We start from the raw sequence: 65,299 nt of genomic DNA on the forward strand, positions 1-65,299 counted from the left end.
CAGACATTGCCTTAATAATTCTGGTTCTTCATTAGACATGCAGGATATATTTCTCCCTGCATTGTTTGAGGTCAGTCGTTTTTCTTTCGACGCAAAGCGGCGTGTGTAATCAATTTCGACAGTTGCAAAGACGCACCCTCAACTGTCCATTACGTTGTGCAGCAGATTACCTGAGCCCTGATTAGGCAGAGGGTGTCCTCGGTAAGGGGATCAAATAATTTTATGCTACTTCCCCCCCCTCTCAAAAAAAGGAATTAACACCGTTGTTGTCGGCGCTTATGTGCGAACAAGAGAGTGTGTGGAAAAAAACTATCTCATCAAACAGGAGGCCGTTTGCTTAGCAAGAGCTGACAGTCTTTGTGTATGTAAATGAAGAATTTAGACTAATGGAGTTGAACCATTTCTAATTTTGTGATGGCAAGAGGATTTTGATTGAAAGTAATTAAGCAAGCTAGCTGTAAAATTAATTAAAGCAAAAGGAGGAGGGGGGGGGGACTTTTATTGGATTGGTTAGCGATATAGCTGCTGTCAGGCAGGGGGACAAATGGGGGTGACCTGGATTCTCTGCCCTCCCTCCTCCCACTCGGGACTTTTATGTCACTTTAATCTCCTTAGAGCGGCTGGTGTGCATTTGTTTGAAATAATCAAGGAAATATGGTCAGAAATTGTCAGCTTTCAGATCTAATTTACCTGACAGCCTCGCAAGTGTGTGTGCACGCACAAATATGTGACAGTGGCAGGTCCTTCTTTTTTTTTCTTGTCCTCTCCTCAGCTTTGCGGAAAATGCTTTTGACAGTCTTGAAAGCATCTCGCTTGTCGGAGGGCAGGGCGCGGGGTTGGGGGCGGGGGGGGTACGACTAACTTGGGTGGAGTTAAGATGGACATTTCAATGAGGCGTCTTTGGCCCCTGCTTAACACCTCTAACCCTGCTGCGGGTGAATATGTGTGCGTGCTCTCGCACGTGTGTCTATATATACCCGCTTAATTCCCTGTAACATATTCAAATATCTTGGGACCACTGTACCTGTATTTCTAAGCCACTGTTGTCTGCAAGTTGGCCCCAAACGAGCAGAAGCAGATTAGCGCCATGACAAAGCCTGTTACAGCTACTTAACCAGTGACAAATAAGATTGGACAATCTTGCACCGATAGAATTCTTGTCCCCTTACCTATAGCCATGTATAATATTTTAGGGCTATTGTGGATTTCCACACTGTAAAACCATAACTCAGTGGCGGGTCAAAACATCAGCCCCCTGGTGCAATATTTGCTAAGCTAATAAGCAGCTATAAAATAGCCCTGCTAATGTCCTGCGACATCTATATGGCTCGGAGCTGTATGGGGTCCGTATTAAAGGTCCACGGGGTTCCCCATGATTCAACAGTGGTTGAGATGCCACTTCCTCTTAAGGCTTCTGTTTGTGGCCCAGGGTCTCAGTGTGACCCTCAGTACCCCCTGAAGAGACAGTTAATTAAGGTCTATGCCCAGACAACACTGCTGGGACCCTCAGCCGGCGCGCTGTTGTCCTGTCTTCCCCGCTCGCCTCCTACACTCCGCCGCTTGCGGGAAAGCAAAGCGCCACCATCAGGGCCTTTAACAGGATTAGAAAAAGCACACAGCTGCCCAATAGACCCCCCCCCCCCCTCCCTTCTGTACACCCCAAGTGCCATCCCTTCCTCCAACCCGAGCCCTGTTTTATCAATTAATATCATAAAAGGTGGAACAAAGAGCTTTCTTTCCCCGGCTTTGTAATTAGAGTAGGCGATCTCCCGAGGACTGGCGTTCCTTGGTCCTGAAAAACACGATTCTCATTCAGGCGGAACACGGCTGCTGGATATATAAGTGTGATAATGTAAATGTAATGCACTCGTGACAAGAAAAAAGGCGACATTGCTTTATCTGTGCGTGAACAAATGGATGCAAGATTTGAGAAAATGATACATGATTAACTCTGATTTGCTCCTGTATAAAACTCTACAGAGCTGTCACCTTCACGTAGGCCCGCACCAGTGCCTGCACTCCAAATCACTTTTGTCGTTGTCCCTATTCTAACACGTTACGTGTCAGCACACACTGTGAACAAAAGTGAGAAATATTCACCTGATTTGAGAATATCAAGTTTGGCGTCTATAAAGGTGAGATGCCATTGACTTTATAAGACTCTCTTTGTCTCTCTCTTCTACTTAACTGTCTGCACGGGTGTGAAAGTAAGAGCGAGAGCGAGAAAGAGAGGGAGAGCTGGAGCGAGTGCCCACTTTCACAAGCAGTGGAGCTTTCAATAGAAATTAGTTTTACAACATATGCAAATGTTCCCCCTTGCGAACGGGGTCTTTAAGTGACAGGTTGATATGTGATTAAAAGACAATTAGAGTGCTGAAAATACGTGTCGGAAGTGGGTCGAGCACTGGGCGGCTCAGATGGGAAGCTATCAAGCTATTGGGGAGAACATGTTCCAAGGTGAAACTGTGCAACAAATTAGAGGTGAGAGCAAGACATGGTTGCGTTGCCAGAAAGGCGCAATGCCTTTATTTTTAGGAATAAGTAGCGGGACAGCGACTCGGGGAAAAAACTACATTTGGCATTGATGCATGGTCCGAAAAAAAGTGAAGGCACTAAACTTAGATTAAACTTGTTTGCTGTAAAGTGCTCAACCATGACATATTTTATATTAGATGCACAAAGCTTACAGACACATAAAAGGGCTGCTGCTTATTCTGGCAACAGATGGTCTCGTCCTTTTAATCCCTCTGATGCTGCGGTGGACAGTGGCTTCTAAACATCTCGGAAGCCAAAGCCTTAACCAAATAAGAGCTACTTTTCCTTTAAGAAGCCCAATTTTCTAAGAATTTGTTAGCTGTCAGCGCTTGTTAAGACAACAAATTTGCGTTTTGTCACACACGCCTTTTCCAGCAACGGAGGCAGCAGTGGCTGTGCGGACCGCACTTAACGTCTCTGCTGTTCTCCTTCCAGGGCTGCGCTGTAATGTGGCGGCTGCAGATGGCGGGAGGTGGGCTAATAGGCTTACAGCTAACCAATGAGCTCACCTCAACCAATGTGATTTATAAGGAAAATTTCAGTTCTTGTCCCATCAACATCTGAAAGGTGTTTGTAATATTTAAGTTGACTAAAATACAAGAAAAGAAAGAATATTGTTGGAGACTGCTGAGCACTTTTACTCCCTTTCCCTATTTCCGTCCAGTTGCTGTTTAATTTAAGTCCACTGTCAACATTCGTCTTAACACTCGGTCATGTTGTTCTCCGCTGCTTGCTCCTTCAATTTGGTGACAGTAAACACACTGTTGCATGTGGAAAGCACCAAATTTGTAAAGCGGCGTGAAACCAAATTAGGGCAGACTCTCGATAATGTATCATCACACGAGAGCTCGGGACGGGTTCGAGGGGGGGTTGGGGGTTAATCATCAGTGAGATTTGCTCACGTTTCTCGCAGGTCTGCTGAGATGCATGTACGTAGCTAATGGGATTGGGCTTTTTTTTTCTCTCTATCCCTCTCCCGTGGCGTTATGGAGCTGCCAGCTAAAGTTGAACGGATGCACACGCTGCTGAGTCGTGCACAGGACTATTTCAAGACCGAAATGCGATTGTTTTAATACTTTAATCCACCTGTCCTTGGCATTCAGGATGTTGCAGAAGTCGCCTAATTATTTCAGGGCCTTCTATCTCTCCACACTGAAACACAATAGACGGACGCAATCCCCGATTGAGTAACTCTTCAAATTGCTCATAGTAGGAAATTTGCGCATGCGCAATCGGGGGTTTTCCAGCCTCCTGTACATTGTAGTTATACAGCTTTGCTCCCAAAACTTGCACCTTAATTGAGATATAAAATATGCATCTATGCAACGAGGATGTGAAATAGTCCAAATCAAGCTATTAAACCAACGACAAGTTTTCTCAGAATTGTCCCAGGATCCAACCCCGATAGTATGCAAACACAAATATTTTCTTTTAATTAAAAAGGTCTCATCTCGCTATATCCTCCCCCAAGTCTGCTGGTGCTCTCACCGACCCCCCCAGTACACACACAGCACACACACACACACACACGCACACACACATGCTCACAAGGTTGGTACTTTATCTACACTCCACGCACACATACAGGCAAATTTGAGAAAAGTGATTATTTTAATTGTGGACTGGGCCTCGGATTCCTCTTGACTGGCTGTTAATCTGTCAGAGCCAGGTTGTCAATTAAGAACCGGGGACACCAGTAGACGGCTGTCCAGTTCACTGATAGCCCCCTGAGGGACAGTTAACCCTCGCACAGCCCCACCAAAAAAAAAAAAAAAAAAAAGCCCACCCTCCTCTACAGGCTAGTACAGTCGCCCAAAATCCAAGGTGGTTCCAAAATGAAGAGAGAGACTACAATTACAGAACGGGTAGTATTGTGCATGTGTTGATAAGAGAGAGTCATGTTGGCGTTGTGTGTGTGCGTTCATGTTTGCGAACATGCAAAACGCATGGTTTTGTGGGGGGGTGGCAGCCTGATAGTAATGCATGTTGATGGTTTTAGTGATTCTTCATTTCAGAAACAGGGGCCTCATTAACTTCAGTCTTCATCAGGCCAGCGAGCAGCGGGCACATTAGGGGTCCACAGGAAGTCGGAGTACAGCAGGAGAGTGCATTAGGGAGGCCTGGGGAGACACACTTCCCCTCAGTTCCACTTCCACCTCCAGTGCTTTTCTATATCTTAATGTAGCTTTCAGAAGAATTCACATAGAGGTCAATAATTATACTCTTTAAATTATTCAGTCGAGGTCCTCTGTAATTGTGGTTTTTAGACGCTTGGACATGGACATGTTTTACCGTGCCTGACCGGGCGAGGAGAAAAGGGGTCCGCCTCGTTTATGACATGACAACACGTCATCCGCCAAACGGAAGAATAAATCGCTTTGCTGAGCAAACCTGTCATCGCATCAGCTTTCTTAAATTCAGTGCCAGGACAAAGTTGCCAGGGAAACACATCCACAACTGCGTGGGAATGTTTTGTTTGGGACAAGGGCGTGTTATCTTTGCAGGTCGAGGAGTGGAAAGGGTAGGGGAAAAAAAAAAACTTGACTCGCCCAAACCAAACTTTCACCCCAAAGCCTGCCCCCTGCTACGTTGACACAACACTGTCAAGAATTAGTCAATTCTAAACACATGCTTGTTGAAATGCTCTTTTCTGCTCTTGTCACTAAGGTCTAATACACTACGTATATTTCATACACTAACAAGAGTGTGGCTGGCACACCTGCGGTGCCAAACACAGTCTGAAGACTTTTGTCACGGCCGCGGCAAGTCTGTAATTACTGTCTGACGGGTCTTAGCTGCTGCATTAAAATGGTGTTTATCCTGTCTGACCCAGACAGCCGAATCACAGCTCCCAAAACATTCTCTCTCCCTCTTTTTGTGTCCCGAGCTCGTTGGGTTCAGTTGAGAATCGTCGCCTTATAAAAGAAGATATGCCTTTCGCTCCCCTCTGACACACCCACGCACAAATAAACATAAAAAGCTCATTTGTTAGCGCATTCATTTCAAAGGCCTGCGCTGGAGAATATTGTCGGGGGGGTGGTGGAGTAATGCTTTGTCAAATGTTGACATGTGTTGCAAACATGGGGCCTTCAGCAGCAGTGTTTGCCGGGGCTGCTGCGGCACATTGTTGGCACATGAAGAGAGGATGCTTTGAAACAAGATTAGCCTCCGAATGGCCCCGCCTGACCCAACCAACCCCCTCCTCACTTTGCCCCATCAGTCCTCCTGTGCATTTGAGCGCATCCACGCGCGCCTGCACGCGCGCCTGCACCGAAACGCTAAATGATCGGATCAGGTGAAATATTGCGCCGGTCTGTTGTCTCTCTGCGCTGGACGCTCTTGTTCTGCTGCGAGGCCCAAAAGTTTGGCGCGTGATCAGAGTGCGCTTTGCTCGCCAGGAAGAGTACATCGCTGTCACCAAGGCCGCCCCCCCCCCCCCCCCCCCCCCCCTTGGCTTTGGGTCAGGGTGACACCGGGCAGGGGGAGGGAAAAAAAATCTATCACCCGACACCCTGCCCCACAAAAATGAATAAAAATTGGAAAACAACATGCAAGGTCCGCTTAATACAAGAACACTTGCAATATGCTGATGTTTTGTTTTGCACACTGTGTTTGCTAAATTGCCTTTGACTGCGTGCATCAGTAATGAAACTTTATGTCCTTGTGGAGAGGGCAGCAAGTCCGTTCCAGTTAGGACCGGGACGATCACTTCTGTCTTGCCATTGTAAGACTTTTACTTTTCCTTTCTAATCCACGTGCTTATGAATAAATGAAGCACATGAAGTCATTTTTTCCATATTTGCGTAAATTGCTTTAAAAGCATTTTATCATGTCATAAAAAGCGCAATTGATCTGCTGGGCTTAGCCCATTGGACAGCTGTGTGTTTTGTTAATGGCCACTTTGCTCCAAGCAGCTTATTAAAAAATTTATATATAAATGCTAAAATTGCATAAATTATTTAGATACAGTAAGCATTTTTTTTTCGTTTTACTCTGGCAGGGAGGGGCTGCTATCAGTATGGAAATTTACCACAGTGTGATATCGTAATATATCCGGCCCGGCACATATGTGTCCTCTTCGCTACACCCCCGCACGCACATGCAGAGACGCTAGGAGAGAAAAAAAAGTATATATTTTTTGATGACTTCGTTTCAGCAACCACGGAATGTCACCCATATCCCAGTTGATTGTACTTTCGAGTTTTATGATGTTTTTCCATTGATTTGTTTCCCCGGCGCAGCTGCCGACCTCTATTGAGGGACGAACATAATCAGCGCTGACGCAAATTAGATGGTTATTCGTTTCGAAAATTGACAGAAAAACAATAAAAAAGATGAAATGCTCCCAAATCAATAGATATAATGAAATTCAAATAATCCGAGAGATGGGGTCTCCATGGCAACTGATAATGTGGAAAAGAAAACAATTTAATAAAGGACAGACACGCTTTGAAAACAGATTGGGGAGGGAGGGGGTCGGCTGTAAAGCGGGGAGAGGAAGGTGGGGGAGACGGAGGGATAGACGGAGGGCGGGAGGGAGAGAGAGGGAGGGAGGGTGGCCGAGGGGGTGTTTGAGGCTCTAGTGCTTGCTCTATAGCTTGTTTCCCCCGGCGTGTGAAGGATCTGTGTCTGTCCCAAGGACACTGCAATAATTAGAAAAGCTTTCAGGCCAGAAAGTGCAGATTCAGGTTTTAATACACAAAATTATTTCAGGGGCAGTGAATCGGAAAACCATTTGTTGGTGACCTTCCCGAAAGGCCTGCCCCCCCACCCCCACCTCTCCAACACCCTCCATTCGGTGTGGGGCAAGATGGGGAGGCTATGTGGCAGCGCTGGCTGAGTTATAGCATATTTGTGTTTTTATAGAGGCATGGGGAATGGAGTTGGGGGCGAAGGGGGGGTGTATGAGCTAAATGTGCGCCTATGATTGTTTGTGTGTGCATTCACAGGGGGATGGGTCACAGGGAGACCTTGATGTCTCCGGCGTGGAGTTTTTTTGGAAAGAGGCAAGGATCAGAGCGGGGAGAAAGTGCGCCAGCGACAGACGGCGGGAAGTTGAAAATCCGGCTTTATTTACAGATCACTTGTCAAAAGGAGCAATTTAAGGGGAATATGCCTGTTCCTGCGCCGTGACAGGCAAGGTGGCTGTTTAGAAGAGGGATGAAAAAAAAGCAAGAGCAAAAGACAAGCATAAACCTGAGTGCGAGGTAGTCAAACAGACTTTTTTTGTTGAAGACACAGAGCAGAGAGTGGCGAGGGAGGCGAGTGGGTGTTAAGTGACTTCATTTGTAGTCTATTTAAGGCAGGTTTTACTTGTTCTTGTGCTACTCCTCCATCACCTAATACTGCCTCTGCCTTCTCCTTCCCCAGTGTGCAGTATTTGGAGATAAAAAGCAATTATTTTCTGTCGTTTGGCTAAAAAGCTGTTTGTTTTTCAGCCTTGCCTGCAAAACAAGATTTGCAAGTACGTACTTAATTCAAACATCCGCGTCCTGCTGTTTTCACAAGGGGTTGAGCCTCAATTTTTGTGTCATTAGAGGGCTTCGTTTGATTCAAATAAAGTTGATCCACCCTTTGTTCAAATGAGCACACGTCCAGGATATCACATCTTGACTGCAGATACCTTATCCTGTTCTTGGTAGCAATAAATAGAAAAACAAGTCCTCACACAAACTTTGACCTGATAATAACACTTGTGATATTTTAATGGTGAGACAACTTGATGCGATCAGCACTTTCTGCATTATAAACCATCTTTAGTAGTTGAGCAATATTTGATAAAATAAATCAATGTATGAGAATATGGGCAGGATAAAGTTCCAGCCTATGTTAATCTCAGTGCTTTCTTATCTCCAAAGAAGAATCTGACAAATGCGCTGTGCCATTCTGCTGCTAATGAGACATCACACTCCTTTGTCGAGTTTTAAACAATCATTTTGTTCCTTCCCCTGCATGATGTTTTTAAAACAAACACGTTAAATTTAGCGTTAACAAGATGCAGCGCACCGACACGGCCTTGTTTAAACTCTTGACAGTCACATTCCAACTTCTTATCCGCTGGGGATTGTGCCGTTATTTGAAGACAAACACAAGAGATGGCACTCTTCAGTGGGACAGCTCATATGCTCCAGTATTGATATTACAATGTGAAAAGTGACCCTCAAGTAGGAGAGAAACTAGAAATTCCCCACCGCAAACTAGCTGAGAGCCTTCAAATCTAACATGCCAGTGTCAATGAGCACTGCTTTCTATATTTTTTTTGAAAATAAATAAATAAATAAACTCCCGTTAAAGTTGAAAGATGAGAGTCGGCGTGTGTTTGTGTGTTTGTGCACATGTGCGCACACCCACCACACACATACATACGCACACACAGAGCACAAAGCAAGTGTTATCACTGTTAACAGCAGCAGAAAACAGTTGATAGCCTGTGTTGTGTTTGAGTGGAAATTTGTGAGTCCAGAAACCCCCACAACACCCCCCCCCCCCCCTCCCCTTTCAGCAGCCGGTGTTGCACTGTAGCTCAGCTTTAGTGTGTGTGTGGGGGGGGGATCGGGGGGGGGGGGGGGGGGGGAGAGAGAGAGAGACCACCACACTTGAGGGGCCAAGAGCCAAGGCAGGACAGAACCAGAAACGGCTGATGGCCAACTTGCTGTTCAAATCACACACTTTGAGGGCCAACTCGCTGTTCAAATCACCCACTTTACACCTCTCTCTCTCTCTCTCTCTCTCTCTCTCTCTCTCTCTCTCTCTCTCTCTCTCTCTCTCTCTCTCTCTCTCTCTCCCTCTCACTCGCTCGCTCGCCCTCTCCCTCACACAAACACACACACCTACACACACACACGCACATACACACGTGCACACACGCGCATGCACACGCACACAGACACACACACACAAGCCGACACACTAACGCAGGTCATGCTGTTCAGCACAGGGTTCTTTGTGGCAGTGACAGGGGGTGTCCGTTAAGTGGCTTTCTCTTCCTGTGTGTGTGTGTGCTTGTGTGTGTTTGGTGTGTGTGGGGGGGACTGTGTGTGTAAGTGTGTGTGCCTCATATGTCTGTTGGTTGGAGAATCTCTATGAAGGACCCCTACTGGTAAAGTGGGTAAACTTGCACAGCAGCGACATCTGTGCTCAGAGGAGGAGGGGGGGGGGGGGGGGGGGGGGGGAGTACAGAGTAGGAAAGAGGAGAAGAGTGTGAAGGAGAGAGGGAGGGAGAGAGAGAGCTGAGCCTCGGTGCTGAGCAGTTGAGGAGAAAATGCCTTGTTTTGTGGAGAGAATCCTTCCAGGGCAGGAGGGAGAGGTGAGGCAGAGCGTGGAGGGCGGTCTGCTGCCAGGTAAGACTCTCACACACCTACCCACCACCCAACCCCCCCACCCCCCCCCCACCCCCCCCCCCCCCCCCCCACCCCCCCCAAAACACACACGCACAGGCAAAACACACACACATAGTTACCTCGAAGTGAACCGCCGGGCTACTACTTGCAGCTGTCAATGATGGCGTGGAAGTGTGTAGAGAACAGGTGTCAATGTTAGTTTGGAATCGCTCTCTTCATAATGATGACGATGCATTTTTGCATTTAGAGCGTGATTTATATTGACAGACATGCAACTTTGTTCAAAAGTTCTCCCCTTCTGCAAAGGAACAAACTTTCATTACTGTTCAAAAGTAGGTTTTCTGGTTTCTTCAGAAGTCACATGTTAAATAACTTGTGCAAACCCTCCGTAGGTGAAACATTTTACAACGGGAGAACTTTTTTTGCAGTGTTGTTATGTTATTAAAAAAAAAACTTTAATCACTTTAATTTATGTTTTCATTTATGATTGAGTTTTTTTATATTTAGAATTGAGTTATTGAGATTGAAATTTAGTGTCCAAGACTGACCTGGACAATACAGCAGCACAGATACCAGAGAGGGGACAAAACTTTTTAAGTGTTACAAATTAATAAGGAACCGGTAAAATAAATTGTAAATTCAAGCAGCCAGTTAAATGTCGTTTTGAATACACAGCACTTTACATTTATTCTGCCTTTTTAGGAGTTTGACCTCAAATAAAAGATTTTAACGTGCTGGGTTTCTGCTCAAGTAAAGGATTACTACTCTGCCCACCACTAATGATATATTATTTCACTTTATTGCAAATGCATTTGATATTTTATGAAGCCCCTATTCAAGCAGTGGCAATGATTAAAGGCTACATCAATACATGGCCTAAGTACACCGTTGCACAGGCTAAAAAGGGAAATGATTCAAAAGCACCTTATATCCCCGTTGCTCTAATGTCAAGTGCAGATGTGTTTTTTTTTGTTTTGTTTTTTTCGGACACGACATTGAAATAATTTGCAGTGTGGAAATTGATTTGGCGGTTGAGAAGCAGATGTTGTGATGGAGAGGTTTGTCATCTGAGGGATTTTCCACTCTGCACATGTAAACACTGTCTGAGGCTCAAGAGTACTGTCCGCGCCGTCGTGAAGGGGAGCGAATCCTCCTCGCGGACAATTCTATTTTCTTTTGCTTAAATAAACACGGCATCATTGAGCGCAAACACAGATTTACATGCGGCCCCTTGGGCGTCCACCTTGGCACACCGTGGTCCTCGTAAGTCAAGATGAGGAGCAGGCACAAGTCGGTGAACTTTTAGGATCGCGTTTATTTGTCTTAAGTAAATAAGTGGATAAATAAATAGATAGATGGATAAGACAGCAGCTTCCCGAGTGAGAGGTGAAGTCAGAATTGAATTTGGATTGTGTTACCATGACGATTTTGAAACCCCACCCGTGTCCCACAGGGCCGCTCTGGTTGCCGTGCGCCGGCGCGTGTTTGTTATTTAACTTTATGTGTGTGTGTGTTTGAGCAGTGGGTGGTGGTAGCTGCATTCACCAGAGAGACATTGTACTAAGCAGACATTTCCCCCTCTGTTTTCACTCTGACCTGGTAGGAGATTGATGACTGAATTGTGGAGTACATGTTAACAGTAACCGGTGATTTATGAAGATACTTAGGGTAAGTGAGGCCGCACAGGCTAGAGGGGAAGAAAAAAAGGGAAAAACAGATATAGCCTTTTAAGTTAATGTAAAAATATAGCCTTTTTTAGTCATAATTGTTATTACTGCTGCCGGGGCTGTGCAGGAGGGGTGACTTGGATTTGAGATGTGCACAAAGTGCAAAGTGAGGCTCTTTCTTTTCCGTTGGCCACGTGCCTTGTCTGGCTTTTGAACTCAACTTCAAAAGCAACTTTACTATGTGGAAATACAATTCAGGAAAAAACACTGCTACATTGGTGTCACGTATATTATATAATGTACAGGGTAACCTCAAATAATAAGAGGTAAAAAAAATAAAATTCAAAAAAAGACGCTTCCTCTTGAAACCACAGTGGAAAACCTCTCTTGGACGACCTTTTGCACTGCAACAAGTGCACTGTGTGCTTTGGCTGCCCCACTTAGCCCAATTTCTCAGTCAGCCTCGAGATGCAGTTTTTGATTCATTATCTTTTTCTTGGCTCACGACTTCCAGAAATATTATTCACAAGGGGGACATTACCTCTCTATTCAAATTTTGGAATTCAATTCACTTGGATGTGATCTATGGCAGTTTTAAGCAAAAAACAAATTTGGGAAATAAGGCTTCCTGTAGAAAGAAGCATAGTACACTTTTTTTTTTTCTTTCAAGCCTCTACTGAGTGACTGAGTGAAATGTTTCCCCTTTTCGCTCAGGGACAACTTTATTTCGTACTGGGGATTTAACACTCACTCAGTCCCCACATAAATACAGCGTCCCTCAGCCGTTTGCTCGTCATAACTCACGCGCTAACTCTCCAGCTAACTAAACTCATATAGCAGAGCCAATGCTTGCTTGTCCTTTTACCTCAGTCTCTCCCTCTCTTTTTCTTCCCTTAAGCTGATTTATACGAGACGCGATCTCCTCCAACTGCTGCCTCACCGGGCGGCTCTGATCATCTCCTCGGCCCACTCGTGTGGTGCGTTTTACAAGAAATGGCCATTTGAATATGAGCCAGCCTAATCTCCTTCAAAGTCAGTCGAACGCACAGAGAATGAACGTCCCGGAGCGTCCCGGAGCGTCCCGGAGCGTCCCGGTACCTGTTGTAAGAAATACAATGTCACTATTCCTGCAGTTTGATAAATAATAGGTACCCAGCAGCAGATAGGATTTGTTGATTATTTGTTTTCAGCTAACAAGAGCGCTCAGGTGGGTTATTTACTGCGCATCTGAAGTCACAGTTCACCAGAGCCAGAGATAAGTTCAGTTTTCCGCTGTATGGTTTTCAACGCTGAATCCTGATCTGACTTGTGTTTCCACTGAGGGGTGTGTAGTCCATATGACGATAGTGGCATCATTTACATAAAGTCATTGACATCAAGTCAAATGTTTTAGGGCTGTTTGCAAATTAGAAACACAAACAACTTTTGCAGTCCGTTGAGGTCCTTTCCATGCTGGCTGGAATCCTAACAGAAGGACGGCAGAAAAAAACGTGGTGGCATTTGTTATGTCAAGACCCTTAATAACTTTTGACTAGAGAAAACAATACTGTACCAAACTGTAGCGCAAACTGGGCTGGTAGCAGTTGGCAGGTTGGGAGGAGACTTTCTTTCCTTCTGGTAGGGTTCCTGTATTGGTTAAATGCCTCCTGGCGCCTTCTGTTCTCACTGTTCTGTCCCAAAGGCCCGACTCTGACATCTCCTGAAGCATCTAAAGACCCTCTGAAGTCAAAATCGCCCATTTTGATGTCTCGTGGCAGTTTGTTGTATTTGCGTTTGAAAACACGGTCCTTGCTTAGAGATATTACCCTCAGCACTTGTTGGTGGATGGGGGAGGAGGCTTGCGTTTGTCTTTTTCTCCCCCCATCTCCCATCTCTCTTTGCTGTCCTTCCTCCCTTTTTGATCTCGCTATCAAATCTTCCCTTCTGTTTTATGAGTGACGTTTACCCCAGAGCGGCAAGGGAAATGGCTGGCGTAAGAAGACGTTTGAGAAAATGCGTCTTAGCAAGCGATCACCTTTGATAACGCCAAAGTTCCGCCGGGAGAGGAGAAGAAAGGCAACGAGTTGAAGAATTGTTGGAAATGAAAAAAAGGACTTGCAGGATGGAGCCTCGCTGTGATCCCAGCCTGTAAACCAACATTGTACAGTAGAGCAAATTGTGCGGTGACGCATCATGGTTCACTCTGCTCTTGTCCACCCAGAGGACTGATCTGGATCAGGGATAGCACGCGGTGTATTTTATTGCACACCAGCTGGCCAGCAAGTAATCTCATAATGATACAATGACATTGCGCACACACACGCACACTCATTTGCGCTAACAGGTGCTGCCATCAAACACTTTAGTTGTGTCAAAAAAAAAAAAAAAGACGAAATAATGGTGGAAGTGAGTCTTTGTCGGAGGACCGGTGAAACGAGAAATGTTAACTTTAGTAATTACTACCTCCATGGAGAAGCAGTGGAGAGGACAGCGAGTCAGGCATGCTACGAAGGAGGGCCCCGTGTGCACATAATGATGGGGTATCACTGCAGCTCTGACTGTGTTAATCTTGGAGCGCTACATGTATGCATACGTGCGTGTGTTTGTGTGTGTGCATGTTTCTGTAGCCTTCTGATCCAGTGCTTAGGTGTATTGCGCAGTGTCTTTTAATCTGTAACATTCAATAGTGTAACCTCTAACTAAAGTATGCCTGTGGTTTAAAAGCAGGCTAGGCTTATTTCTTTGCATTTAAGTAATTATACATGATAAATACTTGAGTGCTGTGATTGGCCATCAACCTGTTTAAACCTATAATGTCAAACATATTTTTCACTCGAGGACAATACTTGATGACAACATATAAAAGATGCCATTCATTTTTTAGCCCGGCTATACTTGAGCAACGTGTTAATAATGTAGGCCCCCGCAGTGACAGTCACCGTTTCTTGAAGACCTTTGGGGAAAAGCACGCAACCGACAAGGCTCCGAGTGTGTGCGCTCTTTGCAGAAGAGAGGCGCAAAGAATGGAGCAAAGTGTTCAGGGATGGAACAAGTGAAACTTTCGACGTGCTGCACCTTTTCCTCTTTTTTTTCCACCTCCTCTTCCATTTGAAGTTCTGAGGCACTCCTCATTTAAGCCTCATCGCACAGCAACACAGGAGAAAGTGTAATGAATATGTATCAAGACAGCATATGGCAGCAGTAGCAGTGGGACTAGGTGTGTCCAGAAGGTAGAGTGCTGCCAATGCATTATTCTCCATTCAAATCAGAGAAGAGGAGCTGAAAGGTGTTGAGCATCTTCTCAGATGGGCCAGTCGCAGAAGAATTGCAGGGGCACCGTGTGAAATGAGCAAACAGCGAGAGGCTGTCATCAGTACAGAAAGCAGTTAGGTTTTCTTGATTTAATTTTTTTTTTCACCCAACCCGCCGCTCGCTGACACAAACGTGATTAAAAGTGATCTTTCTGACACATTAGGATGCACACGGGAAGTAACCTCCTCTAAAGCGTTCATTATTAGATGCATGACAGACCTGAATATTTATAAAATACCTTTTAATAATTAATAGCAGCAATCTGCTCCTGTAATTCATCAGATTTGCACTTCAACGGAGTATCCGTTTTCACTTTAAAATAATAATAAGAGGAATATGAATGTTGCAGAAATGTAAAACGGGCAGCTGGATGCTGCAAGCCAGTGTTCGTCGCTACGGCTTTTGCCGTCGCGAGTTCAAGTCAAACTATATTTTAAGCCTTCAGTATTGCGCGGTCTGAAAAGCGTCAGTTGTTGTTGCGTGTGACAGCTTATAGTGAGCGGCTTCTCTCAAGTGTCATGAAGATGCAGGAAACAAAGTTGGTTTGGTGTAGAATGCTAAAGTAGTTTCAGTGGTTTTTATAAAAAGCTAATTTATTTGTTTGAGTCAACTTAACAGCACTTCGTTCAGTTTACCAAAATAGGTAACCATCACACAGCCCTGTTTGTTTCATTTTTTATTTTTATTTTTTTCCCAAACCCCTTTTGAAAGGATTGTTTTATCACACCTTCAAACACAGTCACTGCGCATCCCTCATTCGATTGAACTCCCAGAAACAACATTGTTCCTGTTTCAGGTGAAAACTGCCATGTTTGATTCCACTTCCTACTGAAGGTCTTTCAAAAAGTGATCTTTTTTTTCCACCCAAATGATGATGCGGTTTGTTTGAGAGTGTGCAAAATATGACCTGTAGCTTTAAACCATTGCAAACTGAACCCACAATAATAACTCTCTGACACTATTCTATTTGTAAAAGACAAATATTTGTCACGTCTGTAAATACTGTGGCCGGTGAGTATGCACAGCAGCAGCACATCATACACTCGTCCCCAGCCACACATGTATGCATGCGCAACAGTCATATCCTACTGACATCTCAGACTTACTACTGTCGCTTGCATCCTGCTTGCAAGAAAACAAATGAAGTATCAATGAGTAGGTCTATGAAATCCCACAAGCAGGAAGACTCTTTCTCTTCACTTCCTCCCGCAGTCCTACAAAGAAGCGAGTTGCATCAAATTTTAATCAAGCATCGGCAAAGTTTGTTCTGTATCATTTTATGGATGTGAGATAGAGAAGTGAGATTGAACAGGGTGACATGTTAACAGACAACTGTTAAATCTGAAGTTCAGAAGAAAAGAGCAAGAATTGTAAAGGCAGGTAATGATACTAAATGTCTGGAAAGACATTTTTCTTTTGTCTATTGGGAAAGTAAAGTCTGCTATGTCAGGGGATGATGATGGAGGTCAACAAGAAGTAGAAAAACAAAATTGAAAGGTAACCTTGGACATCAATAAAGTCAGTCCTCAGGCACATGTGAGGGGATAAAGAAAAGTTACAGTAGCTATGAAACCCTCTCCTCTCTTTTTAGAGCCCGGCATCAGGGATTTTATTTATTTATTTATTTTATGTCAGAGTGCCTTATATGCTGTCAAAATGTCTTAAGCCTCTTATTAGAGGAATGCCACAGCTCATTTCCTTGTAATGCCATTCATATGCTGGTGAAAGAGGGCATGTCTAAAGATCTAAACAGCCGGCTTTTTAGGCCCCACATTAGGGCTTGTGTGTCATTGATTGACATTATTTGGCCTGACAGGGCCTTACATCAAGGTTAACCTCATGGACAAAAGTGCTGCCCCCACCAACACACATTGACACACACCGATGCGCTATCCTCATTCGCTCGCTCACATGCCGTCATACAAAAGATTCTCAACCTCCTGTTGAGAGCTGTGGTGATGGTGTGTGTGTGTGTGTTTGTGTGTGTCATCTTCATTGTTGTGAGCGTGATGCCAGGTGGAGATTTCAAGATTTAATTGATAACTAATGGAGCGGCATGTGCTGAGTTTACCCTGGAGGATTGACACTGTGTGTGTTTGCGTGTGTGTTTGTGTGTAGTTTGACTTACTCAGCAGTGTATCTCCGGATTGTGCTGAATTAAATATGACCCCAAAAGATTACGACGTGCAGTGACACGTCAGTCTACAGCATCTGACCTCTTTGACCAGCGGGTAATTGTCTTTTGCATACAAACAAAAAGTGTGTAACAATTCTGAACTCTCTCACTCACACACACACACACACACACACACACACACACACACACACATGCACACGCACGCGCACGCACACACACACACACACACACACACACACACACACACACACACACACACACACACACACACACATAAACAGGCATCATCTCACTCTCAACAAGCCACAAAGACAAAGCGAGATCCCCGTGACCAAACTACAAGTGAAGCAGTTAATCTGTACAGATATTAGCTGAAGGACCCTTGAGAGGTGCATCGCTGAGCCCCCTTCTCCACTGTACTACCCACGATGCCTTGCTGCCGTGCCACACGCTGCAGCCATGGGACAAACACACACACACACACAAGTTTTCTGATCATTTACCGCGGCGCTCGGTTTATCGAATTGCACCCCTGTGAACGTCTTGAACGTGAACGTGGAAGCTGAGGCCTAAAACAAAGCTGCAAGAATAAATTACTCTCGCTATTCTCAGCAAAAGCTTCTGAACCGTGTGTGCCAATTGTGTATTTATTTAAAGGCTAGACTCGTGAAATTGAAACACCTAAAAGCCAAGTCATCCCGCGCTTCCAGCTGCGGGTCCAGACTTGGCATACAATATTAACAAGTTAGCCATGTGCCCGGTGAATTACTCAAAGCAGCAAACTGAATACAATTTGGGGTTTTTTTTGGTGCGTGGCTGCCACAATGGGTCTTGTCACTCATGTCAGATCCTTTCATTGCCCTCAAACCACTTTCGGCTGCTTGTCCTCTGCTCTGGAAAAGACCATAATTACACTGTTTGTGATCAAGCCCCAGGGCGTATTTGTCCTCAAGTTCAACATCTTTTCCTTTTCCCTCCGCACTTCAATTGTTTTCTTCGGCCGTCGTCCAGTGCGCCTTTCTTACTTTAGCGTCCGCTTTTGCCTCGTAACGTCGTGTTTGTGTTTTGTGGCGACATGACGGGAGCATGCCACTTAGCTCGAAGGCTTGTGTGTGACAATAGCTCGTAGACGGTGCCAATATGAAAGCGTCCAAATGGGCCATTCAAGGGTAGCCCTTTTGGAAAGATGGCACATAGAGAACAAGGTCACATTCTGGATTGAAAGCAGTAAGTGCTTTCTTGATAGCTCATAGAACAAAAAAAGAAAAATAAGCAGGCAGATGTGCGAGCACCTGATTAATAATAAAATAGATTTGTGTGAGGGGAGGGGTGTGCCAAGAAGATTTTCTGACCCATGTTCGTGTCGCTGCACACCTGCACGCATGCATCGATCCTGCAGTGGAACCTCAAAAATCCATTCGATACCTGAAAGGGAACAAATTGTTACAAATTGATAGTGATGGAAGTTTTCCACAGCCGCGTGCAGGCTCCCACCTCTTCTGTTCTTCTGACTCTTTCTGCTCAGTCATATTTGGGATCAATGTGTCTACTCTGCTATTATCTTCTTTCATAAAAGGAAACAGAAACACCCCGTCAACCAGGGAGCGCCAATGTGAGCAGATTTACATTCGAGTTGGGGAGCGCTGTCCCAGCACCAACTAAAGCGGTTCCTTCAGGAAGACGCTGAGGCTCAGGTGGGCTGGCACGGCTCAATATGCTCTGCCAGCCCTTCTACCTCCAGTTGTAATCTGCCTGGAAGTACACACCCTTCTTTACAGCCTCTTCTCTCAATCCCCACTTCACATAAACTTTCCCCGTGATGTGCCCACCCCCAAATCTTCATCTATCATCTAGTTGGCAATGGCATTGTTTTTAATCATCAGAACCTCAAAATTATTATCGCTTCTGATGCGGCAATTAAAACTTCAGGTCAGAGGCACAACGAGCGGTGATCAGCAGCCGAGCTGAGAAGTTTTAATTAGACGATCAGAACCATTAATGCACAAAAAAAAAAGGTGTGCGCTGGGAAATTAACAGGAACGTCTTAATCAGGGTTAGCGACTCCGAAGAGGAGTCAAGTGAACAGAGAGCAAAAAACAAATCATTTCCGCACCACTGGGACAAAACTCAATTAAATATGGATGCGGAAAAATGGAAATTTCTCGGCATCAGCTTCACAGACTCTTAGAAAAGTGTAGCAAAATCTCACACAGGGGTTGACGACCTTGCTTATTGTTATTCTTGTGTAATAAAAATGAGAAAAGGGGCCAGATGCTGGGGTTCAGGCGCTGTGGCGCACGTCCCCCAGTGGCTTTCCGCTTGACTTCCTTGCGCAGGAGAACAATTTTAAACACTCTGCCTGTGATGGGCGCTGAAATTTGGATAACACACACACACACACACACACACACACACACACACACACACACACATATCTCAAAGACACAGCCCAGGTTCAAGGAGGTACACACTGATTGATTCATCCACCAAGGGTTCATAAAGTTATAAGCTAAAGCAAATCTCAGTTGCATCATGTAAAATAATCTCCATCTCACAGACCCTGTTTGTATTAATTAAGTCTAGATATTGCTTACTTATTTGCCTCTGCATCATTCATATTGGAACTCAGCAGGAATCTTCAACAAATACATTTAAATAGTTTTTATGGGCCAAATGCATTTAGTGTGCTCATGACACTAAAGTAGGTCTACATCAACATCTACCACTCTTATTCGGACTATAAAACTCATCAGCTCCACAAACAAACTATACTATAGATTTATGGTCCGCACATTGGTTTTTATAGCGGCACCGCACGAGAAAATCTACATGTAATTATTTACAACATAAGGCATAAAGTACTAGCAAAATGGATGAAGAAAGCCAACTTAGATGTGACACATTCTGTGTGCTGTCCTGTAATTTCTTTGAATTTGTTTTTCACCATTATACCATCAGTGGAAAAGATTTGGACCCGGATGTAAAGCCAGACAGCGGTAAAGCCGTGACCCCCGCTTGTCACAGCCATCATGAAAATTCCGGCACGCTTTACTCGAAAGCCGCCTTGATTACAGTCTGTTCGCGTTCACACAGATAATGCACTTCCAACAGCGTTATTAGGATTTGAAACGCCACTTGATTGGGTGTGATATCATTCTGGCACGCAAACAGAGCGCCTACAAAAAAAAAAAAATGATTAAAAAAATAAGACCTTTGGGGAGTCGTCTGTCAGCGCCACAGAGTGTCAAGCGGCTATGAAAAGAAGCAGGGCCCTAAAAAGAACTTTCTGACTCAACTTGAATCAGAACCAAGCCCATTTAAAAAAAATTGAATTATTTCCCATCATTTTCTTCAGTTTTTGGCCTTATACAGACATGAAATGGTGCTTGTTCTTTGCTCTGCACTGTTTCCAGCAAAAATAGTGTCACACTTAACATAAGCAGTAGGAGAAATTAGGTTCAGATGTTATGTTTGACTTCAAACCACCTCTTTTTTTTAACTCACAATCCTGACTGAGCTGTCAGCTCATTGACAATTAGCACATAAGAGTAAAACAAAGTGTAAATCGGTCCAATCCGCACGGCAGCTTTGTTTTTCTTCCTGATATTCATTAATAAGGCAGAACGCTTAGCGGACTCGCTGGGAGGTGGAGGAGTCTCTCCCAGAGGGAAAAGTTGTTCTTTCATGTAGGTCCCCTTAGATTTGATATCATTGTACGCTATCATGCACACAAACGACTTGAGGTAAACAGCTTTAGTGTTACCATAGCAATCTGTAATGTAAGCAAAGGGCAAAGAAAAAAAAAAGCCGCTGCGGACAGAAACCTCAGCATAAATAATGGTGAAGACAGCTTCTATAAACCATCCAACCTTAACACCATCCTCCTCGGAGGCTTTTAAGTAAGTTCTGCTCACGTTCTTTGTTGTTAAAAGAGAATCTTACATAAATAGTCTCTCACGGCGAGAAACAACTGTGCAGGGGTCATTTTCTATGAGGATCCAGAGATGGCAATGCAAAGGAATAGGTAGTTAAAGCATGAAATACGGAACACGGTAAAAAGAAAAAAAGACCTCCACTGCAACACCCAAATGACCTCAATCTTCCTTGGAGTGTACTTGTAAAAAAAGTTGGAAATTTATGTCTTCCACTTCCTAATAGTTTTTCCAGCTGATTTTGTTTCTCTAGCAGCCCCCGCCCCATGCCCCCCCTCCTTTTCCCCCAAAAAATTGCTGTCCTCTAAAAGGTTACCCTTTCAGCCTTGCTTGCAATTGTCTAACACTAATTTGTTGGTGTAATGTGCCGTTGCTACTTGCCCCCACCCCCAGCTCTCAAAACGACATCATTCCCGGAGTCATTGTTTCACTGAGGAAGTGTGCAATGTAAATACAGTAACTGAGAAAGCATGTGTGGCGAGCGCCGCTTGCATTGTCCGCTGACGGGGTGATTTGTACACTCCCTCCAATGGTATATCCTCTAATGATTCTTTGCAAAAGAAAATGAAAACAGGATTTTATGTTGCGCCGGCGTGATTTACATAATGCCAGCAATGGCTCACGCGTGATTGTGTTGCGTTTTATGGCCGAGGGAAAATGAAGTGGCTTGCACTTGTTATAGAAAGTCAATTGAGTCTTAAAGATAGAACTTTGCAACCTATGATATCATGCATTCCTCTCCAGTGAAATTGCGCGCATATTATGTTAGGCGAGATGCAGAGTCAACACAACGAGAATAAATATCTGCTCCAGCCGACTGCTGGAGCTTTACGTGAAATGAAAAAAACAGATCACAACTTTTAAAAATATCACGAACGTCGCGTCGCTCCGTCGTTATTTACAACCTCGATAAAAATCTGGCCTTGAGTCAGAGTCTGCAAAATGCCGTTGCAAGGTGAACTTTGGTGGCTCTGGAAATAAAGTGAAAGGTAACAGAGTGCACTTTCTGCCCTAAAAAGGTAGCTCGGGATGTGGAATGCCACAGGCAGCTGTTCCTGCCTCATCAGAGGACATGTTATAAAGATAGACCCACTTGGGTTGAAATAATGCCACCCGTTCCCGCCCCAAAGCGCACTCTATCACACTCTATTGTTCAGAGAGGCCGTCCGAGGGGGAGTCGGCCCGTACGGCACATCCATGTCGCATGTCAACCGCGCTAACTTGCTGCATGTTTTTTGCACGACGCACTACCGTCACCTTAGACTTCAAACATCAAATCAGTCTCACAGTCAGGACCGAGGCTCATGTTTTTAATCATAAGCCGCTACGCAATTTCATTTTAATCATCGCTTGTGCTCGTAAGTATTTGTTCATATGTATTACATTTGAGGCCCCAATGCTTCATACCTTTGTCTGATTTTGAGTCAAAGTGACTTTCTCCAGAACAATTGAAGAAATTTAAATGCAAGGAAAAACACATTCGCACAAGAATTAAATAGAGTATTGCTAGCCCAAATCTAACTTTATTTTGACACATTAGTGAATCATTTCTAGTTGAAAGATACAATAAATAAAAATTAACTTTAATTTTGGCCATGTCAAAGAGCTTGAAGGATTTTTCCAAGTCAGAATAAATTTCTTTGATTGACTCCACTTCCAACGTGTTTTAAAGCTATGCCCTGTTCCCCTCTTTCAGACCGGACCAAAGCCTCTTGAGGTGCGAGTGAAGATAACATTTCAGTGTGTCTATAGCTCTGTCATGTGAAGGATTATGTTGCCCGCTTGTACTGTAGTAGCATAGTGGGATGTGGGGAGGGGGTGATACATATCTGTCTGTGGTTTCAGCTGCCACTGCTCTTTTCTCCTTGTTTTTTTCCACCACCCTGAGCTGCCAGTGGAGGTGCCACTTGGAAAGATATGTACAGAATCTCTGTGTCCTCAACTCCCGTGCTCTTTTTAAGTGCTTTAGGGGTTATTAATAGCGGCGGTTACCATTCAATGCCCGTTGTTTTTCCATTGTGATATTTGAAATTCAATGTTGTTTATGACTGTGAGGTTTGCAACGAACCCCAAGGTTCACCCGTCAAATTGTGACACTCTTCTGATCGACTCTTTTCCTTCTCCTCCCTCAGCTGAAAGGAGTTTATGCACTGAAACGACCTCAGGAAAACCCAAGATGGCCGCCAAAAGGAAAGGTGGCCTAAAACTCAATGCTATCTGTGCCAAGCTGAGCCGCCAGGTGGTGTGCGACAGTAGCTCACAAAATGCCGAAGGAGACCAGAGCATAGCTGAAAACAGCGAGCGCGGCAGTTCCCACTACGATGACAATGAGACCAACTTCCATGAGAGCCTGAGCTTGAGTCAGAGCCTGGAGGAGGACCAAAAGAGACGCGAGGCCATCGAAAAGTGGGTGAATGGCGAGTATGGCGAGGAGCCGCCGGCGCTCGAGGGCGGCGACGAGCAGGAGCACGAGCTCCAAGACGGCGACGACGAAGACGCCCCACCCGTAGGTGTCTACATGGTCCAGCCCAAAGGCTGCAGCGACGAGGAGGAGAACAACGGCGAGGAGGCGGAGCCCTTGCTTGGCTCTCAGGATGGCAGTTACCGCGACGACAAAGATGCTGACGACAGGCTTTCCAAGCCTGACGCCTACATGCCGCCAAGCGAGGCCCCGAGCCGCCAAGCACCCTTCTCCTCTCCAGGTACATTTGGGCTGAGCATCCTCCAGTCACATGGCTCAGCACCCTCACTATCACACATTCCTTTTTGTGGTATTAAGAGGCAAAGGCTCAAAATGCATGTGCGTGCGTGCGTGCGTGCGTGCGTGCGTGCGTGCGTGCGTGCGTGCGTGCGTGCGTGCGTGCGTGCGTGCGTGCGTGCATGCGTGCGTGCGTGCGTGCGTGCGTGAGAGCGAGCGAGAGAGAGAGAGAGCGAGAGAGAGAGAGAGAGAGAGAGAGAGAGATTGCCACATGCACACAAGCTTAAGTGTGCCCATCATTGGAGAGTGACACTCTAGAGTTGCATTATGAATAGTCAATGACATTATTACACTAAAGACGGATTCAACTGGCCTGCTGGAGGGGGAACATCGGAACTTGTCAGTGTGTGCTAAACTGTATGAAGAAGTTCATAAATGGAGTAGGCTTACAACACCAGGCAGTTGTAGCAGCTGTGCGTGGTCAAGAGCACATGGTGGGGCCGGGCTAAGCTTCATATTACACTCAGGATTACATATTGAGTCTTTGATTGTCCTAAGCTCACTAAAGTTAGCCACTGCTGCACCATCAGCTTCGCTATGCTCTGCAAGCATTATTATCTACCAAGTGATCGTGAATCATCATCAAAACATAGCATCCATGGCCCTCTCTTTAAATCACTCGAAAAGAAGATACACAGGAGAAATGATGTCATTGATCTCGTCCATGGGTATTTTTTTTGTATAGGAACTACTACTTTAACAACCTATTTCATATACCAACAGTAAGTTTAATAGTAATCAGTAAATGTTTTTGGAATGTGGGAGGAAAATGAAGCACCCAGAGGGAAACCACGCAGGCATAGAGAGAACATGCAAATTCCCCCAGGCCGAAGATGAACTCAAACCCCATACGTCAAAATTGTGAGGCAGACGTGCTAACCAGCGATCCACTGTGCCAGCCGCCCTTTTTGCGTTGAATTAAAATAAGACATTTTCAAACATCTCCTTTTTTTCCAAACATCTCCACGACCAAACCAGTAAGTAAAACATTTTCTGAAAGGTTGGTGAGTACATCGATCTTGCTCATTGTTTTTTTAATCACTACACAACACCAAATAAATAAAAATGTTTTCAACAGGAAAACATTATTTTGTAAATCACTTTAATGCAAAAAAAAACGAATTTTAGCCGATTATTTAATTGCATAATGGCATAATTGCTAGAATAATTTATTCTAAAATATTATAAACCAACAGTCCTAATTCAAACACAAATTAAAACACTTTAATGCAAAAAAGGAATTTTAGCCTATTATTTAATTGCATAATGGCATAATTGCTAGAATAATTTATTCTAAAATATTATAAACCAACTGTCCTAATTAAAATACAAATTTTCATTTAAGAATGCGCAGTAAAATGTAATATTGCAAACTAAAAACTAAACCAAAGATAAAATGCTAGTTTGGTAGACATATCTAAAAGGAAAAAGCTTTGTGGTGTTCATTTTTGTTCTTATGGTCTGTCAATAGGTACCTAGAACACTTTAATGAAAAAAAAAAAATTTTAGCCAATTATTTAATTGCATAATGGCATAATTACTAGAAAAAATGATTCCCAAAAAAATTAAACTAACAGTCCTAATTAAAACACAAATTATCATGTAAGAATGCTCAGTAAAAAGTAATATTGCAGAGTTGAAAACTAAATTAAAAATAAATGCCAATTTGGTAGACATAGCTAAAAGAAAAAAGCTTCTGTGGTGTTCATTTTTGTTCTTAGTGTCTGTCAATATATAACTAAATGTGTCTAAAAGAGTATTACTACAACACTTCATTTTGTTTCCTTCAAACAGAGTTCTTTGTTGATTGTAAGTAGGGCATCTATACTTCTGTGTTTCTGCTCAGCTCACAATTAAAAGGTTTTTTTTCTCCCTCTCTCTTTCTCTCCCTCTCCACTGTCGTTCAAAGGCTGATGCGCAGTGCACATAATTATGCATATAAACATAGTGGCTTAATTATCTCTCACAACATCAGTGACAATGTAATTAACAAACATTGCAAGATCAATGAGAGAAACTGCGACCTTCAAAACATTTAACTCCTCTCGCTGAAGCATCGTGCGGGATTTCCTATCAGTGCAAAACTCTTGAATAATTTTCAAGATGATTTCAATGTCGAATGAGCGCCCCTGTCTTTATATGCCAGTCAACAGGAAATAAGAAATGCTCATATGAACCAACAAAATCAAAATAAGAATAATAAGGCAATTATTCATATTGTTACTTTAAGTTAGTATGAAATGTAACGTAATGTAATGTAGACAAAAAAATCCATATCTTTTTTAAGCAAGTGCCGGTATGATTCCAAAGTGACAAGCCTGGAAATGTTCCGTCTCGAGATTAGTCCATATATAGCCTCTGGCGTGGACCTTTATCATCAGCGACACCTCTGCCTCTCGTCCCGTTTGCAGACCAGCTATGCCACACTGATGTCCATATTTGGCTTGCCTAAAGGAGATATAATGCCCATCTGTTATCATATCTGCGAGGGAAAATGTGGCCTAATTGTCTCCAATAGAGACAAGGCAGGTCTGCATCTTGTAGCATTTTCAAGTGGAAAAGATAGGGACGATTTTCCAGTGACACTAAAGAGAACCTTCAGTGGGTAAAAGAAAATGAATGAATTAAGATTTCCATGATGTTCACGTTAGAAAGGATCGATAGAACGTTAAACGTCAGTCTAATAGGGCTTGAGTGGGAAAAGTCATTTGCACTGTTTAAAAAAAAGGTTATCGCCTGTGTGTGGCAGCCCTAATCCTTGCAAGCCAACATCATTTGCCTTACACAGATAGCACGCGCACATGGCTCCCTCTTTAAATATACACTCCTCGCTCATTTTTTTCTTCGTTCACAGAATGATGATACCTTAAGTAAATAAAATGCTTTCAAAAAGCATATTGGCACCAACACAAATTCCATACGTTTTTTTTTTTTTATACAATACTTGCACTGGTGTAAAAAAAGGACATGACTCAAAGTCAATACGGATTAATTATAGCAGGGTTGATGTTTACATAAGTGATTATGATATATGTTTAATTTTCGAATTGGCAATTTAAAATGCATGGTGATTGAAACCGTTTTATTATACCTCAAGTAGTGCAGTGGCGCGCCATCTGGTCTTATAACCGGTATAGGCAGGTCTACCCTAACTTTAGAGATATATGATCCACTGCGTCCTGAAATGACCTGAAAATATACAGCAGCACCAAAGTCCATTCTGACATTCTCAAGTCAGTCACACCTGTTGTGAAAGTTTAGTCCAGTTATGTGTATTGAAGCACATTTAAATGTTGTCAGTTGTACCCCTGCTAAAAAAAAATATATTTAAAAAGGTGAAAGGAAACATGAGGCAACTCTAGTTTAAGTTTATGTGAAAACATTTGGTGGAATTATGTGTGGCCAGCTCATTCATTCTTTCATTCATTCCTTTTAAATGTTTCATGCCCTTTTCGATCCACCGGATACTCTTTCACACTGATCCACCACGCAGAAGAGCGACCCCAAAGCAGTGGGTGGAAATTTGGGGATTATTTTACATGCTACGCAGGAGATGTGAAAAGCAGAGCACAGCAACTCATTTAGCAATAACGGAGAAATTGGAGACAGGAGCTGAAATATTTGTGTATTAATTACATGAGTGGTAGGCAGTATTACCTCTGACCAGCTTAAGTGTGCTCTGCGGCTGAAAAAGTAATAAAGCACTTTTTTAAATGGGTAATGGCAGTCATGAGAACTTTGGAGAAAAACATTTTACAAAATGTTGAGCACTATTCTATGTAGGAATGTGGATAATGCTGCCTCGAGGAATTGCCAGAGCATACGTATGTAGTAGTTCTCATCGTGGATCATGAACATGCTGTTCTTTTTAGAAAGCACAAAACACGTGAGTGAGTTTTTGGGGAAGTGGGGGTTAGCAAAATATGTGTAGCAATGAATAAACAAGTGAAGAAGTTGAAGGTTGTATAATTGATTCAAAGTAATAAATAGCATTCAACATTGTCAAATACCAACATGCTCGTTCCTAAAGAACAATTACAAAACTACTTTGTTGACAGTTTCAAAAGTTGGAAGTCATTTCTTTCTTCTGAAAATGCAGTGGATATAATTTTTATACATTTACTGTAATTTAACAATTAATACATAATCAATTTTCACACAAAAAAAAATCAGTTTGTCGTGAATTGATTTAGCCAGAATCAAAACACAATAAGCACTTTCAAAAATATCCAAGGTTTGTGTTCAGCATTTGCTCGATCAAGTCAACCTGCAAATTCTGCAGCAGCGTAACGTGAAACCAAAACAGGAAAAGCGCTACCTCAGACTGCCTGTTGATTGTTTGTCAAATGAAAACAAAGTACACCAAGCCCATTGTGGAGAACACTTTGCCAGTATTTTAGTTCATCCAATCATATTTGCGTATTTTATCCTGATATATATACTGTATGTACTTTTCAGTTTTGTTTTATGATATTTTAAAACTTTGTTTTAGTGATGTAAAATACTGGACTGATGGGAGACTAATGAAGAGGTCGTCAAGGTTTTGCCTGTATATGATAGTATATACGTATATGATATAAAATATGATCTTCCCATTGTTTCAGGTGAAGCATCTGCCCTCCGAGACTACGCAGCCAACACAATGAACGAGTTTTTGGGAATGTTCGGCTATGATGACCATCATATGCGGGATGAGCTAAACAAGAAGCTCAGCTTTGACAAGCTCAAAGCCGCTACCTCAGACCCCTCATCCCTCAGCAGCGAAGAGGCCTCTCGGCGAGCTCGCTTCTCCAAGTATGAAGAGTACATCCGAAAGCTAAAGGCTGGCGAGAACCTACCTTGGCCCATGCATGCTTCCCCACCCAAACCAGATGACCTCAATTCAAAACTGTCCCAAGACAAAAATTCAACCATGACCCAGACCTCCGGTGGCCACCCAGCGGCCGAGGCTCAGATCTTCCCCTCGAGCTTGGATCACAAGCAACAAGGAGGAGCTCCATTGGCTGCCGCACAGTCATCTAATCCCTCTCACTTGCAGAACATGGCCTCCCGAGCCTCCAAGTATGACTTCTTCATCCAGAAACTAAAAATGGGGGAGAGTATTCAGCCCAATGGTAATGCTTTTAAACGACCCTCCAAATATGACCTGGAGAACGTCAAGTTCCTGAACCTTTTCAAACCAGGTGACGGTAGCCCCGACATGGGCGGCGCCATCGCCTTTAAAACCGGTAAAGGTGGCCGCCCTTCCAAATATGACATCAGAACAATCCAGAAGCTAATGCCAGGGAATCCCGAAGGCTCGCTCATGCCCAACATCCTTGCAACCGCACCGGGGAACCCTGGAGCTCCTGGTGTACCCACCATTGGCACAGCTGGGGCCGGCATTGCACCGGGACTCACCGTGGACCAGACGGGCCATATAAGCTTCACCACATCTGACTACCTGAAGTCCAGCTTTTCCAAAACTGACTCCATCACCACTGGCACCGTGTCCTCCGTTAAGTAAGTCTGCTCACATGTTCCCCTTTCCACGAACATGCTCTGCCAATCTTGTCTTCAACATTTGACTTAGGTGACCGGTAAAATGAGATGAACAATACATACACCTAAAGGTTATTCAACAATTTAATACAACTATTTGAAATAACACACTGGGTGCAGGGTTACAGTTCTCAAAGAAGCAGCTTGGAGCTCCTGTGATTTCACACACACATGTGACTGCTACAGCGAGTCAGTTTGCGCTACGTAAAGGTAATTACCTCCGCGGAAGCCAACCGCACTGTAGTGTGAAATAGTGCATGGAGCCCAATAGGACGGCGACATGATGAGTAGCGAAGGCACATGAAGTGTTTACTCGCTGTAGAGGCCCCTCGGAGACTGATTTAGCACAGTCATCGCAAGTGACTGACTTGGTTCATTTTGGCTCGGGTGTAACAACCCTCCCTTTAATTACTTTGGAGCCACGGCTAACCTAGCGGCGAGTCACAGGGGCACATGCAACACTGCCTGAGGAGTGTGCTTTAAAGCAATCCAACGAGAGGTAGGCATGTGTGCCCTAGCGGTACCAAACCACTGTTTGATGAGTTTTAATCTCGTTTCTGCTTAGGTGAGACCTATCAAAGGCAGCGTTCAAGAGCCCTCAGGCGCACCTCCCTCAGGGTCTGCCCTCGGTTGTTGGATTATGGCTCACACGAGCTACAAGCTTGGCTAACTGACCCGTTTAGTGCGAGACATGGTCTGGCAGGACATCCTCCCCTCTGGGCCAGATTAACCTCAGGTCATTCCCCATGTGGAGCTTCACGTGGAGCTAAATGCCGCTGCTGAAAGTGGCATTGTAACTGCCATCCTACAGATAGTTTACTTACTAAGGGAATTTCATCTTGGATGAAAAAAATGCTATCTGTTTGAATCCAGTCCAAATGGAATCAGCTGGGTGTCTGTGTAGTCCCATAAAGAGGATAGAATTTTCTTCCGCCAGCCCATTATCCAGTTTTGCATATAAGCACTCACCAAAACACCCCCATAAAAGATTAATGTCCTTTTTGCTCCTGCATTTCTCCTTCCATTGGCTGAAAGGCCATGCATCAAATGTGTGCTCCTTCCATCTCTGATTCATATGGCACGGGAAAATGCTGCTCTGCCACGAGAAAATGTGAATTGATAGTCGAAACTTTCCGCAAGTAAATATTGTGTCACTTTGTGTTTATTAACAACAGGCAGCCCAAACCTGCCATTAATCCTGTCCCTTTTGTGTTTTCTGCCGCGTTAGGAATGGCCTGCCACCCGATAAACCTGCCAGCGACGACGTCAACCTCTACCAGAAATACATCGCCAGGTATGCAAATCCCTCACTGGGTCATGCTAAGCACCCATGAAAACAATACATTCAAACAGAGACAAAGCATTTCCATTTCCGCTGATGGTGTTTTATTCAGTGCTGTAACTAGATTCTGCGGTGAAGATGCTCCATGCGCAGTGAGTTGATTAAGAAAGACTTCAATTTATGTGGCGAGTGGGATGAAGGGTAATGAAAAAGAAATGGCTTGATTGTGCCCGTGACTGTAAATGTTTGAATACATTCGCAGAGAGTAAGACATACAAGACATACAGTATGTCTTAAAAACACGCCTTTTATTTTACATGGCCTCGGAGAAAACTAGTTGTTCAATTTGGCGTCAGTAGTCTAAACACGGTAGTCTGATTAATATTGTGTTTGTGGAACATGAATTAACTACAGGGCCTAAGGGCTAATCTTGTGAACTTTGCATGACAAACCGACAAAAGGTGAGCCGTGATGAAAAGTCGTTGCCCGAGCCTTTAGGCACTGATGTCATTTTCCGTCGACAGCAAGTGGCAAAATGGCGGCCATTGTCAAGAACATTTCCGACTTGTCTCCCACTTTAACGATCAAGCTAACACAAGAAAGAGGTGGAGCGTTTGCCTCAATGTGATCAGCACGTGCGTCACAGTCATTGTCTTGGAAGTAGAATACAAGAATGCTGGTAGACGGGGAAGAGAATGGCGATTAGAATGGTGATGAGGTTATCTGCCTTTCAACACGCCTTTGTAAACATGCACAATTTTTATCAAAGAGATGAATAAAAATAAGTTTGTGCATTGTTGCCAGCAAGTTTTGTTTGGAGAGAGATTATGGTTGCGTTGTGCCACCTTTGTAACAGAAAGCAAATATTCTACTGGTAATAAAGCAATAGCAAGATAGCAAGATAACGTGGATGTGAGTTCAAGAAGTATGAGCATAGGACTTTTCTTTAAGTCTGCCTTTGATTGTTAAATGGCTAAAATGTCAGTCAATTACAAAGGACAAAACAAACGAATCAGCGAAGGGGAGGTGCCTTTTGATGCCCACAGAACAATGCCTGAACCCCCCATCGCCATCCCCTTTTCTGGATTCATTTTGAACTGATGCTCAAAGGTGATTATCACGTGTTTGTTTATTCCGTCTAAAAAAGAAAGAAAAGCAGCATTTGAAAAGCCGAAGTGGCTTTGGCGTTAATGATTCCTTCTCCAAGCCATAACATGAAGGGCACAAATCAAAGCCTTGGCACTGACACACACGTGCAAACACACACACGCACAAAAACCTCTTCCTTGGACTGATTACATTTTGCACGAAGATTTAATTAAGGAATTTTTAATGAGGCTTCTGCTGGCACTGCCAAGAACTGTTTTGATATTTGCACTGCATAATGCATAAAATTTGTCTAAACATCTCGGCAGTTGATGCACGGGGAGGCTGCAGATAAGCTCAGATACAGTTTCAATTTCCGTGTTGGGTTGGGTTGGAGCGAAAGAGAAAGGAGGGATGGAAAAATGGGAAAGGAGAGCTCATAAAAAGGGCAAATGTAGCACTGAGTGGGAGGTAGTAACAGGGGCTCTAGGCTCCTCCTTGGAGCACACGAAAAACAGCTTTGTCCACGTGTTTGCGTCCAACACTTGTAACAACAAAAAAACGTATCTAACTCCTCACCACAAAACATTTGAGGCTTCCCTGGTAACGCTTCGTCGCCGTTTTCCCTCTCGCTTTCATGCACCCACAAATTGCGTGGCCACTTTGATCTGTGTCTCTATTGTAACTGGAGATGCGCTGCAATCTCTGCATCGTGGCGTTATTAATATTTAATCTGCAGCTGAATAGCGGCGGCCCATTAGGGCCCCTGACGCGGCAAGTGGGAATTGTCCAGAGGCAAAGTGATACAGCTGGGCAATGAGCGGAGGGGTGGGCCGCAGTCTCGGGGGGCTCTCTGTGTTTGTATGCACGAGGAACACCAGTGTATAGAAAGCACAAATGTTTGAGACATGTGTTGGCTTTATTGCTTTTTAAACCCCCTCTACTATGTACATCTACAGACGCAAAGCCACTTTCACACACATGCATCCAACTTAAAAAAAAAGAAAAATGTAGTGGATATGGCGTTCAATTAGCTTAATGAACTCTGCAAAGTGATCTGTAAATGCAGCTCTGGGATAATCTGAACAAGGAAAAAACAGAAAGCGAGATGGGGAAAAAAATATTACTTAGTCCCCTTCACTCCCCCCCAAACACGCACACACATACTCCCTCCTCTCCTCTTGCGCTAGCAGATGGAGTTCTTGGCAGCAGCGGTGCAATGTTTATTTGTGTGTTTTCACTGGTAATTGGAGGATTTTAACAGTCATCATCGTCTGGCTTATAATCAGCGCCATAAAGTTGCTGTACTGTAGCAGGCGGCAGCAGCCTTTTCCTATCGAGCATCACACGAGACAAGATGGTGAAGGGTAAAAAAAGAAAAAAGAAAATAAAAAACGGCATGTTTCTACTTCTGAAAATATAAGACCCTTTCCACCCAAATAATACAATAACGACATCGATTTGACAAGGATTTTCACAGCGTCGAGACATAAAGCATCAGGGGGCTTGGGTGTGGGTAATAAGTGTGTCTTACGGCTGCGTTGGCAATAAATGGAGATAATTTGGCTGAAATTGGTGTGACAGACTGGTAAATTGTCGCAGCGGTGGATGGAGTGGGCTGTGAGCATGCGGCGCTACTTTGAAGGTGAGATGCGCGCCATGCCTTTGAAAACTCGCTCACCTGTTTTATTGCGCCTGCTTTCACTGTTGACAGGCTCTTTGATAGCCTTTATTGTCACACATCTGTCCGAAATAGAAGGCCTCTCTTTCGCCCACGACTATGTACAGCGGAGAAATCCTACAAGAAAAAAAACAAGGGGTCAAAGTGCATAGTGCGGAGGTCTGAGCCTTGCTTTCACTAAAAGGACACTGTTTAGCTTTTACAATGCGTGCGTGTGACATTCTCTTTTTAAAGTGACACGTAACTCGTCTTGCTGTTGGAATCAGGAAACAAGCATTACTCATTTTATGGTCCGTTGGTCCAACCGTTCCTCACTGCATCGCAATGCTTCAGCGCAAGCTCCGTCTACATTAGAACCACTGCAATGCACTCCTGCAAAGGTTTAGTTGAATTTTGCACAAGACTGCATTTTTTTACATAATTAAACAAGTCTTCTTTTTTTTGTTACGCAAACTGAGACCAAAATTAATCTGCCGGCAAGCCCCACGGCATGGATGTGCATTGTCACAGTGTTCCTTTTGTTTTGAAACAAACCACATTAGAACTTTGAAAATGCGATACCATTGAATCCACTGGAATGCACAATAATCTCAGTAGGAGACAATCATTTTCAACTCTGTGCTCCTTTCCCATTATAATTATTTTTGCTCTTTTTATTATTCTCATTAATCTTTATTTGCCTTGTGCTTCAGTGTTTAAATGTATCATTGTTCCACTTTACTGGATCACATTATAGTGAATAACATTTATTCAAAATTCCTTCTGAATTTATGGATTATTGTTGCCAGATTTGAAGAAAACAGAATGACTGACTTTTTGTATTTGTCTCTTGTGTGTCGTTTTCATTTTTTCAGGTTTTCCGGAAGTCAACACTGTGGCCATGTGCACTGTGCCTACCAGTACAGGGAGCACTACCACTGCATGGACCCCGAGTGTAACTACCAGGTGAGCGTGAGTAATCTATCACTTTTTGAACAGAACTCAATGACATGTTTTATGTCCGCTCAACATGAATACCATCATGTTGTTCTCCCCTCTGGTAGAAATAATGTTGCAACCTTTTAATAGTTTCAAGAACTGAGCCTCATTCGGGAACAAATTGGAGTTCCAATAAAATGTTGTTTTGTCATGCAAAGAAAAAGGAGCCGTGCCTAGACAAACAATGCGATGTGTCATCTTTTGATTATTCATAACATCCTGCCAAATTTTAACTAATAATAAGTTTGTTAGCCTGTGGTTTTCCAAACAAAGCATTGTTTCGTTTGCAAGTGTCCTCTGGCTATTACTGGTGCGAGCTTGAAATGTGTTTATGTTTATGTTATTTATTTAGCAATTTCCATCATTTAAAAATGTACCACCTGTTGTCTCTAATCCCGTTTTTCTTTCTTTTTTTTTTTTTTTTTTTTTTTTTGCATTTTACCGAGGGTTAGGAAGGAGACGAAATAATGTCAAGTTAACTATATAGCCTTTGCTGGAACATATGGATTTGTGTTAAATGTCCGTGCATCACCTCTCTGTACCGTTTTCTGACTAAATCCACCACAGCTTTTTTCTTTTCTTTTTTTTTTTTGGCCACTGTTTGCGACAGATAAGCTCTCACTAAATATTGATTAAGAGGTGGAAAGCGTAAAAGAGCCAAGTTTTCAGGTTCCGGCTTCGCAGTCTGATGATACGCACTGTGGGAGGAATGCAAAGGAAAATCATTTCATGTCATCGTTTAGAGCGTTAGTTCGGGTTTTCACGGCAATTTCCATGCTTGGGCCTGCGTTGCTCCACTGCTTCTGTGCAAATATTCTCCGCAAGGCACTGTGGGTGTCAATTCCCTGAAAAGGAAAAAAAGCACATGATGAGCAGTCCCCTTTCGAAGTGATAACTCATGAAATGTTACATGACACACACTCCTGGAATATTATCCCACTGCCAGCCTCTGGCCTATTGGCTAAGTCTTAACATTCTCCTTTCATGGGCTTGTACATGAGGGACGGTGTGTGCATCTTGCCACACTAGAGGGAATCCTAAAATAAATTGTAGCAAGTGTCTCCCAACCTTCATCACCACTCGCCTGAAAATGAGATCTTTTTCCCAGTCAGCTCTCTCCAAGGCCTATTTTGGACGCCTTGATGGATCGAATATAGGGAGACTGCTTTTCCACTCGTCTTACGGTCCACACCAGACTGACGCTCCGCCGTGCGGGGAGGCTTTTTTTCCCCAGGAAAATTCTGAAAGAGCTGTATATTAAGAATCCTAATGAAGTCTTTGCTTTGTGAGTCAAAGGAAAAAATAGGCGGTGGGAAACGGGCCAAGAGCGATGAAGAGGCGCTTTTTTATATTTTGTGCGCGAGTGGAACACAACACACAGCAATTAGCCTACTTTGTAGAGCAATTAGTTGCTTTTCAAAACACTTCTTTCTGATGTTTTCTCCCCTCAACTGGAGATGAATATGGATTGAAGACAGAAGTGTCTCATTGATTTGCTCGTCTCCCGTTACAGTTTCTGTTACATCAGCTTAAGGCTAATTACAGCAGATTCGGTTGCTGCGGGTCTCTGAGGAGTCACTTTTCTGCTTTCTAACTGCTGCGTGTGGGAGGGATCATTTATTTAGTCATTTTAGATGCGAGGTCTCTTAGCGCATGCACTCATCATAAACGACAGCGAAAGCAAGTGTTCATGAATTTAAATTCCATTTTTAGCAATTGGATGTGAAACCTTATCTCTGCAAATTGAAAGGAAAAATGTTTTTGTTCTCTTGGCTTGTTCATTTCGCTTTCTTTTTTTACGCTGTGCAGCTAACATAATTTTTTTTTTTCTAAACCCAGAAACCCTAATTGAATAATTTTTATTGAGTGGTTCATAAAAAAAAAAAAAAAAAGCTCTTGCTCCGGAGTAATCGGTTGTCACTAGCACAAAAAGCAGTTATGGCTTGAATAAGACCCTTTATCAGCACAGACTGATGAGGAGTGAAAGCCATGAAAAAAACAAATTACAGTCAAAATTGTATATGATGTCCCCTAGAATGTAAGAGTAAGTGTAAGAGTGGACATTTTGAGTAACAGGAAAGAAACAGTGGGAACTTCACACAAGGAAGCCCATTCTGTCCCAGTGCTGCCTGTATTTGAAGAAGACACGTAGCGGGAGAAAAAAAAAAAATATATATATATATATATATATATATATATATATATATATATATATATCGACGACACATTATCAGTAGGGTAAAACTAACCTGTCTCACGACGGTCTAACAAAAAAAAAAATATATATATATATATATATATATATATATATATATATTTTTTTTTTTTTTTTTTTTTTTTTTTTGGGGAGGCGTCTTGCACCCTCCACTCACCATTATAAGCCCCCATTCCTCAAATGCCAACTGGTCGCTGCAGCTGCTGTTTCTACTGAGATAAAGTGACACGTTACGGATTCTGTGCCTGGTTTAAATAAACACTTAACCTGTTGCTTGACATTCTCCCTCCATTGCTCCTCTCGTCCCATTTGCAGAGGTTTACCAGTAAACAGGATGTGATCAGGCACTACAACATGCACAAGAAGAGGGATAACTCCCTGCAGCACGGTTTCATGCGCTTCAGCCCTCTGGATGACTGCAGCGTCTACTACCACGGCTGCCACCTCAATGGCAAAAGTACCCATTACCACTGCATGCAGGTACATCTTAACAACAAGAAAACGCCTGCAAACAGGATACGCACGTCTGCACATGCTTCTAAAAATCTTGTTTGGCCTGCTATCTACAGTTAAACCAATATTATCCAAACCTAGTCCAAGAGTCAACTTTTATTTGTTGACTGAGTAGCTTTTAACTGGAAATGATACAAGAGGAAAAATAAGACGGCAAGACAACCTTGTTTGCTTTTTTACTTTTTAAAAATTATTCATATCCCCGAGGAATCTTTGCAGCAATATGAATGATCCTGGTAGCTTTGCATGACCATTTGAATAAACTACACAGTACAGTACATGCGATATGCCTGTATTGAAATGATCATGAAAAAAAGTATATTTTTAAAATTATTTTGTAAAAGGGACTTTCCTCAGCAATACTGTATGCAGTCAAATAAAACTGCTTTAGATCGTAGCTATAGTTTCAAATTGAAACTGTATAAACATATGTCAGGAGTCAGTCATCTTTGTCTTCTTCAGTTGAGGAGCTCATTGGAATTGAGTAGGATTTTCTGCAAAATATTTAATTTAAGGTCTCAGTGTTGCTAAAAATGAGCAATTGAGCGTATACTGTACATCTACAGTAAATATAGATGCTCCACTGCAACATTGTGGGTTTTGTAGTGCAGCATGTAACACTGGGACATTCCAGTTTGTAGCAAAATATGTCACTTTGAACAATTTCCTATTGAGTTGTTGAGAGCGCACGCTGCAATAGAAACCAGTCAGACGTCAAAGAAAGTTAAAATAGGGCACCAAAGCTAAAAAGTGTCATCTTGATAAAGGCGATGAGTCACTCACTTAAGCAGCAAACGGACACCCACACATTATTTTCCATCCACAATGAAATGTCTTCGAGAATGTGTATTCAAGTGAACAGCAGGATTCAAGATTGAAGATTAAAACTGATGTGCAAATACACACAAGGCGGATTGTCCCACTTCTATGTTCCCTCACTCCTTAATTGGCATGGATGAAATTCAGTTAGGTGTTTATGTAAATGCACACATTCTTCATGTTTTAGTACCAACCCGGATGGTTAGAGATTATTCACTCGCCTGGATTTGTTTAACTTTTTTGACTACATCTGCTTAATTTCAACGTTTCGTTTTGCTTTTAGCCTGCCTTGCCAGTGAAGGATGTGCTTGACATAGTTTTTTTTTTTTTTAACATTGTCATTGTTATTAAGACATTTCAGGTCTTGTTTAACAATGCTGACAAGCTGCAGATGTAAGGTCGCACTTGGCAGATTTAGGGACGAAAATACAGACTGGTACTCGATATGGAGAAGTTTGCTATTTTGTGTGGGCGACAAACGCCAAGGATGATGTGCTGTATGTTTGCAGCAGTGACCAGCCAGCACCGTTAGTCTCAAGGGTTCAACTCGAGATCATCATGTTCCATTTTCTCCCCCTTTAAAGAGTGTTACAGTAAATTTGTGGTGACCTCAGCCTCAAAATATGAGAGGAAAGTACTGTAGTTTCAGGTACCTCTTGCTTCTGAAAGCAGCATCGCTTTCAATAGCAGACCACAAATGAAGTGTTGAACATGAGAACCATTTCTCGGCCGTTTTCTTAACCACACAAAGTGCATCCTTCTTTGACTTTCTCACAAACGGAAATCCTGCGGTCCGCTCTTTGTCTCCGTATGGCAGGTGGGCTGCAGCAAGGTGTACACCAGCACCTCGGATGTCATGACGCACGAAAATTTCCACAAAAAGAATGCCCAGTTGATCAATGATGGCTTCCAGAGGTTCCGTGCAACAGAGGACTGCGGCACAGTCGGGTGCCAGTTTTATGGCCAGAAAACAACGCACTTCCATTGCAGGTGATGTTTGGCAAATCAAATCGACTTATCTTTTTAGGTTTTCCTCTTCTTTAATATTACATAACCTTGCAAAAAATGTTTGTGCTAACGTTTTTTTTTTAAAAAACACTCGTAAACTACCATACCCATGTTAAATCTTTGTAAAGGATTTTTTTTTTTTTTTTTTTTTTTTGCTGCCACTTGAAAAGATATGAAAGTCATCTTCTTCTGCTTCATAATGTACATTGTCTCCACCTACTGAACTGGAGTCAAACAGCAGCAACTCTTCACTTTGATGATTCCATTTGAAAAAATAAATGGCAAGTTTATAAAATGAGACTTCAAAAATCATGAAAAATCTAACCATAGTCTGAAACCATGTCGAATGTCAAACAAATCTCACTACTACAGACTGAAAAAAATGAATTCTACCTCATCAAGCATCTTTCTTATGTCACCACATCCCTACTGAGCTCCCAAAATGGCTCCAATATATCCCACCAGATTGTTCAACTCATTCTGGGGCCCAAGTGTGTGACTGGGCCGCATTTTAGCCACGACCGAGAAGAACAAGTAAATTGAAATAGTGAAATAGTTTCTTACTATTTCTCCACAATTGAGTATGATGCAGTTCTCATTCTTTCCACATTTCCAGAAATTATTGTGTCTAATGTTTCAAAACTAATCACAGAATTTGTAGGGTCTTTAAGCAGTATACACTAGTTTCTGTAATATTTACCTGCATGCAGCATTACAGAAGATGCAAGGAGAGCCAGTACTTGGCAAACGACAAAAGAACAGACCTGCTGAGGCCCACTTAGTAGTTTGCTCACAGCAAAGTATCATGGAATGTCCCCCACTGCCAAGCGGTGGCAGAGTGTCAGTCAGCAGTCCCCGACTTGCCTCTTTAACCATTGCTCCAAAACGTTTTGAATTATATGGACCTCATTATATGGACCTCCAGATGTCCTATACATGGGTACCCCGGCATCAAGAGTTTATAACAGAACGTCTAACCCTCGCTTTATGCTCCATCTTTTCTCAGGCGCCCCGGCTGCACGTTCACCTTCAAGAACAAGTGTGATATCGAAAAGCACAAGAGCTACCACATCAAGGATGACGCCTATGCCAAAGATGGCTTCAAGAAGTTCTACAAGTATGAGGAGTGCAAGTATGAGGGCTGCGTGTACAGCAAAGCTACCAACCACTTTCACTGCATCCGCTCGGGCTGCGGGTTCACCTTCACCTCCACCAGCCAGATGACCTCCCACAAGCGCAAACACGAGCGCCGACACATCCGCTCCTCCGGCGTCATGGGCCTCTCTTCCACCTTCCTGGCCCCGAAAGACGAGCCGGAAGAATCGAGCAATGACGACCTGATGGACTTCTCGGCAATCAGCAGCAAGAACTCAAGTCTGAGTGCCTCGCCCACCACCCAGCAGTCCACCACTGTATCGCACCTCATGGCCACACCCACTACTGCCGTCTCCTCCTCCTCATCGATGGGCCTCACCCTCAAGCCTACGCCCTCGCTGCCCAGCGTCGGCCAGCGTATGTCCAGCCTGCTGTCCCAGGCCCTGCCCAGCAACATGCCGGTGGCCCTCTCTCTGTCCAGCAGCACTATGGCTGCTTCCAGCCCCTTCTACTCGCTCATACCCAGGTTGCCTCTCCAGCCTCCTCCACATGCCGCTGGCTTGTTGTCAGCTGTCACATCAGGGGCCCACTCTATGCCCACCGACTCGCTGGCCCAAGGCTGCTCTACAGCGGGGGCGGAGGGAGCCATGGCATCCACCCCGACCTCCTTCTCCAGCTCCTCCATCATAGAGAAGATCTCCACTAGCAAAGGTCTGATATCACCCATGATGGCCAGGCTGGCCGCTGCTGCGCTGAAGACTTCCAATGGATCGGATGCAGGTTAGTCACATCAACGACAATCAGCTGTGCAGTCACAAATCTTAAGATTATTTACCCCAAAATTGACTTGCAAGCTCAAATAGGGGCCGGAGTCCATTTGCATCAAATGTAGCTGGATAATTGTTAGATTGAAACAACCAACCAACAGAGTACAACACTGGAGTCACTTTATTTCCACCAAGTACCAGAAGCATGTTCATCTACTCTGGGTTTGTTGTTGATGATGGTTAGTGGGATACTCATAATGCATTTGGAGATACTAAATGCGTTGACAGACCCGAATAGACCCTGTGAAAGTCTTTTATGACGTTCAGCGAAAGGGGGGGAGGCGAGCTCTGGCGCCTGTGTGGTGGTGGTTGAGGTGGTTCTTCATCATCAGCTCGCTTATCTGTGTCTGTCTGCGCCCGTTCCAAGTAAATGGAGGTGGAATCAAATTAAGCAGTGGGGGGAAAAAAAGAACAAAAAATAATGTTATTTTTCTTGTGAGCGCATTGCAAACAGAATTCTGGGAAAAACAACAGAAATCAGCCAAGCAGAAATGACAGCTGAGATTTTCCTCCTTCCATTAACACAAGATCACAGACACACTTGCACGCATCAGCAAAGACATGCTTTTTGAAATTCTCACAAAAACATGTCAACATCTATTTAGCATAAACAAATCCACATACACTTTGAGAGGTAATTGTCGTGTTTGTGTTCATCATATTGTGCTCAACCAAGCCCATGGAAATGAAAATAAAAAGCAAGTTGGAGTGTTTAATTGATAAAGAACTGCACAGCAGCGCTTTCTTAAATGTTGTCGCAGTGGGGCCTCTTTTGCTGAGCCAGAGCAGGTGGGGTGCATGATCGAGAGATTGGGGGCTGCAAGGGAGAGTGCGTCCGGATGTTGCGACTGGGAAGGATTACAATTCCTAGTGGGAGATCATTGGGGCGCCTGCTCCGGGGGGCTGAGCCGGGCCCAGCCTGTCAGCCTGAGCTCCACCTCTGTGCTTCTAGCAGGTAGTCACAATTGCTCGGAAGGGGCCCCCGCTGAGGGCGGGGTGTCCACAGATGGTCCTTTCCCCACCCCTCTTTATGGCCCAGAGAGAGGCATCAGCTCACATTTCTCTGCTGTTTACGAACATGTCGACTATCTATTGTGAGGATGTGTGTAGTTGCAGGATGGGGGGGGGGGTGGTAGAGATGCGGTTTTGCTTTTTGTTTTTGTCTCATCAATGTGTGATTTTTTTCGGGGGGAGGCTAAAATGTTGGAGGAAGTGGTTTTTGCTTCTCTTTCAAAAAAGTCAGCATTCTTGTGGCAATTTTCATTGAGTCTCTTTACCATTGCCTTCACAGTGTGACAGTAAACCTTTTTTCTTTGATGGTTGCTGTTTTTAATTAATATTCCTCTCTAATTTACCCCTGCGTGTTTTGCCCAGATATTTGAGCATCTGAAAGGTTTACTAATTAGACACACTGTACAAATGATCTTTCGCAAGCTCTGTGTCTTATCCAGCGCAATTACATGGTGGTACATTATTCCTGGATAATTTCCAGAAAGAAGCTGCTTTGAGTCAAACTCATTTGTACTCCCTCTTTGGAAAAGAAGCAAAAAAAACCTCATGGTTTGAAACAGAACAAGAGATGTTTGCACTTTCATCTACCCCAAATAGTCAATTTATCCTCAGAGATTTTAAAAGAATTCTTTAATCTGCCTGATGATCATGTGTTGATCACACAGTGACTGGCTTCTCTCTAAAGTCGCCTCTCATTTGGGCTGATTTAATTGTCGGTGACAAGGCTGGCTAGTTAATTTTGTGTGCGCTGTGATCAAGTTGGGGGTAGGGAAGGCTGGACTTTGCAAGCCTTCATGACCTCAAAGTAGACGTAAAATTATGAGCTTGAGCAGCGCCCACCCCTCGCCCACAATCCCCTCAAACCACAGCCATTGTCAAGCCCAACTGACATTGACACTTGCCCATCTCCGAGGTTTTAGCTGACAAGGCCCAAGACTGGCCTTTCTACTTCTATTCTGCCTGATATGTCTCTGGGTCATCTTGTAGCACCGAGTGGAGGGAGGGGGCGTGTGGATCATGGTCACGTCCACCCTCCCACCTCACTTACATTAGTTCTTGTTTTCTCCCCAGCAGTATAAAAACAGGAGAGCAGCCTCACCAGGATGAGGCCAAGGGCATACACTTGGCTGCCCATGACCTTGCCTGTCACAATCTCTCAATACAAACCCCAATTCCTTACCAGATTCCAAAAGCCTGCTGGTGTTCTAATGTTTTCGTGCCTAAGAGGCAACACCGGGGGGAGGCATACCTTCCATGCTCCCATTTTTGCAGATAAAACACCACTTATTGTCTACCAAAAGCCTCCGTCTCCCTGCGTTGCCCCGGGACAAATTAATATTTCAATCCCCTGGGGCTTGGAGGAGAAGGTTCATCTTCTTGTCAACATTTCTGCTTTACGTTGTCCTTTTGGGCTTTTTTTATTACCTTCAGAGGTGAGGTTATATTTTCATGACGTTTACATTTCCTCACATACTGGTTGAAAGCCTCCATTTATTAAGTTGTACGTAGTATTGTCATAATCATACTAAACAAAATGACATGTTGTTTATCTTTTACACTACAAAAAAATGTGAAGTCCTTTCCAATATTTTTTACTCGAGAATGTTTATTTCTTCGGTTTTGGGCTGCTGTTTTGGCTAGCACAAGAGATGAAACGGGCTCAGCCATTAACCATTCAATGCAAGTGTGTGAACAAGTGTGTTTCCTGAGGGGAGAAAAGGGAAGTGTCTATTTAAAGAGAGAAACACTTACGAGTGAACAACCGTGGAGGCCACTGTTTGAGGAAATGGTGTTTTCCATGAAAATTTGAAAGGGTAGTGTGGGAGAACAAACAACCGATCGAACATTTTAGTGTAGCCCCCCCACAAAAAAAAAATCCGGAGTTTTAAAATTTTCTCTATTCTAGATGAATAAATAAATAAATCATCTGCATCTTCCTCCCTTGCGAAGTCATCCAAATAACGTATTTGGATCAGAATGCGAGAAAGAGGTCACTTTATTTGAACCGTTCTGATTGGCTGTCATCTCCAATCTGACTGTCATAACACCCCTGTTCCTTGTGGGCAGTATTGGCTGCAGGACGTCGCCAGGCCAACAAGGAACTGGGTAGGGTGGAGGAGGGGGGTCCAATCTGAGACTGCCACTTTCCCTCAGCATTAGCATCTCACTTAATGACCAGTTAAGAGGCAGCCCAGCAAATGAGTTGTGACATGTGCTGCAGAAAAAGAAGTATTTTTCCCTCATATCACCCGCCTCGCAATCAACATTCAAAAGTCTAGACGGCCTGACATAATTTCACAATAATTATCACTCCGAGTTCTCTTTTCGAGCCAAGACAGAAGTCAGATTGGATCTCGTCATAGGATAATAGTGCTTACCAACAATCACGTTGTTGCTTCTCCTTGATCGCCAGGGAGCGGGCAGCCGATGTCAGTCAGCCAGTTCAATCTGGCTCAAGTGAAACAGGAACCAGTGGAAGTCACCTCGGGGGCCTTGCAGGACTCCACACAGGAACACAGTTTGGACCTGAGCAAGAAAGACAACAGGTACACTGAGTCTGAAGTCTTTTTGCAAATAATTGCGAACCACACAAATAACAACTCTGACTGATTGGATGGGAGCCAGAGTTGCTGACAAGATTGTTTATCAGAAACACTCAATTTATTCAAATCCTCTCCTGTCTCAATTTTTGTCTTAGAAGAATGTTTCTGTAAACCTTCAACTTCAACTCACAGTCTATCTTTTACTTTCATTTTTTTTTTTTTTTTTTTTGGAACAAGTGTTTTCATCTTCATTACACTGACACACCTTGCTTGATAAATAGTAATATTTACTGTTCTCATGCAAATCTTTACTAAACATTGTTCATTTTCCTTGTTCCAGTAATGAATCAAATGGACATGATGTACCAGGGAATGCATCTCTTTTATCCTCGCTTATGAATAAGGTAAGATCCATCCATCAAAGCCCTTTCATCCCAAGACAAATTAGCGGCACACGGCGGGGCCTGTTTGTTTTTTAATGTTTCACCGCTAATAAGATGAGTTTGTATCATTTAAATTTTCCAGCCATTTTTCACACGGTGTAATTTCCATCGCACCTCACACAAATTAATATAATGAAGTAGTAGCTGGCTGCTACACTAGATATATGTTTGTTTTCTGATGAGCTGTTTTGAACTCAAGACTCCATTTTTTTCCTTCCCCTTTATGTTTCTTCCCCTTGCCCTGTCTGGCTCTGCATTTATCCACAGTGTTTAAATGATATGATTAAAACGCTGCTGTAGAAAAGAAGAGGGAGGTTGTACTCTCATTTTTTAGCAAGTCCAAATGTTAGGCCACGGAAATTGAAATGTGTGTATGTGTGTTGTGAAGATTAAAATGGACATCGTCTTCCATCACATTAATGGCGGGTCAGCCCCCCCATTTCTTTTTACACATGGGCAAGTGTTCATGACCTCCTTTCCCATACAATTTTCCCTATGTCTTCACTGATATGGACTTGTCCTCACTTTCTATTGAAGCCAGGGAGCTTAAAAGGCTTGTCAGGTTGGCTTTTGGGGTTTTTATTCAAGCCCCCACATCACATTAAAGGGTTAACAGTCAGCGTCCCAGAGGACGCTTGGCAAGCGTTCCTGGCCTGCTCTCAAGCAAAAAGCTGAATGTTTGTAAATCCCTTTGCGCTTTTCTGCCCTCGCCAAATCGTTTGTACGCGAGCGAGCGTGTAAACACTCCCACCGGGGTGAATGTATTGAAGAGCCCGCCACGTGCCTGTTAGTTTTACACTGCGTCTTATTGTAGATGTCACAGGTGAACCCTGCACTCTTCAACGCCATGCACCTCAAGACGGAGCTGGAGGGCGGCCAGAGCGCCGATAACTCGGAGGCGCCCCAGTACTTGAGCCAAGTTCTGAGGAGGCCCCAGGTAGACAAGCCCAGCGAGATCTGGAGGACTTACCTCCGCAGGTAAGAAAACAAAGACAACTCCTGGTCGTAGGTACATTAACTGGCTTTTTAGTCCCTGCCCATCAGTTGTTGGATTGGTTATTATCAAAGCACTATTTTTTTAAATGTATTTTAATTTGGGGGGTTAATAGTCACTAGTAATACATATTATATTTTGATGTGTATTATAATTCTGAACTTCAATATTTCTCCGTAACATTCAGTGTGCTTTCTATTCATTAAGACTGAGTACAGTGTTTTGTGTCTGAAGGTGCTGCTTGCAGTCAGTGTAATAGCAATACTGTCATGCTCATCTGTATTACTGGAAAGCCCCTAAAACATTTCTTGTTCTCTTGTTACTTAAACCTTTTCTGACGGGAATTTGACGGGAGGTGACGTCAGTTTTCTTATTTGTTGTAATTGATTTCCTCTCTGTCTGCGTAAAGGTTTGACACAGATGACTTCTGTGAGGCTCAGTGTGACTTCCTCCAGAAAGTGCACTTTCACTGCCTGGTAGAGGACTGCGGTGCTCTCTTCAGTACTGTGGATGGAGCCATAAAACATGCAAAGTATGTGCAGCAGTGGTTAAGGTTTAGAAAATTCACTCGGTTGTACTAAAACATCAGCTCCTGTGCTTTTAGTTTCCACCTTCGAGCCACTTTGAAAGTGAAGTCGGAGCCTCCGTTCAGCGAGGGCAAAGTATCTGGAGAGGGTGGTCCTCTGCGACCCGCAGCCCCCGTCTCCATGGCCAACAACCCCTCCATGGATGTGACGCATCTCCCCTCTGGTGGCTATAGCTCGCCTCCCCCCTCCCTGCTGGCCTGGAAGCAGCTTACCGGCAGCATCCCCCAGATGCCGGCCTCCATGCCCAACCTGCCTGCCAACTCCCCTCTGGCCACCACCTCGCTGGAGAATGCAAAGCCACAAGTCAAACCTGGTTTTCTGCAGTTCCAGGAAAAGTACGACACATTCGTTGACACGTTGGAAATTAGTAGGGAATCTTCAATGCTGAACTTTGCGCATAGCTAGACTGAATGCATTCCCTGCATGACTGTCAAATTGCATGCACACACACACACAACACATACACACACACACATACGCACACAAACTGTACGGGTGTGCTCAAAAATACCATAGCCTGCAGCAACACAGTCAACAAACATGGCTGATAAGCTGCGCTGAGAATGCTGTTTTGCTTTGAAAATTGCATAAAGTGCATAACATTCGATTCTCTTTCTATGGCTTTTTGAACCTCTTTACAACTCATCCATTGCCATTGAGAAGTATACTTATATGTTACGTTTTATCAACAGGGGTTGGGGGTTTAAAATTCATACATCAATGGGTCTTGAAAATGTCCAAATGCTCTAAAAAGGCTGACTGTCAATAATTTTTTTTTTTTTCTTTCATCCAGCGACCCTTGTTTGGCAACGGACTGCAAGTACTCAAACAAGTTCCACTTCCACTGCTTGTTTGGGAATTGCAAGTACGTGTGCAAGACATCTGGCAAGGCCGAGTCCCACTGTTTGGACCACATCAACCCCAACAACAACCTGGTCAACGTCCGTGACCAATTTTCCTACTACTCCCTTCAGTGTCTGTGTCCCAACCAGGTGCGTGCACTGTGATGATATCCACAGTAAGCCCCTCTCCCGGTGTTTTCTAAGCATGAAGTATGCTGCCCATTACAGCACTATTTGAGGCGATTGGACTCAAGGCTTTCACAAGCGGGTCTCACCGTCTTCCGTCTCAGCTGAAAAAGACAGTCAAGTCAGCCCAGTAATGCCTGTTTATATGTCAATAATGTCATTTTGACTGCCGCATTCTCCTCTCAGAAAAGGCCAATTTAGCTGATATTACCCAATAAATCATTGTCACCGGCACAGTAAACAAGGCTGTCTGGAATAGGGCAAACATTTTGCAAATGAAACCTAAATGGCAGCCCCTGCCTGCTCTCATGAGCCCATATTTGGAAAACCGTTTAAATGAATTCATTAATGTGTCGAAAATCACCCCTTTCACAAACGCAGCCCCCCTATCCACCGCCCCTTCACCCTGTCCTTCCTCCCTCCCTCCCTCCTCCCCTAGCTCCCATCTCCTGAACCGAGCAGATCTTATTTGGCTCGGTCCTTTGGGATGCGGGCCTCACCAACAGATGGTGGCGTACAGACATGTTGGAGAGGAGGGGTGACGCCTTCTTCTTAGATAGTGGCCCTATTCCAAGAGGGAGCAGTGCGTCTAGAAATTGAAATCAGAAATGTTGTTTTGCTGTTGCCATGATGAAATGCCAATCTGGAATGTCAAGACATTGAAGACAATCAAAAGCATTAATACATCACAGGATATTTTAGCAATCACCAGTTAGCATGCAATTATGCCTCGGAAAGGCGGTGAGCAGATATGAATTAAGGCCTGTGGTGGTTAATACATTACAGCTTAATAGATCTGTCCATAGTATCCACTGTGGACATGGTCATTATATCAATGTCATAGGATATGACATCAGAGCAATCGAATAAACAGTCATTCGATGCTTAGTAATTGCTATGATTTCTCTGACATCACAAGCTTCCCTTTGAAGTTTTTGCAGATGACTAAAGTTAAGTCACGGAATAAACGAGCAGGATAAAATTGACTGCTCAAGTGTTACGACGCTTATCACTTGGCGTTCATGCACAAGGACTAGGAATAGTAGGAATATTGTAGATTTTTTTTCTTCAATGCAAACACGTCCGACGTGAGCTCACGAAATGGTACGCATGTCTCGTGTGTGCAGCACTGTGAGTTCCGAATGCGCGGCCACTATCACTGTCTGCGTCCCGGCTGCTACTTCGTCACCAACATCACCACCAAGCTGCCGTGGCACATCAAGAAGCACGAGAAGGCCGAGCGTCGCGCCGCCAATGGCTTCAAATATTTCACCAAGAGGGAGGAGTGCGGGCGGCTGGGTAAGAAACATTCCCACCCCTGAGTGATGTGATTCCCAACCACATTAACGTGTCGTGAGAGAACATCAGTTGCGCTATGGTAAATGTGCCAATTTTACTTAACTGGTTGGAAATTTTGTTTTTATTTACAACTTAATAGTATCGTTGTTACTATTTTTAGTCATTTGCTTTTTTTGAGCTCATACAGTTAAAGATGTTCATGTTAGATAATTTACCCAGTTCGTGGTGACGCTCGTCTGCTGGCCTCAACCCGAAGTGAGCAACTGAGACAGACATACACACTCACTCACTCACTCACACATGCACACACATTGATAAAGACATCCTGATTACTCGCGTGTTTTTTCTTCCCCCAAACGGTATTTTTCCACCACATCAGCACAGACAGGTAGTTTCCGCTTTGTGCTCTGCCGTTCAGGCATGACATCAATGAGAAAATTCTTCAAATTTTCCAATATTTTATAGTTATCAGTAACATAGTGGGTTTATATGAGAATAAAAGTATACATTTTTCTCCTAAATGTAGTGGAGTGTAGAAGTTTCTAGCACTATAAATAATGAAATAAAGTACAGTATGTAATTAAATACTGGAGATGCTCATTTTCTTCCTTCGTTCTTTTTGTTTGTTAGCGTGTCTCGTTCCGACTGATGCATTCAATGCGGCGTAGTTTTCTCAATTTCCCCCGGTACTAATTTGAAGTGTAAAAATGACAGCCTCTTGTACTCTGACTTTGACCATCGAGCTTTAGTTTCCATGCCTGGAGATGTACATTCATTTTTTGTATACTCTCAAAAGAGAAAGTGCAGTGTTGCAATGAGAGAGGGGGAGCGTTTTCGTTCTTTTTTTTTATGACTTGCAGTGACACCTCAGATCCCCAAGGTAGTCTTACTGTAGCAGCAACATCATCAGTGGGTATCTGGCTTTGTTTTCCTCTTCCTTTTTGCCCCTGTCAGAAATGAGCAATTAGGTTTGTGTTAGTTAATTAACCGGCTTGTCTGGTTTAGCCTGTTTGCGCTGAGAAGCTGCACCTCACAGCCATCGTTGCCTCTGCGCACAAATGAATTAAAAGTGATCTGGGTTTTTTTGTTGTTGTTTTTTTTTTCTTTTTTTTTTTTTCTTCAGGAGGTTACACAAGCTTTTCAAACCGCTTAGACAAAGCAAACAAAAACAGCCCCGAAACAGCTGTTTTTCGTCCCCTGCAGGATCTGCCAAGTGTATTGTTTGAGCTGGGGCGTGGGGTGCTGGTGGTGGGGGAACAGAAAGGATTAACATGGCTAACACTCCAGTCATAAAGAATTGATGGCTTGCCAGTATCCATGGCAGCGACATTAAACTGAACACCACAGATGATGTTACCTGGTTTGTGCGTGACAAAAGGCACGCTATGTCACGGGGGTTACTGTTATTTGCTTAACTTGGCTTGGTTTAAAATGTGCCCTGTGTGTGTGAGGGCTATTTGATGACACACACCTTGACGCTCTTAAACCTGGGCGCCATGGTTACTGACACGCTAGCACCTGCCCAGCATGTTACTCAATTATTTCTGCCTGCCTTTATATAAGAGTATTTGATTAACTGGCGCAAAACATAACATTTGTTTGATTTGAAATCAGAAACCAATTAGGGATTAAAAACAGGAAAAGAGAGCAGAAGATGTTTCAAAAAAGCGCAAATGACAACAAAGATGCTTGGAAAAATGTATTAAATAGGGCAATAATTGTGGATTTACTTTGGGTCGCAGGGGTGTGTCCTTTATTGGACTACAGAAAATGAGAATTTATTTATGTAAATTCCTAATTGAATAAAGCATGTCAGTGTAATAAAAGAGCTCCACAGGTTTAGTGCACAAAAGTCCTGACTTGCGCAGTGTGACACCCTCGTGATCTAATAATCCTCCTACGTGCACTTTCTCTTTTACCATAGCTATAACATGAAATTAAAAAATATATATATATTGCATTTTGTGTGATCTAATCATAGCAACCCCTGTCGCTCTGACAATATTTGAGGAAAGCAGCTTCTCACCCTAGCGGTGAACCGAGTTGACAAGAATTGTTTGTTTTGTTATGTTTTGCCAGGTTGCAAATATAACCAAGTCAACAGCCACTTTCACTGCATCCGCGAGGGCTGCCAGTTCTCCTTCCTCCTCAAGCACCAGATGACGTCTCACGCACGCAAACACATGAGGCGCATGCTGGGGAAGAACTTTGATCGTGTCCCATCCCAGGTAGACTCAGCATGTGACACGAGATGCATGCCATTCTCTAAAGGGTAACTAAACAAATACTGTAAAGTCTGTCAAGTAGAAGCAGGTGCCAGGTGTCCTCCGCACACTTTCCAAGGCACTAACTGCATTTTCCTTTTCTGTATGGAATTTGCTTCCAATAGTAAATTTATTTTAAATCCTCAATACAATAATATTGTGTTATGTTATAGAATTTACGCAGTTATCAAAAGTTGCCATTTCAAAAAACACAGTTTTTGGTTCCGTAGTTAATCTGAAACGGCAACATCAACACTACACGTACAAACAAGAACATAACACTATATTCAAATAAACGCATCTTAAAAAAAAAAAGGGCGTGAGGGCCAAAAATGTGGTGCACCAGGTAGCGCCCAAGGACCGCAAGAACTCGCACTGGGACCCACGATTAAAACTAAATACATAGTTAAATACTAAATTATAACTTGTGTGAACTGTTAGATTTTGAGTTGTTTTGATGTAAACCAAATCCACATCAAAATGTAATGTATTCTTCCTTGGGAAAAGTCATAATTCAACATAGTAGAATGCTTTCAAATGCCACAGCAATCTGTGACGTTCGTGACTATGAAGGGAAATATTCTCACTGTGTGTCATTCTTCATCTCCGTGACCCACAAAATACCGTAAAGGGACTTCCAAGTGGATTTCCTGGTTCTGTTTGTACTTTTTTCTTCGGAATCCCTAGTGTAAACACAAGTAATGGGTTCCAAAAGGAAAATCTCAAAAGGTATTCAATTTTCTCTTCCATGTGCATTTTTGCGTTGTTAACAGGTGATGCCCCTGAGTCACAGAACTGATGAAATGCATCATGGCTCGGGAATGGCGTCGGGGGCTATGGCGGCCCACTCTGATATCACTTCCAGTTACTCCTCCGCCACCGTAGAGGAAGCTGACGATTACGTCGACTACATGGGAGGCGGGGGCAGCCCCTTGGGCATCTCCTCCGAGTCGTCCAATCAAGACCGTAGCTGCACCAGCACCCCAGTGGGCAACGATGGCTCCCCAGCAGGTAGGTTCTTCACACAAGTACGCACGGAATGGAGGGGCCTTCACCAGTGTGACAGGTGGAGACATGCGCCATGCATCATCATGAAATCATGCACTCCATGTCCTCATTTCAGTGCAGACCTACTTTATGTAATCAGAGTTGTATGTTGCTGTATTCTTTCAGTTTGAGCTATGGATAAAATCTGTTGGGTAAAGCTTAGAATGTTTTATTCATTCATTTATTTATTATGGACATCACTAATACAATACACAAACCAGGGAAACTCAACTCAGTATGTTCTAAGCATTGTATTGCGATTAACATTACAATTGTGGAATATGAATTAAGCAGCAAAATGCACCTGTTTTTACCCATCTGAAGTGGCCATTTTCTCACTTGCTGACGACTGAAAATAACATCGCATTTGCTGAGGGCTCAAGTAACAACCAATCACTTTTGTTGACAGCAAGTGATAAAATGGCTGCCCTCCGAGATGGATATTCAACGTGTGGATTTTGCTGCTTGATTCATATTCCACAATCACAATATTTCTCAGAATACCACATTTAGACTGATACATTATCGTAAAGAACATTTTTGACTTCACTTCCCCTTTAAATGCAATTCCCAAGTCTTCTTAAAAGGTACTGTAGACAAAACACAAGACGATAAATTTAATACAGACACGTATGATTTCAAATTTAAACTCAGGTCCAGAGTAAGGAGTTTCAATTAAACATTCAACATCCAAATTCATCCCTGTCCAGATTTGAGCCATATTGTGAGGTGGCAGGCTCAGTCTCCAGCCTGAACTTTCTAGAAAATAAATTCCAGACTCCATAGTCTCCTTTCGTGATGAAACTGCACATCTTCTCCATTGTTACTTATTGTTTCAAACGTGTTTATTTTGAAAATTGTTTTATACATACCTGCTTGTGACTTCATATTTCTCCATGTGGTGCCACCTCTGTCATCATTGTAGTTCTGGCTGGTGTTCTTGAATGGGCCTCATTATGTATCATTCTCTTATCTTTATCTTCCCTTTTTACCTCCCGTCCCTGTGTGTGTGTGCGTGTGTGTGTGTGTGTGTGTGTGCGTGCGTACGTGCGTGCGTGCGTGTGTGTGTGTGTGCGCGCGTGCGTGCGTGCGTGTGTGCCTGTGTGTGTTGTGTGTGGCCCAAACCCTGTCCTGCCTGCCTGCCCTCCCTCTGCCCTTTTTGGTCAACCTGTCTCTCCAGGACAAGGCTGCCCCACCACCACCACCACCACCTCTGCTCCCACCACTCCTGCTGACACTAGCCAAAATGCTCCTCCTTCCTCACCTCCTCCTGCTCCTCTTCCACCACCGCCACTTCCACCTCCTCCTTCCGTACCTCAAGCTGGCCTGCCGGCCCAGGCTACTTCCCTGTCTCCTGCTCTGCTCCGACCACCCCTGCCCTCGCTCCCATACCTTCTCTCTCCATCCTGTCTGTCATACTCTCTGCTCAGCGCCTCTCTGGGAGCCACTCTGAGTGTTGTCATGCCAACCAACACACCAGCTTACAGCCCCGTCATTGCCACTCCATCGCCGGTTAAAAATGACGTCCCTATAGTGCAGGACGCCGCAGGTACTTATCCCCGAAACAAAGCAACACTGCAGCTGTCACTCACTGTTGACTCTTGTGCAACATGTTCATTGTGTCAGCTAAACCTGCTGTCTAGAATTGTGGGAAGGCAGTAAAGTGGGTTTCTCAGCATGCATTAAGAGCCATGATAAAAATTGAGATTAAAAAAAAAAACAAGATGCATATATACACTACATGGACAATTTATTGGGACATCTACCCATTACGTCTACAGGAAGTGAAAATCGAAGACCACACTGTATGGAGTTTTAATAGCTTACACTCTTCTGGGAAGTCTGGTTGGGGTGTGTCTACACTACACATGATAGAGTAGTCTCGGTAAGATGAAGAATTATAATTCTATATGTAGCCTGATTGGCAAGATTAATGTACACACACTGTCTCAATACTTTTGTCCACTTGTGTGTTCCCGTGTAATAAATATTTCGGCAACGGTGCACTTGGTACAGTCTCAAAGAAGACCAACAAAACCTAAGTCCTCACCTAATCTTCCATGAACAAGTCAGTTATTTTAATCGGGGCTCAAGTTTTATCGAGGCTGACTGTTTCCCGTCTCGCAGAACGGGGATTACATCATTAGCGCCGACCGAGGGGTGTTGCGGGCGCCCCCATATAAAATAACACGCCGATGAGAGGGCCGTAAGACCCACGGCTTCGTCTCTGTTTGGAGGCAGAAGAGTGTCATGTTCCAAAGTCAATCTATCACTTTGCTCCCTCTTTGAATCATTATAGGAATTAGGAGTACAAATTTGTGGCTCTCTGTGCTTACTCAGCTGTGAACCACTTCTGGCCGGGTAAGGTCAGACATTAGCGTTGCAACCAGGAAATCTCACAATGTGATTATGTAGATTGTGGCTTTACATTGAGCAGCAACTGATTATTCTTTAATGTGCATCCTCTCTTTGTTTTCTTGCAGGAAACACCATCTCCATCCCTACCGCCGCCGGAGCCAAGAAGCGCTTCTGGATCATCGAGGACATGTCCCCGTTTGGCAAGCGCCGCAAGACCGCTTCCTCGCGCAAGATGCTGGACGAGGGGATGATGCTGGAAGGCTTCCGCCGCTACGACCTATACGAGAACTGCAAGGACTCGGGCTGCCAGTTCTCCCTGAAGGTGACCCACTACCACTGCACCCGCGAGAACTGCGGCTACAAGTTCTGTGGCCGCACCCACATGTATAAGCACGCCCAGCACCACGACCGCGTGGACAACCTGGTCCTGGACGACTTCAAGAGGTTCAAGTCCACACTGAGCTGCAACTTCCTGGATTGCCAGTTCTCGGGCAACAGCACCCACTTCCACTGCCTGCGCTGCGGCTTCCGCTGCACCGATAGCACCAAGGTGACGGCCCACCGCAAGCACCACGGCAAGCAGGACGTGATCAGCGCCGCCGGCTTCTGCCAGTTCAGCTCCAGCGTCGACTGCGAGGTTCCCGACTGCAAGTACAAGCTCAAGTGCTCCCACTTCCACTGCACCTTCCCTGAATGTAAGCACACGGTGGTGGGGATGTCCCAGATGGACTCGCACAAGCGCAAGCACGAGAAGCAAGAGCGGGGCGAGCTGCCGTCCGTTTCGCCCAAACAGGAAGCCATGCACCACCTGGGCCCCTCCGCTGGCACTCAAGCCTCCATAGCTCTGAACGCATCCCGCGGACTGACCCACCCTGCCAACCACAGCGCCGCCCCCTGCATGCTCTACTCGGGCGGCAGCGGCAGGGCAGAGTACAACCACCCATACCCGCCGTCCACCATCAGCCTGGACAGCTCTCTCAACCTGGGCACCGACACCAGCAGCTCCCTGTTCTTCCTCAAGAACGCCACCGGTCTGGGTCTCAACGACTCTCTGGACCTGAGCAAGAAGGTCCACCAGGAGGCGGCGCGACACACACCGGGCCACAGCATGCCATCGGGCATGCTTGCGGCTCAGGACGACACCTCCGGAACATCCGGGGAGGCCGAGGATGATCTGTCGCCCGAGGAGGAGGCGAGGGCTGAGGATGAAGAGGACGAAGAAGAAGAAGACGATGACGACGATGCGGAGGAAGAACTCAACACCGATTCAAATGATGATTCGGCGGCAGAGCCCGAAGAGAAGGACAAAGGGCAGAGTTTTGATGCTTCCGTTCACCACACTGATACTTCCTAACTGGAAAAACAAGATGGCCACCCCTGAAAAAATAGCGACCTGATGTATGATGAACAAACAAGAATGATAGAGAGCTCATCTATCATGTTTCGAGACTTCACATGACAACAAGAAACAACAGCGGCGAGGACAATAGAAGGAAAAAGAAGATGATGGCCCAAATATGATTTATGATGATGTTTACAAGATGACCAACATTATTAATTCAATAATGCATTAAAAAATATGAACGGAGGCACATGGAACTGGGCCCTGCACGCTTTACACGTGGGAGGAGCAATGTAAAGCATTTTACTAGACATCGGTCTTTTTGTGTGCGTGCATGTTTCACTTTAATTTATTGCTATTTTTATTTTTCACCTTTTTGTGTGGAAAAAAAAGACAACAAAACTCTCTATATAACTATCTGTGTGTGTGTGTGTGTGTGTGTGTGTGTGTGTGTGCGATGAAAGAAAATGAACTTTGGCCCACCCCAGATGGCCTGTGGGGCCGAGCACACGTTTAAAAAACAAAAAAGGGAAATGAATCACTAAGGAGGAACAGGATGTGTTCAAACATTTGATTTTTTTTCCCTGTATTATGTATTATTAGAATTCTGAGACACCTAGAGATTGAGGGAGTCTCACTTCTCTCACGCTCTCTAAGACGTTGGACTTCTTCGTGGGAGGCCTGCAAGCGAGCCCCCAAGTTGTTCCGAGAGGCCGCTGAGCTCAGTCTAGCTCATTCGGGCTGACATTCTGCTCAAACAGGCACCAAATGAACAGCCTGTGTAATTTGGATCCCCTATCCCAGCCAGCCACCCACCCACCCTTGATAACCACCAATTTTGGTTGAGGAAATCAACTAACTCTGTGTGTGAATAGTGCACTTTTCCACTAGCTAACCATGACGCAAATACAGTGGCGGTGGATGACTCGTGTTTTTTTTTTTTTTTTTATCTTAGCATTACCATATTGTTTTGTTGCTGTTCGTGAGAAGCATATCAATCTGTAAGCTGAATTCATGGAAGTGTGTGTTGGGGGGGCGGGGTCCAAGAGTTGATCAGATGTAGCGTGGGAGGGCATCAGGTAGTGTATTTAATGTTGGAAAAATGTACAGACCGAAACTGCCTCAAACGGCGTTACGTTTCTTTTTTTCTCCCCGTTCCCTTGCTTTGCTCGCTGTCATGGCTGTAACAGTCGAGCTCTGGTTGTAATGGTTTTTATTTAATATTTATGTGAACTTCCAAAAATGAGAATTTTTAGGGTGTTGCACTTTTTAGTTTAATTTTACCATCTGGGGATTAAAAAAAAAAGTATATATATGAAATATCTTTTTACAGGGAAATTGCTTTAAAATTGTGTTTTAGTTCACTTTGCTTTAATGCACAAATAGATGTTAGTGTGACAAAAAATGTTTTGTGATTTATTTTAAAAAAAAACAAGCTGTTATGGTTTTTATTTTGCTTTTTTTGATGGGAAACTTTGGTAAGAAAATGTGTGTGCCAGACAAAAAATGGCAAGCTTGCAAGAAACACTAATATGGACTGTGATTTTAAGTTTTAAACTTTATGGCGATGCTCTTATTGTAGTGCTAAATTATGACTCTGTCACTCTGGTTTATATTGAGCAAATATGTATGACTGAGGAGTGGACACACTGGGTATAAATGATCTCCTGAGCTTGGCATTGGAAATAAATATCCATCATATAGGGAACTATGTGTGTAGATGATTTCCTCCAACTATTGTTTTAAGAAGAAAAAAAAAGAGGCTGTACAGTATTTTCCTCTGTAAAAAAAATAACAAAATGCTCTTTGAGGAAATTTTAAAAAGAAAACCATAAGAAGGAAAAAGTGAATAAAAGAAGAATACAAATAATGTCATAGTTTGCTTGTGTGTGTGACATTTCTCAATTTTGACTGGTTCAGATTTTTTTTCCAAACGGTTCATACTGAACATCATTGGCTTCCGTTATTACCGTAAGCATTTTCACAAACAATGTCAAAGCTCAAACTCACTGATTAGAATGTGTCTGATTTATTTAACAATGTGTTTTATTCATTTGCCATTTCTGTGAGTGCTTTTGTTTTCCTCATTAACTAAACTATTTTGTTTGTTTATTTGTTTGTTTGTTTGTTTGTTTGTTTGTTTGTTTGTTTGTTTGTTTGTTTGTTTGTTTGTTTGTTTTTATTTTGTAGTTTGCTGTGGGCATGCCTCGTTCACAGACTGTCTCCCGGGAATCTCTTGCAAAGCAAGAGATCCACCTAGATTTGTTTTTGCATCTATTTTGTTGTTGTTGTTTGTTTGTTTTTTCTTTTGCTGACAACTGTAGGAGCTGGGAGACAATAATCACTTGAATTTAGTTTCTACGTTTGTATGTGTGTGGCTGTAAAATTGCAGGATTTGTAAAAAGTTGGAAATAAAGAAAATATATAATGACGACATACAGAACATGTGGTGCTTGAGCTTGTAAGAGGGCCTTGGGGGGCTTGATGAAAGCAGGGCAAAAGGTTAAAGCAGTCCACTTGCTGCCTTTTTTGTAATGTCACAGACACTACTGAAGTGTGTGCCTGCGTGTGTGCGTGCGTCCGTGCGTGCGTGTGTGTGTGTGTTTCACGCTTAGAACACACCAAGTTCCCCAGCTGCTCACAGCTTCGATTCATATTTCATGACCTTGCGCCCTGCTTTGTTCTTCTATAAACCCATCTGGGACATTTTTGTCTCTGTCTCATTCTCAAGAAAAAGAAGAGGCGAGTGAGGGACAAAAGAAAAAAAAAGAAATCATCTTCACTCACACAGGTGAAACAATAAGCAATACTTGTCGGCATCAGCCATAGATTATGAATGAGATGAGAAGGGTAGAATGAACTTTCCAAATTTATAATCTAAAGCGAATAATTTCATTCAATTGTCAAAGTATCACCCCTTAAACCCTTCATAGGTGTGACTGGTTGTTAGATAAGGTTAGGGTTTGGCAACGGATATTTAAATAAAATGGTGGCGCAACACATAGACTCCCTATCACATTAATCACAAGCATATTACGTCTGTAAAACAACAACTAACATGGTTGCAACTTCTGGAGGCATCAATTCGCATGGGTGGAATTTTTTGCTTTGTCTTTGGTGATTTGCTTTACTTTTTAGAATTAGCACGAAAATGATGTGGTTGTGGTGACTCTTTGTATAATGTATGATACTGCCCCCGATGGCCACGGTGGGCACAGCAGGAGAAGCACAAAGTACTGAAGTGAAGCATTAAATTATGGTACACAAACCGTTCAATTCTTTACATTCTAATTACCGTATTGGCCCGAAAATAAGACGACCCCTACTATAAGACAACCCCCTCTTTTTCAAGACAAGTTTGAAAAAAGACTTTTTGACTCAAGTTTGAAAAAATACTTTTTAAACACCAAATTTAATTTTTATACAGAAAATAATTACAGTATATCTGAAACAAATGATTATAACAATATATTCAAGAGAAAAAGCATGATATTTTGCCTCATTCAAATCATACAAAAACTGTATAAACTAATATCTGAACATTTAAATATGTAAACTGTATTTAATTTGAGGTGCTCATACATTGATTTGGGTTGACAGTCATAATAACCCTCCGAAAGAAGCCATGACTACAATGCGGCCAGCGAAAAAAAAGAGTTTGACACCACTGGTTTAAATTTAGGGTTAGGGTTTCAAAGTAGGGTTTCATACTAGAGTTAGGGTATCAAAGTAGGGTTCAAAGCTAGGGTTTGGGTTTCAAACATGGGTTTAAAGCTATGGTTAGGATTTCAAACTAGGGTTTCAAACTAGGGTTAGGGTTTCAAAGCAGGGTTTTATACTGGAGTTAGGGTTTCAAAGTAGGGTTAAAGCTAGGGTTAGGGCTTCAAAGTAGGGTTTCATACTAGGGTTAGGGTTTCAAAATAGGGTTTAAAGCTAGGGTTATGGTTTCAAAGTAGGGTTTAAAGCTAGGGTTAGAGTTTCAAAGTAGGGTTTAAAGCTCGGGCTAGGGTTTTAAACTAGGGTTCATACTAGAGTTAGGGTTTCAAACTAGGGTTTAAATCACAGGTGTCAAACTCAAGGCCCGGGGGCCAGATACGTGCAGCCAATTCATTTTGTGTGGCCCCCGAAGACAAATTGTGCATCAAAAAATGAGTTTGACACCCCTGGTATAGGGGGTTGGCTCGGATGGTTATGCTCTTTTCGCCCCTGGGTGTCGGTCAGAACACAGGAGGGAAGATCAGTTTTGATTGCTCTCCTGAATTATTGGCACAAATAAATAAATAAATAACCATAAATGAACACACTCGGCAACACAACAAACATAAATCATTGATCGAGACAACAAAATACATTTGCTGGCGACCGTTAGTAACGGTTACTCGTACGATGCGAGGCAAATTTAAAGGAGCGCGCTGGAGCTGTCAATCAAACGGCGCGCACACGAAGCAAACCGCGATCGGACAAACGGCACAATAGTGGACAGTAGTAACAATGAAATGTATATGCTCACTTTGTGTCAAAGACGCACACGATCACAGCAACATACTCAGTCAACACCAGCAATCTTTAATTTACCGCTGCGCACAAGTGAAAAGCGGTATAATGTCTCGACCCCAAATATAAGACGACCCCCACTTTTTCACTTATTTCAATGCAAAAAACATCGTCTTATATTCGGGCCAATATGGTAATAATATTATTAATCCGTTTTAAATGTTACATACTATTTTATGAAAAACATTACCAAAACGTTTTTTTTTTTTTGGGGGGGGGGGAGGATTAATAGCATTTCCATTCATATCAAAGGGGAGGTATTATTTTTGATAAAAGTCTTTTGGAGTGATTCGATTGAACGTGCAGCTCAAGGCACCACTGTATCTGTCTGCCTCATAATCAGAAGGATCCGTGTTTGTTTGTTTTGATTGTGATATTTAAATAAGCCTACCTATAATTTGGGTTGAATTCTGAATTGAAACACGATTGCGGTTCAGCTTGGGAGGTTCGGCATCAGAAATGTGGACCATTCAGGAGATTTAAAGGCCTGCTACTGCTAACAAGATGGTTCTGTCGGGGGGTTATGGTAGTTTAGAGGACATCATGATTTTATTGTTTATTTACTTTGAGGGACATCCACTCCCACATTTCACTTTTCAGTGGCCAGTGTGCCAAGTGTGTGTGTGTCTGTCTGTCCCCTCATCTACAGCTGTTGCCATCCTTTACTTCCCTGTGATGTTTTTTTTCCCCAATAAAAAAAAGGCAGAGAAAAGGAGAGGTAAAGACATCACCATCTGCCCACCAGCTGGCATCCTGTAAGTAATCATCGGATAAAAAAAAAAAAAAAAAAAGATAAACATGAAAATTATATTATACCAAAACCAGACGGAAACAACCTCTCAATCATGCGCAGGCTTCTACTGAAAAGACTTTTAAATGAAAAAGTTTAAACAAAAGAGTCTATTTTCTAATCTAGAAGCTTTATGCAGTTAAGCAGAAAAAACAAAGAAAGTGTTTAGCTTTTTTTTTTTTTTTAAATATTATGAATTGTGAACTAAATGCATTTTTTATTATTGTGAACTGTGAACTAAACCACTCATTCTGTCTCTTCTCATGGAATAATGTCGAATATTTTTTGTAAAGCATTGGTGGCACAATGTAGTCACTGTCGTGTGTTATCTATCTATCTATCTATCTATCTATCTATCTATCTATCTATCTATCTATCTATCTATCTATCTATCTATCTATCTATCTATCTATCTATCTATCTATCTATCTATCTATCTATCTATCTATCTATCTATCTATCTATCTATCTATCTATCTATGAAAAATGACTTTCAGCCTATTTGTTCATTTCATTTGGAGACATCTTGCATCACCAGTTTTACATGTTGACTAGCAATCGCTTTGTATGCCAAAACGTTTTTGAGCAAGAGTGAAACAACATTCTGGGCTGAGAAAGCCGACTGACAGGTGTGTGCTACATGTGGTCACATGATGCCTATAAAGCAGATTAGGCCCCAAACAGATGAAGCACTGCTTAATGGCAGCTTTTATTAAGTTCACAAAGCGTGGAGGGAGGGCGGGCTAACACAGGAAAAGCAGGTGGCCGAGCATGTGCTCTCTCACACGAACACAGATATTGTACAGTTGACTCTGACGAGATTTATCAAGATTTACTCCAAGACTCCCTGCATGCCTGCCTCTGTGGTGATCGCTGCAAGGTGAGCTGGAGAGGCTCCAAGAGGACAAGACACTAGTGATAAAATCAGAGTGTTCGCATGTGAAATTGAAATCAAAACCATGCCAATTGTCACAGCAAACAGTGAAAAGGGTGCAGAGGCCTTCAAGTAGAAGCAATGGACAATTTTCCTTCCAGGACAAAATAACTGTATAACAAGAGTAACTGGGCGTTCTCAAACAGTAAGCCGGGAAGGATGTGCCGAATACTAACAGTGCTTGTTGTTGAAAAAAAAAAAAAGATCTTTATAGAGTGTGTGGTCTAAACAAAAGAGATCTGATCTTTATAGACTGTGAGGTCTATAAATGGTTGAATGGTTTTCTGCCTCTCGCCCAAAGTCAGCTTGGAGAACTCCAACCTTTCTGAACCTGAACTGGTTCCGCTAAACAGATGGGTGGAACTTTGTCTACACAACAAGGAACCGCATTTCATCACTTGTACAAAAATGGATTATCGTTGACAAATTCTATTCCAATATATTCACATTTGGTTCCTTGAAGATTTAAATAAACAGCTAGCCTCTCTCACTTTCCTGGCATTAAAAAAAAAATAAATAAAAAAAATGCAACTCTCTGATTGTTTTATTTCTCAGACCAAATCATGGCCACTACTACCTCCACTGTAGTTGTTCTATATTCTTTTGAATTGTTGAACACCCCCACCCATCAATGGATTGTGGATTTCCTCCCTCTGCTTTGTTGCTGTTGATTATACAAAAAGTGCTAACGGAACTTGCAACCAACATATTTGCCCATCCTCGACCGTCCTTAAAATCTTCCACGTGTCTATATTTTTGCATGCGTACGGGCTTATATTGGAAAGCCGTCAGCTACGCACGCACTGAAAAGGGCCGCTTCGCCATTGGTAGCAGCTGTTGCTGCTGAGGCCCCTTGCAGGAAATGGCGACTCGGACACATATTCATCCAATTTGCCGTTAACAAGACCTTATTGGATGCAGGGACACAGGAGCGCATGCGGCTTTGCCTTATGTGGTCGTGTTTGGACGTGCTGCTGCTTTTCGTCAACGTGTGAGAGCGCCTCTCTGAGTTTAGAGTTTGAGTCAAGTTGCTCTGCTTTGTTGCAATAAATCACCACCAGCTTTCAGCGAGATAAAGCCTTTTTAATGCAAACTTGAAGTGTGTCAATGAAGCTGAAATGAGAAGAATGCCCTTGGCTGAGCAACTGCCACAAGTACAATTATTCACGAGACCGTCACACTTGGAGAATGAGAAAAATGCTGTTTCCATCAAGTAGGTTGTTCAGACATGTTTTTATTTCCACGAAATCGTCCACGACCTGGTGCTAACGTACACATGTACTTTTGTGTGTTTTATCATTCCATCTTCCTCCTTTTAGTTGTGCAACTGTAGCCTGCTTGGCTTCAGGCTGGGTGACATTTTTTCAAAGTATTCCCTTAAACACCCCTCCCATTCCTAGAAGTGGTAGACATTTCCTTCGCTTTACAAAAAAAGTTGTCTTTTAATCTTGGAGCGACACGTGACACAGCCTTCTTGACACCGTTTTGCTGGAACATTCCGTTAGCAAAACTAGACTGTGTGGGTGAGAAAATGTTGAAAAGCAGAACAAAACTGGATTCCCTTCACACAGAAAGACTGCTGCTAAATTTTTGACAGTGTCTTGCTCAACACGTCAACTGATGCACTTCTCAGACAAAACATGACTCTCTGACTTTTATCATAAAGGCATTGGTCACAAGCAGAGATAAGCATTTTCAATTTAGAAAAGCAGCTTTAAAATCTTATTGTTGGAAGACTTGGGACAAATTTTTGAAATGCAATAATTACTACACTACACTACACTACATTATATGGGTTGCAAATTATGAAGTCCTGGCCTCCGCTTAACGAAATTTTCCCAAACTCATATACTTGGGCTGTAGTCATTTCTGATAGTCCCAACATTTGGCATTTACAGCATTAGCAAAGGTTAGTGATGGATGATTATTTGCCTAAAACTCGCAATAATATCATGGACATTTAACAATATCATGGATATTTCTGTTTAGATTTTTATAAAGCTTTTGGGGTATTGTATTGTAATTATTGCAGACTCTGCCAGCAGAACAAACTGCAAGTAGGAGGCAGCAGCTTGAAGCAAGTGCAAGAAATAAAGGCTACAGTGGTTGGTGCCACATGGCTGAACCTGACCTCATCGTCACAAGGAAGGAGTGAAATTGGAGGGAAAGAAATAGTAGCAAAAGCCAGAGGAATATTCCACTGGAAGTGCCACAGTGAAGTTCGTCCGACTGGCAAGTGAGACCTCGCTTACTGCTTTCCTGGCAAAGGGCGAACTTCTTAAGTGCTAAGCTGTAAATTTGCTTAATTTGACATGAGTCTGAGGGGAATGGGATCGTTTTCTTGCAGTGGAATAAAAAAAAATCTGGCAAAGAGTGTGACAAGGAGTTGGAGGGCTCCAACGTGGTGTTTCTGCTGCGAGATGATGGCTGTAGCACACAGCGGACAGTGTTTGAAGGCGCTGTAAAACCACTCCACTCTGGCACAAGCCTACTATGACTCACTGCAAATGAAAATGATGAAATTGAACATTCCCACTTGAGAAGCTTGGGGCGGGTTGAGTACTGAGCTTTAAACCCAAACACTCTGGGCGGCAATTTGTTGCTGTCATTGTAGACAGGAAATACCTTGTTATATTCTTCCCTCATTTACATAAATACAGGTTTTATTCTAAAGGTCACTGGTGTGGTAACAAATTCTACCACTGACAGGAAACACACGGGTCAAAGGAAAGGAAATAGTTATTATATATATATATAAATATTAACATTCCTAAACTTCCCTTGTAGCGTCTGAGCAATCGCCACTGGTTCGGACGTACCTGACAATTTGGCGGCTGAATATAAACTGAACTTTAAACCTGTTGGAAAGAGATCCAAGTTGTGGCAGATGTAATGGGATTTGTGGGAATTTGATCGAGGTGCAGGTAGACAAATTCTGAGCTGTGTGGATAAATGGGATGGATGTCGTGGTAGTTCAATCAAATACGATAACAGCATGGATGGAATCCTTTGAATCATTACAGGAATCAATTCATTGAACACATTATGATGATGATGATGATGATGATGATGATGATGATGATGATGATGATGATGATGATGATGATGATGATGATGAATGTATGGACAGGCGGCCTGACAGATGGGTGGATGGATGGATGGATGGATGGATGGATGGATGGATGGATGGATGGATGGATGGATGGATGGATGGATGGATGGATGGATGGATGGATGGATGGATGGATGGATGGATGGATGGATGGATGGATGGATGGATAGATGGATGGATGGATGGACGGATGGACGGATGCATAGATGGATGGGCTTGGTTGGGTGGGTGGATGGATGGACAGATGGATGGATGAATTCATGGATGGATAAATAAATTAATTTTGCC

At 43.3% G+C, this 65,299-nt stretch overlaps 1 protein-coding gene across 3 annotated transcripts; it reads left to right on the top strand.

Annotated features, from left to right (window-relative positions):
- Nucleotides 1–9,705: 9,705 nt before the first annotated feature.
- On the top strand, nt 9,706–58,057 carry casz1 (castor zinc finger 1). 3 transcript variants are annotated; one of them, XM_049753972.2, is made up of 19 exons: nt 9,706–9,875; nt 23,035–23,604; nt 28,265–29,162; nt 30,430–30,495; nt 34,105–34,201; nt 36,759–36,923; nt 38,593–38,765; nt 39,790–40,658; nt 44,130–44,262; nt 44,600–44,663; nt 45,517–45,680; nt 46,106–46,228; nt 46,301–46,618; nt 47,077–47,275; nt 48,439–48,610; nt 50,690–50,838; nt 51,648–51,885; nt 53,102–53,470; nt 54,405–58,057. In XM_049753972.2, the coding sequence occupies exons 1-19, from the start codon at nt 9,797–9,799 to the stop codon at nt 55,631–55,633; spliced, it is 6,075 nt and encodes a 2,024-aa protein (XP_049609929.1). In that variant the 5' UTR covers nt 9,706–9,796; the 3' UTR covers nt 55,634–58,057. The 3 variants fall into 3 exon arrangements, with proteins under 3 accessions (XP_049609929.1, XP_049609930.1, XP_049609931.1); XM_049753973.2 differs by lacking the exon at nt 53,102–53,470 and having other exon boundaries at nt 9,707–9,875; XM_049753974.2 differs by lacking the exon at nt 53,102–53,470 and having other exon boundaries at nt 9,707–9,875; nt 34,105–34,195.
- The last annotated feature ends 7,242 nt before the right edge of the window (nt 58,058–65,299 follow it).

Source organism: Syngnathus scovelli, chromosome 2 (assembly GCF_024217435.2).
Source record: "Syngnathus scovelli strain Florida chromosome 2, RoL_Ssco_1.2, whole genome shotgun sequence".
Classification (NCBI taxonomy): domain Eukaryota; kingdom Metazoa; phylum Chordata; class Actinopteri; order Syngnathiformes; family Syngnathidae; genus Syngnathus; species Syngnathus scovelli.

Excerpts from the sequence above, each read along its gene's own strand:
- casz1 (XM_049753972.2), top strand. The coding sequence starts at position 9,797 with ATGCCTTGTTTTGTGGAGAGAATCCTTCCAGGGCAGGAGGGAGAGGTG. Across the intron at positions 36,924-38,592 it reads CCCATTACCACTGCATGCAG|GTGGGCTGCAGCAAGGTGTA; the intron begins GTACATCTTAAC and ends TCCGTATGGCAG. Across the intron at positions 44,664-45,516 it reads TATCCTCGCTTATGAATAAG|ATGTCACAGGTGAACCCTGC; the intron begins GTAAGATCCATC and ends GTCTTATTGTAG.